Source organism: Mchenga conophoros, linkage group LG6 (assembly GCF_057382185.1).
Source record: "Mchenga conophoros isolate Kocher_MC1m ecotype Shallow Benthic linkage group LG6, M_conophoros_male_GT1.1, whole genome shotgun sequence".
Lineage (NCBI taxonomy): Eukaryota > Metazoa > Chordata > Actinopteri > Cichliformes > Cichlidae > Mchenga > Mchenga conophoros.
Genome location: NC_140531.1, coordinates 15,378,682 through 15,449,862, shown reverse-complemented (window position 1 = coordinate 15,449,862; position 71,181 = coordinate 15,378,682). Strand labels below are relative to the sequence as shown.

Here is a 71,181-nt window from a genome sequence, read left to right as displayed (position 1 = left end):
CCCTGAACTTAATTGCCAGCTCAAGATGTCTCTCCAGAGCCAGGGCAATTATAAAGGACCACCTCCATCCTAACCACCACCTCTTCAACATCCTGCCCTCTGGAAAAAGGCTCAGATCCATCAGGTGCAAAACCAACAGACTAAAGAACAGCTTCTTCCCGTGGGCTGTCAGAACTCTTAATGCAAACTAAGAGTGTGTAAAGACTTCCCCAACACATCCACCCTGACACTGCTGTTGATCATCTATGTGCAATATCTCAGTCTTTCCATGTTCTGTGCAATATTTTTGGCTCATGTGCAATTATTTTGGTCCACACCATGTATATAGTTCCACTCACATATGTATACATATACACTGTTTTTTATTTTATTCTATTTATTTAATTATTTATTTATTTTCCGCCTTTGTTGTATATTGGTTTCTCTTCTTCTTACTTTAGCACCTTTGTGGTTCAGCTACCCAATTTCGCTGTGCAAGAAACTGCACAATGACAATAAAAAGCTCGAAGTCTAAGTCTAAGTTGAACTGTGTGTTTGCATAGCCATATACTGAATATTTACAGAGAATTTATTAAGATGATTTCACAACATTGTACTGCATATATCACTTTCCTTGTTACTGTTGAAATGGGAGAAGATTAACAACAGTCTCTGCAGTAAGCAGCAAAAACATTTAATTCTGAGCATTGTTGTCTCCGCCTATTTTTCCCAGACAAGGCGTTGTCAAAAACGATTGAAATAGCAGCAGATAATAATGTAATGATATGACCTATGAGCCATAAAAGTAATGCAACATGAAGGGAAATTCAAATTGTTTAACAGAATAACAAAAACTAATTACAATAGAAGGAATTTATTGCGCTTTTGTCCACATGGTACAAACAGTAATTTATTCTACAACATACAAAAGTAACAAGTTGTGTCATTTCTGTGAGTCTTATCACAATACAATTTGCATACACCATCACACTGACATATATTGTATTCGTCTTCTTCTTCATCATCTTTCTCCCTTTAGGCGTCACCACAGTAGATCACCTGCCACCATCTCACCCGATCCTTAGCGGTCTTTTCTGTCACATCAACCCGCTGCGTGTCCTGCTTCAATACATGCACGAACCTCCTCTTTTTCCTTTCTCTTTTCCTGCTGCTTGGGGGGGGGGATGTCCATCATAATCACATGTCCAAACCATCTCAACTTTTCCTCTCTCACTGTGAAACCTGAGCTGTCCCTCTGATATATAATCTTCATTCCCAATTAAAATCTTAACATCTTGAACTTTCATTCCTCTTCAGAGCACAACTCCATCCTTTCAGGTACTCCCTCACTGAAGATCACAATGTCATCTGAAGACATGCCTGACCTCATCTGCTAACCTGTCCATCACCACTGCAACCAAGAACGGGCTCAGAGCTGATCCCTGATGTAATTCCACCCCCACCTTGAACCCATCTATCACACTTACTGCACAGCTCATCCCTGTACTCTATCATATATCTCAGTCATTATTTTATTTAAATGTCTTTGAGCTTTATTCAAAGTCTTTAAAGTTTTGCACCTGAGTCCTAATACATTTGTGCTAAATAAACCTGCTAAACTACAGTAATATCACAGCTTACTTAACAGTTCAGAAAACTACAAGAAAAAAGAAAGAAATTAAAACAGCCATATATAAGAAGTTGAAACAACAACCTAGAAACCTTGTTTCCAGTGTTTTCAGTAACACAGCAAAAACAGGGCCAGAGTCCTTTCTCTCAGGTCGGTCTCTCCAGGGGTCATTAGGCAGCCATCCAGATGGTGAATGAGACGAGCAGGATGAGTACAAACATCAGCGGCGTCACGCAGCCTACATACAGCGCAGTGCACACGCCACACAGTGCAGTCAAAAGGGCGCTCAGTCTGCTGAACACGATCTTCCGTATCGTAGTGCAGAACTGGGGGGAAAATGTCAACATTAGGCTGTGATAAATGACAAAGTGTGTGAGATAAATTTAGAAAAGTAGAAGATGTTTGTTCTGAAAAGGGAAAGTCTTAATGACAACAATGTGGACACAAAGTAACACTAGATGGAGCTGCTCGCCTCAGGAAATAGTTAAGTTCAAAATAACAAATGCAGGAAAACTTAACCCCCCCCCAAAATAAATAAATAAATAAATAAACATAACCTTTAAAAAGCAAGTCTTTGTTTCAATATAAATCCCTAAAAAGTACTAATAAACCATTTTTACACACTGTTTAGTGAGGTAATTATAAAAAGTCCACCCTATTTGAGGAAAAGTCTAAATTAATGTTTTTCCTTTCTAAAATAACACCTATGTAAAAAGTTTATATATAAAATGTCTGGTACAATATATATGGTCCTGGCTGCTTTAATTATATTTCCCGTCTGCAATAGATACCAGTAGATTTCTTTCTAATATGGTTTTCAAAATAAAGTGAATAGCAAAATCTACTGTCTTCTATAGGTTTTTTATTTAAAAAAATACTTTGCAAAATTCAATCAAACAAATATTTTGTAGCAGTCTAACTTCCTTAAATGCATTTATTCTGTGTGTGGCAAGGTATTCAAAAATTATGTTTCTACAACAAGAATAGACACGAGGTTTAAACGCAGTGACAAACAACCTATTTAGTCTTGTTTGAAGTCAGACTTGGAAAAAAGTGAACTTCATCCTTTAGTCTTGCTGCTGGGAGGCCTTTCTGTGTGGAGTTTACCTGGTATGTCTGGTAGCTGATGGCCATTCCATATCTGCAGTACATGACGTAGTGTTCACAGTTGTACCACAGCAGGCTGTAGGTGACTGAGCCCAGGAGTTTCTCTGCCCTCCGAGCCACCTCGTCTCCATCTAAGGGAGGCTGTGCGCACACTTTATCCACGTGGTTGATCAGGATCTCGGAGCCATAAGCAAAATCTGCCACAGAGTCCACTCTGACGCTTGCTTCTTTGGTGATGGCCCCCAGGATAAGGCGGTTATTTGTTACCATCTTTGCAATCGCAGATTTGTTTTTGGTGATCGCAGGCAGGATGTCCGGAATGAGATGAGCCACACGATCGTCCCCCAGGTAAATCCCGAAATGTGTGAATAATGTCCTGGGTACCTCAAGCAAGTCGCCGCGCTTGTACAGAGATAAATCATATTTGGGCTTCTCTTCCTTTTTAGAAACTACAAAGAAAAAGCTGAGCAGTTGGTAGAGAAACATGATGGCAGTGTGCAGCACACAGGCTGACACCTGACCGTTTTATTTATAACAGAAATGGGAGGGCCGAGTCTGCCGAGGAGGATTAAATGTTGCTCAATGTTTTAGTGTGAATTTCACAGGAAAACAAAGGAGCTTTCTTTAATCCCTTTTCTGTGTGGTTGGATTTTGAAATTCAGGCCTATTTGTGGGGTATTAAGGTGAAGCGCCCCCATCAGGAAGGCTAATTGGGCAACAAGTTCAATTCCAATTTAAAGGTCACAGTTATTGAGCCATTACACCCAAAGAAGCACCTTTTGTTAGTTTCTTTGTTGCAGACTAGATCGGCCTCCAAGTGTTCAAACCAGTCTCATTATTATTCAGTGATTTGTTGAATATTGAGAGAAATATATTAGATAGATATCTGTGATCTGTATTTATCGTAGGTCTGGGTGGGAGTGGTCGCTGGTTGTCCAGCAGCAGATTGGCAGCCTGTGTAGGATGTACCCCGACTCTCAGCTGAGATAGGTTCTTATAATTTCATGTCAAATACCCTTAAAGCCAAATGTAGTCCTGTGATGGGTTTGACTCTTTCTTGATATAAAAGTATAAAGGTTTGCGATAATCCATCACTTGCTCTCTATCTGTTTGTCAACTATTGTTTTGGAGGCTTTCTCACGCAGCCTGTTCCACAGCTGACCCTATGACCAGTTATCTGCCATTAGCATGGGTGATGCAGGCCTCTTCTTCCACTGGCATTCATGTGGCGATGTAAGAAGAGTCAGATTCACACGAGGCAAACATGTAAAAATGCATTGTTTATTAAACAACTGTCATATTCATAACCTTTATTTACATACAACATTATTATTGATTTAGTCCAATGTTAGCAAAAATAACTCACTGTATTCTTCTAATAAAGAAATCAGTTTAGTCCCCACATTTTGAGAGTAAAATAAGAAACTAATGATGCAGTAACAACATAATACATCAAACACTGTTGGCCAGTGAAATCAGAGAACTGTGACAAAGCATGAAGCTGGAGTTCAGTGTTCAGGGAGGTTTTGCCAAGTAAAAGTTCATCTTCTTTATTGGCTTCTTGCCTTGAGCTCTTTTAACCAGCCATCCAGAGAGTGAAGGGAATCAGAATTGTGGGTAATGTAGTTAAAGGTGCCATACCAAAGTAAACAACAGAGATAATTCCAAGCAGCCCGGAAACGATAACAGTGCGCTGGTCCCTGATGATTGATTTTAGGACCTCACAGAACTGCGGAGGGAAGAAAACAGGAAAAAAAAAGTTATTTATCATTGTAACATTTCTTAAAAGTCTCGGCATACTTTAGACATGGCCCCAGGCAATTCGGGATGTTTACCTGCTCTGTTTGCCGGCTCCTTGCTGCTCCGTACCTGCAGTACGTCACGAAGTGTTCACAGTTACTCCACAGTAAACTGTACGGAAAGGCTCCTATGAGCTTTTCAGCTCTCTTGGCGACGGTGTCGTCGGGCAGAGGTGGCGTCTTCATCATCTTATCAGCATGGTTCACGAGGATGCTGGCGCCATACGCGAAGTCCTCCAGCGTGTCTACGCGCACCGTGGCACACCTGTATATGCAGCCGAGGATGAGCCTCTCGTTTGTGATGACAGAGCTGATGAGCTTGTCGTTGCTCGTGAGCACGGGGAGGATGTCTGGAATCAGGTGGGCTACTTTGTTGTCGCCTAAATAGATGCCGAAGTGAGTGAAGAGGGATCTGGGAACCTCTAGCACGTCTCCCCTGCGAAGGGGTGGCGATGGAGTGCGTCGCTCAGCGCGCTCCCGCTGCCGGCTTTCTAACCAGCTGGACTCAAAGAGTTTGAACTTGAAAAGAAGGGAGACCTTCTCCACCAAGAATGTCAGCAGCTGCAGCATCGTGAACATATGCGGAGGAAGTACACCAGAGTGCGTGTGTGGAATGGCCTTTTTATCCTTCCTCGCACGAGGAGGAGAAAGACCGTCCAGAAAATCCCAAGGGCACGATTGGCCAGGAGTAACTTTGCGCACGTGCGCATTCTTCGTAGTTCGTCTCTTTAGCATCTTGCCTTTAGTTGTTTTCTGCGGTGCACACATGTGCAATTGTTTTCCGCTAAACCGCTTTAATCTGTCTCACTGAACTCGTGTGAAATATTAGTTCAACGAGGAACGGCAGAGTACGTCTGCGTTCAGACTGCAGATTTGAAATGTTAAACAAGATGAACTCATCATGATATGCATCAAAAGTTTTTGAATACACTGTAAGTTAAGGGAAGTCCTCTTTCACAGAGGCTGTATAAACTCTATAAACTCTATTCATAACAACTGTACTGCTCTGATAGCCACTTGTGCTCCAGCCTTTATTGTGTTTAAAAGTGGAGGAGACAAACAAAAGCAAAGTTATAACTACAAAGGAAAATCTCTTTTTAAGTTGTGTTTTTCTGTATTTTGCATCATGTCAGCAAAGCCTTTTTTTTATTTATTTACTTAGTAAATGACAGATTTCTGGATATTCAGTATCAATACGTTTTTAAAAGCACAAGCTTAAGAAAAAGAACATTTGCATGAACAAAATCATTCAGTCACATACATGTGGCCAATTTAAAATCAACAGTTAACCTAATATCCATGTATTTGAACTGTGGGAGGAAGCTGTGGAAAGAACCCATGCAGATGTGGGTTCAACCACATCTGCATGGGTTTCAAAGCCAGGGGTGTCTTGCTGTCAGGAGATGGTTCTAACCAGCTCACCACTTTGCTCCAACTGAGTTTGCTCCAACTGCTCCAACCGAGTTCGATGGTGTTAGATACCTGTACATAAAACAACTAGAATAATATAAAAGAGTATTTTAAAAAAATAAAGTTAAATGAAAACTTTGTTCTCATTGGAGCTTTTTTCTGTCAAGCTAATTATTGTCATGCAAACTGTTTTTTTATTTGTGTTTTCAAATTGGACAATTAAGCTGATTATCACCCAAACAGGCATTTCTGGGCCGTGGATTTTGTTGACTCACAATCCGTCCTTTTCCATCATCAATCCAGGATCAGTCTACCAAAATAAGTTGGATGGCCTACACTTTCCCAGAGGAACCATATGATGAGATTACCTTAATCCTTCAGGCTTCACTTACACGCTCATCTTTAACCCAGATACAAATACTTTGAGAAACACAACAGCTTGTTTCGTTTTGTGCTTGTCTTTGGATCATTTGTTGCACATTTGTCTGCTGACCTCGATTCTGCAAAATCCTTTCAGAAAAGGATAAATCGTTGCTGGTATTTGACTGTGTCTGTGAGAAAGCCGGTTTAATGAGGTGTGTGTTTGATTAATGACCATAAAAAGCAATAAGCTATACAGCTCACTATAAAACTTGAGTTACACTCATAAATTATAAGCAAAGATGAGGATCAAAGTCTCATATCAATATTTGTGCTGGAGGTGTCCTAATTTAAGCTATGATTATGATTAATTAAGATTAATCACTTTAATTTCAGCGTAAATTAGTATTAGTAAGAAATGTTTGTCTTTTATTATTAGTATTATTGGATAGATGAAGTCTAAAAATGCCAATATCTGCTTAAGGGAAAACCTACAATGTGTAGGTATTGCATCTAGACCTAAAGGTAAAGTGATTCTCTGATTTATAATTCAGTGTCTAAAACAATATTTACAATGAGAGTTCATTAAAAACTCTAATTGTGATGAATGAAGGACCCAAGTAAAAAGCAATGGGTTGCAATCAGTTGAAAAACTGATATCAGTCTCTCACGGCAGCAATGGTTGTTAGCAGTAGCAAACAACGAGATATTTGGCTCTTAGCTGGGGGTTATTTCTCTGTGTAGCTGACATCTAATGTCGAAAAAACATCAACGGGCAACAAGTAGCACGCACAGCTGTGAATTCACCTGTGGATGATAATGAAGAAGAAGCCACTTTCAGCTGCTCCCCACAGTGGGTGACTCCAAATTTTTGATTTTGTAGAGATTTGCACCAGAGGCTTTTTCTGACACAATCCCAAAAGGGATTTGTGTCTCCAGCTGGAACCAGCGACCTTTTGCTTGCCAAGTAAATGCTCTAGATGAAGTAATGTTTCATAAAAACTGCTTCGTGGTCCAGTTTTAAGGAAATCATGAGTAATGTTAGGCTATTCAGGACTTTGTATCTGATGAGTGCGAGGGCCACAAACAGTGCACAGAACATTGTTATTGTTATGCATTCCACAAAGGTTCGATCTGATGTATTTCTTATTAACACATGAATGTGCATATACAGCAGACAAACACAGGTAGTTGCATTATTAACATAAAAAGTTTATTTCCACAAAAACACACCAGCAGAAACAAATAAAGTCTGTGTGACTTAAGCTGACTACAAATCTGTTACATTACATCCTGATATTAGAAGAATTACTGATGATGATAATGTACTTTTTACTCATTAGTTTGTGATATGTGGACAACAAAGTGTCAATGTCCCCGCATGTGTTACTGCAGATCACACCACCTTCAGCTGAGGCGACTTAACGTGACCGCAGGTTGAACCCGAATGTGGCCAAACCGCAAACCTTTGCCCTCCATCCTGGGGAGATTTACGCCACAGTCAAACAGCTCCAGAATTATAGTTGTGACCGCTGAAGCATCCAAACAAGGCTCTTTAAATTTAATTCCTGGTCAGATGACCTGTGAACTATGCTGACTTTGTTTTTCAGCTTTGGTGCTTAAGTTGATTACTGACATAAGGACGTATTTTCCTAAGATGTGGAATGTGGATGTTTTCATTTTAAAGAAAACTGCATTTATTCTGCATAATATTCTTGTGACCTATTTCCAGAGTATGCACAGTCTTTGTAAAGAAAACTAAAAACTTGCTTTTTTGGTTGCTTTGCATCCTGATAACGCGCGAACAGTGTAAGAATGTCAGTCGGGCATGAGCATGTGAACACATCGACAATGGCCCAAAACACATCTAAACATCCTGAACCCGGTGTTTAGAGAGCGTGCCTGTGTCTTCATGGCACTTAGAGAAAGAAAGAGGCACTTTCCATCTGGTGTCTCTAGAAAGTTCAGCAAAAGTTCAACACTGTTTAGGTTCATGGGCCTGGCAGTTCATTCTCAGGTCAGCGAGGCTTTATATCCATCCTGGGCTTGTTTTTTTTCCACATAATAAAACTTGGTCACACAAAGGTTTATCATTTAATGTCAACATGGGGCCCACAGATCAACCATTATTAAGCTATATTAAGTCACATGTATCTTTACTGTTTGTTCTGTTGTAATAACAAGAGGTGTGTTTGCTCACAGCACCTTGCAGAGATGGCCACAGAAAAAACTATTTTCAGCAGCTACACCTTTTTAAAACTACACAGCATCTTTGGAAGGATCTGTTTACTTAGTTGTGCCAGTTTATTTGATTTTTCCACCATACTGCAATATTATAGCAGTGAAGTCTGCTAACTATTTGCAGTAGAATTAAAAGTCAATTATTTCATAAAAAGACAGCAGAGGTACTTTCAAACTCATCTGCCTCACGAGAGCATGTTTCCTGTAACTGTGACTCAAACAAGCAGAGCAGCATGAAACTGGAGCCTTGTGATGAGCTCAATTGGTGCTTTTACTGGGATACACACACAAAATTGCATTAGTGCCTGCATTTTTACCTGTAGTTTAGTTTAATGCTAACTGTATTGTCTCGCAGTATGTTGGTGGGGGTTAGCTTAACCCTCCACGGCATGATCCATCCAACTGATCCTTAAAATTTAATTAAAAAAAAAAAAAGAATGGCAGAACACTATTCAGTAAAATGAGGCACAGAAGAGAGTTTGACCTTTGGCCCGGGGATGAAGCAATCCTTCAAGGAGCCAAATCCGGATTGGACGTAATGTCAGCTGCTGTTAAGACTAGTGTCTCCTTTATCTCTTTAAATTGAAAAAAACATATTAAAAATATGCATGTACAGAAATATATATATTTTTTAAATATTAAAGTATTTAAAGAAGTAAGACACACTTTAATTTAATTCATTTACCAAAACAGCATTGTTGTAGGTCATTTCCTACAACATTATGCAGTTGCATTACAATAATGTTTGGTTTCTAAACTCTGGTCCTTGAAACTGCTTGTTTTAGGTTTTTAGGTGCTTCTCTGCCCCCACAGCACTTGATGTAAGTGATTTAATACCCACCTGATCATTTGACGTATATGAGCAGGGATTACAGTCACGTTCCCAGAGCATTGTGTGATGGCATATATTAGCTGATTTGTTGACTGATTTGTCAACAGGGAACCCCAAGGGTGAAATTCATGTGATAGAGTAGTATAAAGGCTAGTATAAAATTCCTCATGATGTATGCATGTATCAGTATGTGTATTTTTATGTAGCAAGAAGGCTCAGGGCTCAAATGCACTGGGTTCATTAACTCAGTTAGCTGTTATTTCCCAACACCATAATAAAGGTCAAAAGCCATCTGGGTCTGCGGACACTGTGGAGTAAATCTGAATATGTGTTCATGTATTGTCTTATGGGTATTAAACAACTAAGTACTATTGGTAAATGCAATAAAAATGTAAATTCCCTCAGAAACACAGTATTGTCTAAAAAATGTAATCTGCTAACACTCACCCTGCATGCAGATTAAATGTGCATTGATGATGAGATTACTTCAGATGGCCTGAATGGGACTATATGTCCCTCTAAAATAAAGCAACTTTATAAAATGTTTTAAAATGGATTCATCCACAACAAAGCTGTTGTTAGTTACACTGATGTGTCCATGAAATTGGAATTAGCCACTGACAAAGAGTGCTGCAGTTACTCATTAATCATATCTGAGCTTTCTTTGACCACACGCCACAGTTTGGGGGTTTTCTTTGCTCTTTCACGTTGGTCTGTATTTGCTTCAGTTTGACTCCAGCTCAGACAACAATAACGCAGCAGCACATGTGCTCCTTATAAATTAAGCCTGTAACTTAGCTGCTTTGTTTTCCTAGAAAAGTAGATTTTTCCTGCAGAATTAAGGAAGAGGATCGTTAGTGTTCCCCTGCATACATACAGACTGCAAAGTCCACAGGGATTATTCCACTATGATTATTTCCAACAGCATTTTGTTCACAGACACTTTGTAACAGAAACTTGTTTTCATGAAACTTCAGTAAGGCAAAGCTTACTTCGGTGCACTTCAGTGCTGCTTATGTAGCTTATTTTCAAAGATTTAGATAGTTCTGAAAATGGTGTTAGAGTTGTCTGTTCTCGCTCAACAACAACAAAAAATAACCATTTAAAAGTCAGTTCACTGCATCAGTTTGGTGGTGTGTTTGGTGTCCTGTGTATACAGTATGTGTCTTGTGGGGTCTATTGTGATTCCACAGCCACTAGTGGTTGGTTTTACATGCCCGTGCAGTCAACTTTCAAAATAAAAGTTTCAAAGCATCACAGCCTGCCCTGTTATTGTAAAACAGTTTATCTAGTAAACATATTTTAGCGACATTATAAGGCTTGGTGGATTCACTACAGAAAGGTTTTAAAGGCTTTACAAGTAGGCTGCCCGTTGTAGTTATGATGAAGGCCTTTCCTGATTTATACCATGACCATATCATCACATGTCAGAAACCACAGATAACTACTTTGCTAGGGTTGGGGGACCCTTGTTAGGATAGTAAAGAATAGTAATAATTTTAACCGGCTGATTGAGAATCAAAGTGATCATTAAATAAAATTACTGTTGTAGGGAGAAAAGTCTCATTCATGCAAGTGTAAATTAAGCAAGCCAGAATAATTTATTAATGTGTAATTTTGGTTATTGTCAGTATGGACACTTAACACTATCTTTTGTGTTGTTAATAATTGTAATTTTTAATCAGTCTAAAATATAAAATCCAGTTTTTGTTCACAGGAACATATTATGGCATTTTTACAAGGATTGCTTGTTGTTTGTTTTATCAAGCAAAGATTAAGAAAGGTAAATAAACTATGTTACAATCTGAACTCTTGGCTAGAACGAGCTCAATTACGCTGGTTTCCAAATTCAATAATACTGTCAGGTCTTAAAGTGCAAGATGAGTCACGATTTCTTCAAACTTGCTGACAGCCTTACCATCACCAGAGTTTACAAAGACGTACAGTACATGGCGATCTCATACAAGTGTCCTTTACCACAGCTATGAGTTTCAGACTGCGTCAGCTCCTGACAATGATGGCTGTTGGACATTTGAGTCACAGGATTTTCACAACAAAGTGAGTGGGATTGTTTACCTATGAACCCCTTATCAAAGTCTGGACTGAGGACCTTGTTCAGATAAATAACCAACAGAGTCGAGCTGCTCTTCATTCTCCAACGAGACGAAACCACAACTGGCAACCAAAGAAACATGGCTCCATCACTTCTTACAACAGCAGGGGGACTTTTATTACTTTTCTCTTTCTCGTCAGCAGTAAGTCACTGAGCACTGTTGCACTTTTGCTGATGTAGTTTTATTGAGCATAAAAATTGTATTGATTGTTCCTTTTTTGTGCAGCAAATCCGAGGAGACAACATACAAGAATGCAGGCTCAATGATGGCTTTGTAAGTGCGCAGCTTTAAGTCAAAGCTTTAAATGTTCTTTCGGGATGGATTATATTTCTATAAAAGCACACTATCGTAAAGAGTTTTGTTTGTTTTGTTGACATGCTCCATCTGTGTTTAGGGAAAATACTGTCCAACCACATGTGGAGTTGCTGATTACATGCAAACATATACAGAAACGGTGGACCGGGATTTGGACAGCTTGCTAAGGGAACTGGAAACAATTGCCAATTTGACTCGAGGGGCTGAAGAAACAATTACCTACATGAAAGATACAGCTGTGGCACATCAAAAGAGCTCTGACCCGGGTAACGCAGTTATTTTGTGACATCTAATCATCTTAACACTTACATTGATGCGATCAGGTTGAGCAGCATATTGATGCGAAATCGAGAATACGGTCAAACCGGCTCATTTTTTCCATTTCAGACGTGCATTTCAAAAAGTCAACAAGTATCCTGGATGATGTTGTTCGGTTTCAGAAGACCATAACTGCTCAAGAACGGCAAATATTGTAAGTTACCTTACCAAAAGTTCAATTTATACTCTTATAACAGTTAGTTACTCCACTGCATTTGGTTACAATGCTCATCTGTTGATTGATTTTTTTTAAATCAACAACATATAAATGATTCTTTTTGTTAATATAATGTGTTGTTGCTGAATAAACATGAACTTCTGTCACGTTCTCAATGTGCAAAACACAAAACTCTAAAGGAAGCTTGAAACTGAATCTCGATACATAGCAGCATCAGTGTCCACCTATTCCCACAGTTCAATGCACTCAGGAGACATTTGTTACCCACCCTATGTCCCTAAAAATCTTTGATCTTATACGTTATATTAGATCTTTGTATAAGTTTGGGTTCATACTCAGGATTCATCTCAGCTTTTTATCTATGTATAAAACCAAGGTACATGTCATAGACTGTAATCCTCCCTTCCAGTGAACTTCAGAACGTAATCTCCTCCAATGACAGAAGAATGGCAGACTTGAAACAGCTCTCGAATCAGCTGCAGCAGAAATGCAATGAGCCCTGCAGAGACACAGTTGGGATCCAACCCACCACAGGAACAGGTAAAAAAAAGAAGAAACAGACCTCTAGGTCCGTTTCACAACAAGTTTCTCAATCTTGTCTCATCCAAACAACATTTGTTCTCTTTCAGCGTTTAGTCACAGGCTAAATCAATATGCTGCTTCAGAGCAGAGCAAACATTTATCTTAGATGTAATGTCCTGTGACCTTTTCTAGTGGATGTGATTACATAATTATTTACCCAACTTAGAAAATATTCAGGTTTTTGTGTTTCATAATAGGCTGCTCATTTTTTAAAATGCGTTTTTCTAATCAGACTGCCAGGACGTTGCAAACAAGGGCGCCACCACCAGCGGTCTTTACTATGTGAAGCCAATAAAATCAACGGAGCAGTTCCTGGTCTATTGTGAGATTGACAGCTTTGGACGTGGCTTCACAGTAATTCAAAGGGTACGTATCATCTGAGGCCATAAGTATCTTGATCTTACATTAAGTGATTCCTGTGTATTTATTTTGGGATGGAAATGAATAATAAGAGTCAGACAAAAGTCACGTACACGTGAAACCTAAGAGTAACCAAAAATCGAGGCTTTGGCTTTAAAAACAAGTCCTCTTCGGTGTCATTAGCATTTCTTTGGACCGTCCCTTTGACTTGAGAAATCACGACAGTGATTTAATAACAGAAATCATAAAATGAAACGTTTGTGATCTATTTTAATTAATCTCTAAATTTATGTAAAATTAAATATTCACTACAATTTTCATTAAGCCATGAAGGCATTAAATCATTAATGTTTTGTTAAGTAAGTGGAGAAACCACCCAATAAACTGATGAATCTGATCACGCCTTCCTGCCTACAGAGACGTGATGGCAGTCTGGACTTCCACAAGAACTGGGTCCAGTACAAGGAGGGCTTCGGTTATCTCTCACCAGATGACACCACAGAGTTCTGGTTAGGTAACGAGAAGATTCACGCGCTCACTACCAGCACCAATTTCCCCACTGTGCTCAGGATAGAGCTTGTCGACTGGGACGGCAACAAAAGGTACACACACACGATAACAGATTATGTAAGAAAGGGACTTGTGGACAAGGCAAACATGACCGCTCTAGTAGCGATGTTAGCTTAGAAGAAGAAAAGAGATGATTCAACAATTGTTACCAAAAACTAACTTTAGATCCACGATTCTCGGTGGCCGTATTTCTCCAGGTATGCCGACTATAACATGTTCAGAGTGGGACCAGAGATCGACATGTACCGGATGACCTACGGTTTCTACTTTGGTGGAGATGCAGGAGATGCATTTGATGGTTTTGACTTTGGAGAGGACCCCAGCGACAAGTTCTACACAGCACACAATGGCATGCAGTTCAGCACCTTTGACAAGGACAACGACAAGTACGACGGAAACTGTGCTCAGCAGGATGGCTCTGGCTGGTGGATGAACAGATGTCATGCTGCACATTTGAATGGAAAATACTACCAGGGTAAAACCCTCCTGGCTAAGAGCAGCCATAGTTAGCATAAACAGAGACAAATGCACTAATTAATGTGAGGTCTAAACTGTTTGCATTATCTTTATGCAGGTGGCAGGTACACTGAAAAGGATGCTGGTGAATATGGCTTCGACAATGGCATCATTTGGGTCACGTGGCACAACCGCTGGTACTCCCTGAAAGAGACCACCATGAAACTCATTCCCCTCAGCCGCATCACAACAGGAGGACAGCAGGCTGGAGTTAAACAGTTTGGTGGACTTGGAGATGCTTAAAAAAAGGGACCAGGTTTTTGTTATGCTCTCACTAACAGCCCTGAAAACTCCTTAGACTAAATAAAATGCCTCCATAGAAACTTACTGACTTTTTGTTTTTCTGTAATGTCTCCAGAATATCTGAGTTCCTTTTTCCTCTTCACTGTTTTTCACATCTTTAAATAAAGCTCTTTGCTTCTCTAGAAATGGGTGGTCAATATTTATATGGATCAAGTTGTTGTCAGCTCAGATATACATTAATGTAAAGTCAGTTTGGCTAGCTGCTGAATTATAAAACCAACAAAAAATATGTTTAAATGAAACAAAAATCTGTCTTAAGGTATAATGAACAGTCAGTTATATACACCTGTGTGTGAAGACATGCCCTGACATAAATGCCACCTTAAATACTTATGTTGTGTCCACTTTATTTGCTGTAATAAACCCCACAAACTGAATGCCACATCAAAGCCCTCTTACAGAACTTATTGCCAACTGAGTTTACTCTAAAAGCAACAAAACACGGAAACTAGGCCATGATTTTTTCTCTTTCATAAAATGAGCAGTTGTAAAATATCAGCATTGCCAGCGACCATCAAAGCACAACACCAAAAAGCTGGAAACACTTCAGTACGAGTACATAAAGGGTTCTTCAGAGAATATCTTCATTACAGTAATGAAACGTAAGGTAGGAGCTTAATAAGCATGCCCCTTATACCGTCAACCTTTTTATTATCGAAGAATTCATTCAATTTGCTGTCAGCGTTAATGTCGTTAGAATAACATTAACGCCATAACCGCATTAACACGTCAAATCTCCATATTTGCCCCCCGCCCCCCTCCAGATCTCCATCTCCATCTTTGCCCCCCTGGACACAATCAACGAGTTAACGCCATTTTAACGAGATTAACGCTGACAGCACGAATATATGTATATGTATATATATATATATATATATTTAATATATATATATATATATATATATATATATATATTAAATATATATATATATATATATGTATATGTATATATATATATATGTATATGTATATATGTATATATATATATATATATATATATATATATATATATATATATATATACATATATATGGATACAGTTTTTCACAGTTTTTCACAAATTAATTAGATCCCCACCCAATGCAAGGGAGGTTTATGCCATAGCTGTGTAAAAGCAAGTAAAAGTACTAAAAATACTGACTAGCAATTCTTTATTATTTTTTATGTGCAAGCTCTTTAAACATAATATTTTTAATGCCACAATATAGTTATTTTTGTTATTCATGAATTTTCACATTTACGGTTTTTCAAAAAGCAGAAAAAAATGCAGCTTTAAAAAAATAGTTATTCATTTACTTGAATAATAAATACATTTACTGAAATAATTATTCCATTAATTTGTGAGAAGTTCAGTGTGCCAGATCAAATTTGTCTATTAGAAATTGAAATTTAAAAAATAGCAACATAATTTTTGTTATCGTCATTAACGATATAATTTTGGTTTAAAACAATTTCTTGAGAGATTTACAAAGTATTTGTGTTTTCCTGTTTTTATGGCAGGTGGTCTAATGAATTAGTTACTGTGTGATCTCAGCATGTTGCTAACTGAACAAACCGTGTTGTGTGCTTGTCTGACCTAAAGCCATTTGTCGTATTGTTGCAGAGTTATTGGAAAATCACTGCCGTGTTTCTTTTGAACCACACCAACACCATTTATTTATTTTGTATTGTACTGGTTGTTCTTGTCCAGACGCATCATCAGACTCACATCAATATCTCATGGAGTTCAAATTCCACCAGATCCTTTGTACATAATTATGCCAAATGACACATGAACTGCTATGAACACTGACCAAAGACAGTCGGTGATATTTTTGTTCTGTTTTAGGTTTTTTTTTTTATTGTTTTTATTAGTTTTTTTAACTAATCTCACAATAATGTCAGTAAAATATTCATCTTAAACTAGATTGTTTGAATTTGCCATCCCACGGCACAGGCATCGCCCACACACAGCTAGGTTAAAGTTTAGACTGGATAACCTTTGATAGATGTTCTCTTCTGGGCAAACATAGTCAGGTACAAGAGGAGGGATAACCAAACTATGGCCCGTGACACCCCCCCACCCCAAATTAACAAATAACATTCTCATTTTATAAAAAAAATTTTTTTAAATTCTGACATTTCTGTGATGAATACTGTGTAAAAGTATAAATCATTCGGTGTTTTCTGCAGTAAGAGAGTCAGACTTATAATAATATGTATTGATATTTTGTATTTTACTCCTCGATTGAAATTATGTTCCCATGTAATGATTTTTTTGGTTATGTTTACATCGTAGTCGAATGCTGTAGTTTGTAGTCAACTTTTACTTTTGTTTGAGTTATTTCGAACAATTATCGAGGTAAATAAAGTATGTTACAAAAGAGACTCGGTTTGAGTTGCAAATCCACATCTAACAATTTCATCATCTCCTCAATGCAAAAAATGAGTAATTGTTATTGGGAACTTGCTTTGTTGTCATTAAGTGTTAGGGGCTGGGTCTGTGACCCAGCGTTTTGAGTTTATTTTGTATTTTTGTCTTTCTTCTGTTAAATTGCATCAATGTTGAGTTCTCATGTTATTTGGTTCAGGGTTCATTTGTGAGTTTCTTGCCCTCTTAATGGGGTTGGGACCATCAGTTGTGTTGTGCAGAAGTCATGTTGGTACACAGCTGACAGCCCTATATGACAACTGTTAGACTTCATATTATGACAAGAAACAATCAGCTAAGTAAAGAGAAATGACAGTCCATCATTACTTTAAGAACTGAACTGAAGGTCAGTCAGTCCAGAAACTTGCTAAAACTTTAAATGTGTCCTCAAGTGAAGTTGCAAAAACCATCAAGAACTACGACGAAACTGGCTCACATGAGGACCTCTCCACGAAAGGAAGACCAAGAGTCCCCTCTACCGCTGAAGATAACAGCACCTCAGATTAGAGCCCAGATAAATGCCACAGTTTATTTTAGTTCCAGTAGCAGACACATCTCTACATCAACTGTTCAGAGGACACTATGCGAATCAGGTCTTTATGGTCAAATAGCTGCTAAGAAACAACGACTAAGGAAAAGCAACAAACACAAGAGATTCGTTTGGGCCAAGAAACACAAGGACATTAGATGAGTGGAGATCTGCGCTTTGGTCTGATGAGTCCAAATCTGAGATCTTTGGTTCCACACGCTGTGTCTTTCCACGACGCAGAAAATGTGAACAGATGGTCTCTACATGCATGGTTCCCACTGTGAAGCATGGAGGAGGAGGTGTGATGGTGTGGGGGTGCTTTGCCGGTGACACTGTTGGGGATTTATTCAAAATTGAAGGCACACTGAACCAGCATGACTACCACAGCATCCTGCAGCAACATGCCACCCGTTTTATGTTTAGTTGGACGTCCAGGCGGTGTAAGAGCTGTTTGACCAAGAAGGGGAACAATGTCCTGGCCTCCACAATCACCTGACCTAAATCCCATTGAGATGGTTTGGGATGAGATGGAGGTGACGACCTCATGAAGCTCATCGAGAGAACACCAAGAGTGTGCAAAGCAGTAATCAAAGCAAAGGTTGTCTATGTTGAAGAATCTAAAACATAAAACATGTTTTACAACATACTTTTAGAATATTTCTGCTTATCTGAAAGTCTTTACACGGTTTACTCTTGTAGGATCTATTTCTCTTCTTACATCTTACATTTCCCTCTCCTGAATTTTTTTCTTCTTTTTGGCTATTATAAAAAAAATTCTGCCCTCCTTGTAAGTGTCCCAGGAACCACATGCCCGTCCATGTAAAGTTTATTTTCTTCCCACATCTTTGCAGATTTGAAAGTTAGCTGTAGCACTATAAACTAAAATCTTTCTTGTCTGCCTGATATGTGTCAACCAGCAGGGGGCGGACGTGAGTAAATGTTAGGAAGCACTAAAGTCTAGGGTTAAAGTGTGCCATTCCACTACCTTCAATTATGCAAAATCATGCAAAATACCACACATTGCTGTCAGAATCAAAACTAAACAAAACCACATGAAAAGTGGTTGAAGTTATATCCTGATGATTTTAATGGATCTGCCTCTAAGAATATGCACTTGGAGAGTAATTTACCCATATTGTAATAATACAACACCACTGTTTCTCTACAGAAAAGGGAAGCTAATTGTCCCCCTGAGTTGCAGTAGCATAGGTCAATTGATCATAATGAACCTACTGGAGCACACAAGGCAAATTATTACGTGACTTACATCTAATGCCTTAATTTCTGCATGGTTTTTACTTGATTTTTTTTATTTTGGTTTTCCTTACACTGCCAAGACAGAGCAAATAAGAGAGCCACCAAAAGTGGTCTTTACTATGTAAAACCATTAAAAGAAACAGAGCAATTCCTGACCTATTGTGAGACTGGAGCCTGTCCCAGGTGTAAAAACATTTGTTTTCTGATCTTCGATAATAATTTTTCATAAATTCCCTCTGTCGTCAGTTTTTGATGAAAAATCTGTCAGAATTTAACAAATGGTTCTTGTCTCTGCTCATTTCTTAATGCCTGACGTGATGGCAGTCTGTACTTCCACAAGAACTGGGCCCAGTACAAGGAGGGCTTCGGTTATCTCTCACCACAGAGTTCTGGTTAAGCAATGAGAGGGTTTACCTGCTCACTACTAGCTCTAACTTCCAAGTTGTGCTCAGGATACAGCTTGTTGACTGAGAGGGCAACAAAAGGCACACACACACAAACTCACACACACGATAACAGATTATGTAAGACAGGAATTGTGGACAAGACAAACACGACTGCTCTAGTAGCGAGGTTAACTTATAAGAAGAAGAAAAATGACTCAACAGTTGTCACCAAAAACTAACTTTAGATCCACAATTCTGTGACAGAGACAAAAGTACTAATTAATGTGAGGTCTAAACTGTTTGCATTATCTTTATGCAGGTGGCAGGTACACTGAAAAGGATGCTGGTGAATATGGCTTCAACAACAGCATCCTTTGGGTCACGTGGCACAACCGCTGGTACTCCCTGAAAGAGACCACCATGAAGCTCATTCCCCTCAGCTGCATCACAGCAGGAGGACAGCAGGCTGGAGTTAAACAGTTTGGTGGACTTGAGATGCTTAAAAGAGAGACATTTTTAATGCTCTCACTAACAGCTCTGAAAACTCCTTAGATAGGACTCGTGAAGCCAAGTTTCAACAGAAAATCACAGTTTTATTGCTGGCAATGAACAGAACAATGAACCAGAACTGGGAACACACAGGTAGACTCTGAAGGTACGACACAACACTGAGCAAGGGCAAACACTGGGCTAATATACACAAGGAAGTAATCAGGGAATGGAAAACAGACGGGAGACACAGCTGGGAGACATTGGGGCTAACGAGACAGGAGGAGCAAAGCTGGACACACTGACATAAGACACAATCCTTCAAAATAAAACAGGAAACAATACACACTAACCTAAGACACGGACTGGATAGAGAGAGATAGACTAGACACTGAACTAAACCTGCAATAAACATGAGAACACAAAACCTAAGAACTAATCCCTAAACAAGAATAACTGAAACATAGATTAATAATAATCATCATCATCATCATCACCAACACAAGCACTACAAGAGAATAAGAAAATAACCCATAATGCAAAAACACACCAAAACACAACAACTCAAAATACTGGGTCAAACTGACCCAGAACCGTGACAGGGGCTATGTTATTGGTGGGCTTTTGTCCCCTGCTATGGTCTCCCATGTCAAAGCTGTCCTGGGTGAAGGACCTGACAAAGAGCTGTTCAAAAACCCTTATGAAAAGATGATCCAGGGAGCAGTTCACCCTGCCTGATATAGAGTTACTTGGGCCCTGCCCTAAAGTCAGGCCCAGGGAGGGTGACCGAGGGCAAACACCTGGTGGCCGGGCTTTAGTGCATGGGGCCTGGCCGAGCACAGCCCATATAAGGGACGTGGGCCCACCCTCCTGTAGGCCCACCACCCTCAGGATTTCCCGTTGGGGGTCAGGTGCAATGTGTGCTGGCTGCGCTCAGGGGCAGAGACCCTGGCAGACCGATCCCCGACAACCAAGACTAGCAACTGGAACATGGAACATGACCTCTCTGGTGGGGAAGTAGCCTGAGCTAGTGCATAAGGTCGAGAGGTACTGGCTAGATATAATTGGGCTCACCTCGATGCACATCTTGGGCTCTAGAACTAGTTTCCTGGAGAGGGGGTGGAGTTTTCCAACATAGATGGCAGGATTCGGGTCAGGAAACAGGTCCTTACTGTCATTTGCATCTTTGCGCCGAACAACAGTTCAGTGTACCAGGTTTCTTTGATTCCCTGGGTGGGGTGCTTGAGGGTGCTCCACCTAGGGACTCTGTCATCTTACTGGGAAACTGTAACGCTCATGTGGGCAATAACAGTGAGCCCTGGAGGGGTTTGATTGGGCCAGATCTGAATCTAAGTGGTGTTTTGTTACTGGACTTGTTACTGAAGCAAACCACAGTTTGTCCATAACAAGCACCTGCGGGTGTCCATAACTGCATGTGGCAACAGGAGACCCTAGGCCTCAGGTCGATGATCAATTTTGTAATTGTATAATTAGATCTGTGGCCATATGTTCTGGGCACTCGGAGGTGCTGAGCTGTCAACTGATGGAACTGGAACCGATGGAGAATCTGAATGGAGGCGCCCAGAGCTCCAAACAGAAAGGAGAATCTGACCGTTAGTTGAACCTCTGATACAGATGGAACAATGTGGTTTTCATTTCAGTCATGCAACACTGGACCAGACCTTTTTCCTCTCAATGATCAATCTCACTGTTCACAATGAAGCAGTTCGCAGTCATGTGTGAAGTGGCGGGAATAAGAATCAGAACCTCCAAATCAGAGGCCATGATCCTTGACCGGAAAAGGATGGAGAGCTCACTACTGGTCCGGGACAAGTTTAAGTGGAGTAGTTTAAGTATCTTGGGGTCTTGTTTGCAAGTGAGGAGAAAGTGGAGCGGGAGATCAACAGATAGATTTGTGCTGCAGCGATGCGGACACTGTACCAATCCATCATGGTGAAGAGAGAGCTGAGTGTAAAAGCGAAGCTCTTGATTTACCGGTTGATCTACATCCCCACCCTCAGCTATGGTCACAAGCTTTGGGTAGAGACCGAAAGAATGAGATCTCGAATACAAGCGGCTGAAATGAGCTCCGAAGGGTAGTTGGCCCGTCCCTCTGTTCGTAAGGGACAAGGCAGTGTAAGGAGTTCGGCCATCCGGAAGTGGCTCACAGTAAAGCCACAACTCCTCCATATCTATAGGATCCAGTTGAGCTGGTTCGGGCATCTGACAAGGCTACCTGCTGATGCCTCCTCGGTGAGGTGTTTCAGGCACTTACCACTGAGAGGAGGCTCCAGCTCCAGGACAGAACCAGGGTACGCTGGAGGGATTATATCTTTCGGCTGGCCTGGGATTACCTTTGTGTTTCCCTGGACAAGCTGGAGGAGGTGGCCACGGACATGGAGCTCTGGGCGCCTCTGCTTAAGCTGCTGCCCTTGCAACCCGGCTCCTCTTGAAAGATGTTAACTCTGTATGAATTTGAATTTAAACACTGGGACCAGGATAACAAAAGGTTGAACATAAGTGGTGCTGGTACTGAAGTAAGTGGTACTGACAAGTAAACTGACAAGAAAATGCAACCGAAGGAGCATTTTCAACTAATTAGGTTAGCTGACAGCAGGTCAGTATAAAAAATCAGCATCTCAGAGAGGCAGAGTTATCAGAAGTAAAGATGGGCAGCGGTTCATCAATCTGCAAAAAACTGAGGCTACAAATTGTGGAACAATTTCAGAATAATGTTCCTCAGTGTAAAATATGGAAGACTTTTAATATTTCATCATCATCTGCAGTGCACAGGGAATCTAGAGAAATCTCTGTTTGTAAGAGACAAAGCCGAAAATCAGCGTTGTATGCTGGTGATCTTCAGGCCCTCGGGTAGCACTGCATTAAAAACAGGCATGATTCAGCCATGGAATCACTGCATGGGCTCAGGAACATTTCCAGAAATCATTAAAACACTCTCTTTAGAGAGAGCAGTTGTCAACTGTCATGCCAACGTTCAGCATGCCTTCCTTAGAAACATACTTCATCAATACTTTCTTTTTCATAAAATTAATTGTAATTAATTAGCATCGCCAGTGACCCTGAAAGCACTGTGATATAAATGACACACTAGAAACAGTCCTGTATGGATACAAGATATGTAACTAGATCACTCTCCAGTTACAGTAACTCAGCGTTGTTGTACCGGATTCTGGATGTAGCAGCTTAGTAAGGATATTCTTGATGCCATCCATGGCCCCTGACTTTGTTTTATTAAATGATTATAATAATTTGCTTTGGATAATCAGTCTTTTAATCATTTTATTACTTTTTACTTATATTACTTGTGACTTTTAGATTTTAGTTTGCAGAAATTTTGACTTTTAATAAATATTATCTTCTTTTCCTGTGGTCGCCGAGATAAACTATCTTTAAAAAAAATGCCTAACTGAACAAACTGTGAAATGAAATCTTTGAGGACAGAAAACCATTTTGTCACATTGTTGCAGAGCTTTCAGAGCATCTCAGTTGAATTGTTTATTTTGAGCCACAGTTTATTTACTTTGCATTGAACTTGTAGTACATGTCCCCGTGCATCACCAGACTCACATCGATAATCCAAATTCTGCCCAGCTATTGGCATGTGATTTTGCCGAACAATGCGCAGATTTCTAAAGCTTCTTAACAGGACAACATTATGTTAGTACAGCCAGTGACTCTTTCAAAAGCCAGTTTGTTTGTTTTTTTATTAAATTGGCCTCAGAAATTTTTGAAAAACACTGATATAAACATGACTGTTTAAATTTACTCTGCCACAATAACGCAACACACACACACTGCACCATTTAGGTTCAAATTCGAAATGGATAACCATTAATAGATGTACTCTGCTGGGCAAACATGATCTGGCACAGAAGGAAGCAAAACCAAATTTGGCCCTGTCCTCTCACCAAATCTCAAGCACACCAAATCAGGAAATCAAGAAAATGATGAAGAAAAGTGTCGTTGAAATATACATACAGCCCTGAACTCAGTAAGCTTTATGACTGTGTGGCATAGAAACAATCAATCAATCAAGGCTTTATTCGCCACGTGCAGGTTGCCCTGCAGTGAAATAGGACCCCCACCCCCCCCCACCCCACCCCCACCTTACAGACACAACACAGACATTACATGGGGATACAGGTCGGAGATCTGTAGCATTACAGAAAAAAAACCACTGAAATATACACTACAATGGAAAAGTACAAGAGGAAAAAAAGAGACCTCTACTCATGCTGGGCTCCTGGGAGGAAAGCATGAGAACAGGAAACAAAAAAACTCCTCTGCACAAAAAAGCAATAAAATTTCCACAGCACAACATTATGGAACACGTGACAAGCCACAGGGTCGGGTGGGGGGTGAGGAGTAATCCGAAGCAAACACAGCAGCCATCCTGCCCAGCGCTACCATTCCAGTGCGGGCTCAGACCCGCTGTGTTCCCAGGAGGGAACAAGCATCGAAGGCGTTTGGAAAGGGAGGAGAGATGAGTGTGTGCATATCAGTGTATATGTATAAATGGTAAATGGCCTGTATTTATATAGCGCTTTACTAGTCCCTAAGGACCCCAAAGCGCTTTACATATCCAGTCATCCACCCATTCACACACACATTCACACACTGGTGATGGCAAGCTACATTGTAGCCACAGCCACCCTGGGGCGCACTGACAGAGTATGTGTGTGCGTGTCCAGAGTTCAGCTGAGACAGTGTCCTTCGCCCTGCTAGGCTAAGTAAACAGTCTTCCAGCCAACCCAATGTTGCCAATGTGGATTTGTTCAGGCTCTTATATTGAGGATTTCATTAGGGACAATGAAAACAGTTCCAGCTCACACATTCTGAGTGGAAGCTGAAGAAATGCCACTTTGACTCCATAAGAAACAGTTCACTGCTAACTAGGCGAGGACTAGAGCAAATGAAAGTTTGTGTAATATGGTTATGTCCCAACAGTTCTTTGTTCATCTACTGAACATTAAACATGACAATAATTTGACTGTCGCCATCCATTAAAATAGGACCCTCTGGGAATCACCAAGACCTTGTATATTATGAGCTACTATTCATCAGTTAGAGGTTAGTCAGTCCAGAAATAAGCAGTCAAGGTGATCAGAAGTAAACAGACAGAACCATTTATAATAATAATAATAATAATAATACATTTTATTTGAGGGCGCCTTTCAGAAACCCAAGGTCACCTTACAAAAAACACAATTAATAAAAGGAACAATAGTGATAAAATACATAAAATAAGTTAAAATTACAAAACAGAGCGTGACAACAGATAAAATCAGCATTAAAGCGAATAAGCCAGTTTAAACAGATGTGTTTTGAGCTGTGTCTTAAATACGGAGAGGGAGTCAATATTTCTTAGTGCAGGAGGAAGAGAGTTCCAGAGCCGAGGAGCAGAGCGACTGAAAGCTCTGTTCCCCATAGTGATAAGGTATGAGGACGGAACAGTAAGATGAATAGCAGATGATGATCTGAGAGTGCGGGAAACAGTGGTGATATGGAGCAGGTCACACAAATATGAAGGAGCAGATTTATGGATACACTTGTATGCAAGAAGTAAGATTTAAAAATTTATCCTGGCTTCTATGGGCAACCAGTGAAGCTGCTGAAGAACTGGGGTAATATGAGCACTTAACGGAGTGCAAGTTATGACCCGAGCTGCAGAATTTTGAAGAAGTTGGAGTTTATGAAGGGACCTTTTAGGGAGACCAAATACGAGGGAATTACAGTAATCAATACGGGATGTAATAAGACTATGGACAAGGATGGCAGCAGCATGGGGAGTAAGGAAGGGACGGAGTCGGTGAATATTACGTAAATGGAAGTAAGCAGACCGTGTTATGTAATTAATGTGAGACTGGAATGAAAGAGTATTATCAAGTATGACACCCAAACTCTTAACCTGAGGGGAGGGAAGGGTGGGAGAATTTTCAACGTTAATGGAAAAGCTGTGGGATTTGGTTAAGATAGATGGTGTACCAACAAGTAAAACTTCAGTTTTATTACTGTTAAGTTTGAGGAAATTGGAGGAGAACCAGGATCTAATCTCAATAAGACAGTCTGAGAGGGAGGTAGGTGGGAGGGATGAATTGGGTTTAGAAGAAAGGTAGAGCTGGGTGTCATCGGCATAACAGTGAAAATTTAGATTATATTTTCGGAATATATAACCAAGAGGAAGCATATAAATAATGAATAAAAGAGGCCCCAATACTGAACCCTGGGGCACACCAGCAGAAACAGGATAGAGAGCTGAAGAATGGGATTTAAGTTGGATAAACTGAGTGCGGTCTGAGAGATAGGAGGTAAACCAGGTAAGTGGGGTATGACTAATACCAATGGAAGCTAACTGTCCAGTTCAGAGTCACACAGGTAGCTGTAGCCTGTGCTGTGGGGCGAGAGGCAGTACACTGAACAGACAGACAATCATTCTCACAATTTAGAAGCACTGATAAACCCATGCATTTTTTTTTCTTTTGGACTATGTCAGGAAATGGCTGGACACCACTAGATTTGATCCCTGTGGATGTAAAGAAACAATGCTAATCCAGAACAAGCAGCTATTAATGATAAACCTTTTAAGTGCAAAAACAAAAAAATCGTGGCCACAGCAATGGAAATAGGGCATTATTTCTACAATTAGCAGGAGTGGTAAGAAAGAAAGGAGCAGTAGAGCGCAGACTGAACTGGTTAAAGCAACTTGGAGAGCACAAATTATCATTATTATTATTATTATTATTAGTGTCAAGAAAAGAAGGACATGCTGTGTTCTCGCTTCACGCAGGAAATATAACGAGATTCGGAAGAGTAGAGGTTAAAGATTTGGCTTTTTTCCATTTCAACTTACCTCCTGGCCTATAGGTGGCGCTAATAAGCTGCTAGCTGTCCTTTTACCTCTTTACTTCCGGGGTATTCGGTCGTTGGAGCGTCGCGGTAGTCATGTTTTTGCGTCCGTGATACTTTTCGGGGAGCGTGCTTTGTTTACTGAAAAAAGGGATATTTTCCGCTTCTTTATAATACTGCTTTATTTTTACCGCCACAATGACTGAGGTAAGAAGATATTTGAAGTCCGTTTTTTTTGTCTTTTTTGTGCTTCCGCCCGCCCGGCAGACACATAGCCACGCTCGGCTAATAACTGCAACCACACGCTTATGGTTTTGTTTGCATTACACATAGTAAAAAGTAATTACTCCCAAAGTTTGCCGTGGTTGCACTCGTTTAAAACCCACGTTTTACTATTTATTATCATCTACAGGATGTTCAGAAGCACTCAGTCCACACTCTGGTCTTCAGATCTCTTAAAAGGACTCATGATATGTTTGTGTCTGATCACGCCAAGTCCATCGCGCTGGATGATGAAAGGTAAACGTCACAGTGTTACCTTCTAATGATTTGAAGTTGTGTTTTGGGGTAAATTAAATTCACATAGCAAGCTCTAATGTCATGTGAAATTGTTGTAGAGGTTCGATTGAACAATTTTGTACTAGCGCTTTGTATTAATATTGCTCGCTAGTCCAGATAAATGAGGAGGGTTGCCTCAGGAAGGGCATCTCATGTAAATAAAAAAATCTTTGCCAGTAGTGAGACCTACTATCATTTATGGTTTGGAGAGATTGGCAATGACAAAAAACAGGAGCTGATGCTGGTGGTGGCAGAGCTGAAGAATCTTTTCATTGGGCGTGACTGGGGTGGATAAAAATGAGTATATTGCAGGGAGATCTCAGGTCGAGTACTTTGAAGACAGAGAGCTGGATGTAGAGAAACAAGGCGGAGATGTTTTGGACATGTGCAGAGGAGGGTTTGGACAAAGGGTGTTTAAGATTGACCTCCCAAGCAGGAGAGAAAGACAAAGGAGGACATGCAGAGTGTTTGACACAGGACGATGTTCAGGATGGGGTGAGAAGGAGACATATGTTCTGCTGTTGTTGGGGAACAGTCAAAAAAGAAGGATTTGTAGATGCAACACTAAAGAGCATCAATTTGTCAGGAGTTTATTTTCAGTTTACCAACAACTCTTTTTGTCTGTAAATTTATACTGACATTATGGTAATAAGTAGGAAGTTAAAGCGCTATCAATTTCCTGCTCCAAGAAACAGAAATCTCTGCTGCTGAACCCCAGAATGTAAATTATATCTACTTTAATACACCAGTAAAAACTTCAGGATATTTACTGTGTGTTGTTCATGTGTTTCAATATCATTATGCTAATTTAATCAAACATATTAGATGTTTTAAGGGGAAATGCATCATTATGTCATCTGCTTGCAGCCACAAGTTGAAGATGGGGGTTAAACTGAAAGCAGACTACGGTGCAGTGTTACACCTGCCCATCCTGAGGGAAGGGAAAGACAGAGCCTCACACCTTTCGGGCAGCATGGAAGGCCACCAGAACTACGCTCAGCCAGGTGAGGATGAAAGTGTCACTGCATGTCAGAGTCACTCTTAAGTGTGCCAACAATTTATTATTAACAAATATGTGGAAATGTAGATATTTTTTTTATTATGTTTTGCTGTCAAAAAGCTCTGTTTGTCTTTAAATTTAGCTTTTCTTTGTTATTCTGAAACCTTTTATTTCAAAACTACATGATTTAAAGACATTTTGGGAATATTATTTATGTTTTAGGTGAGGACCCAGAATACCTGATCACTGGGACACATGCCTACCCGTCTGGACCAGGTAAATACTCTCAATTTGTGACTTTTTAATTTAATTTCATCATCCAATTGGAGCGTTTATAACCAGTATTTTTTTATTCGCCAGGGGTGGCATTGACCACTGACACAAAGATGCACAGGAATCCCAGTGACACCGGAGTACACTCCATGGCGTTAGTTTTACCCCCATCGCAAGCTAGGTAAACTTTGGCCCTCACACACACAAACACAGTACAAAGGGAGTCAGTCACCAGTAGTAATTTAGCATAAAAGCACTAATAACAAAATGTTGCTTACTCACACATAAACCATCATTTACTCTGTGGGTCATTTGTAGGCAGGACGCGAGTCGCACAGCAGCCAGTATTGCTGACATCCACCGGCATGCAGGAGGAGCAGAGCGATCTCACCCTCCGTCATCTGCAGTGGTAGGTCACAGTGTATTCCTACTTTTACTCAGCCTTATCGGTTTGAAAGAAAGAAGTGCAAAACTGATCATCCGTGTGTTTTCAGTCACTCCTGGAGGGAGGTGGGACCAGAAATTCTGCCCTCATGAGGAGAGCGCCCACAATGCCCAAACCTCAGTGGCATCCGCCATGGAAACTGTTTCGGGTAACTATAAATCATTTCAACTTTTCTAAGTTTAAGCTTTGCTCGACACGATACAGTGGGTAAGGTCTGGGTTCTGTGTTTTGCTTAACTGTAGTTTGTTTTGTCTGGTAGGTCATCAGCGGCCACCTTGGCTGGGTGAGGTCCATTGCTGTAGAGCCTGGGAATCAGTGGTTTGTCACAGGCTCTGCTGATAGGACTATAAAGGTGAGTCAAGCAGGAAATAACAGTAAGCGACAAACTAAAAATGGCTCATCTGACATGGACTGACTAAATTAGCTCTCCTCCGAGTCATCTCTCCTCGGGATCGTTACCTGTGTTTGTTTCATAGATTGTTTTCTGTAGGCTCCAACATGCCACAGTGCCTGCTTGCAACTTTAATACCCTGCTCTTCACAGATGATTAAGTTATACTAAAAGCCCAATTTTTACCTATTAAACTGACTATGTTTCTAAATTAATCTCAGATTATCTTAATTTGACTTGAAGGCTGCCTGTCTTGACAGATCTGGGACCTGGCCAGTGGAAAACTGAAACTCTCTCTGACTGGACACATCAGCACAGTGCGTGGGGTGGCGGTCAGCAGCCGCAGTCCTTACCTTTTCTCTTGCGGGGAGGACAAGCAGGTCAAATGTTGGGATCTGGAGTACAACAAGGTATACTTTCAAACAAGGGAGTTATTGGTTTGTGTCATTCAAAACAGTTTATTTAGCGGCTTTATGCTGTAATGATTTACACATTCACCTGTGAAGGTTCCTTTGGGAGGTGACACAAATGTTTTTTGGGGGCTGCATCTGGCATAAAAGCTTTTCCCAATAAAACAGGCACAGCCCTGGTGAATAAAGGTGCAACTGAAACTAGCTAACTTGCTTCTGTTGTGGCTCATTTTCTTCTTTTTCTCTCCTTGTAATGTTGTGGATGTTTCTTGACTATATTGGTTTATATTTTAGGTAATTAGGCACTATCACGGACACCTCAGCGCAGTGTATGATCTGGATCTGCATCCAACCATCGACGTGCTCGTGACGTGCAGCAGAGATGCCACAGCGAGGGTAAGCTCTTACTTTGTGTTGAATCAGCGAATGACATTGATGGAATGACCTAAATGGATCAGGTTTAAGCAGTACAGTGCAGAAAACTGTGTGACAAACAGCCACAGACTGAGCAGCAGGCATACCGTCATCTAAATGTTCTCCGTTGATGTTTCATCGTGGGACTTTCAACTGCGTTGGTATAACGACCCCTCACATATTGAGGTGGTTGTTAATCATAATGGAAAATGACCGAAACAGAGTAGAGTCAAGGCACATAGGTACTAGTGAAAAGAAACTTACCAGTCATGGATCGGCCCCCTCCAGCGCTCAGACCTCAAAGTGTGGGATCATCTTCACAGAGGAGAGAACCAAAGACAGCCAACATCCAAAGAAGAGCTTTGTTTGTCCACCACAAAGCCCAGACTTAAAATTACAAGAAAGCTTGTCTCAAAGAGAGAAGAGAAAATACGAAGAAACGAGGGGTGGCTCAACCCTTTTGCACAGTACTATATTATAATAATAATGGATTGCATTTATATAGCGCTTTTCGAGACCCTCAAAGCTCTTTACAGTTCCACTATTCACTCTCACATTCACACACTGGTGGAGGCAAGCTACAGTTGTAGCCACAGCTGCCCTGGGGCAGACTCTTCCACTAAAGGGCTGTGTTCAGATGTGATGTGGGTTATGAGATGACACTAACTGCTTGTCCTCCCGGTCCATGCAGGTGTGGGACATCAGGACGAAGGCAAATGTGCACACACTGACCGGTCACACAAACACTGTGGCCACGGTGAGATGTCAAGCAGCAGAACCACAAATTATCACAGGTACAATTATGTTTTTTCAAATCGCTCACAACAGCAGTATAAACCCCTCAGTAAGACAGGTTTTAAAGTGGTTTCTCTTCACTCTTGCCCCTAATGTGTGCTTGGTTTGTGCAGGGAGCCACGATTCAACCATCAGGCTGTGGGATCTGATTGCTGGGAAAACCAGAGCAACTCTTACAAACCACAAGAAGTCTGTGCGAACTCTGGTCCTGCACCCCAGACAGTAAGTGGTGTTTTATATGGTGGCGTTGGTTGGAGTGGAGGAAACGCAGCATGCAGACTCCTCAAACAATGCATATTCAAAATTGGTTTGTTGTTATAAATATGTTTTTACAGAAGCTCCTTCGACATGAGGCAGGTAAATGCAGGTGTTACTAATCGCATCAGTTAGTTTTAAGCCTAATTAATGTGATTAGTAACACCTTTGTTTACCTGTTTGATGCCAAAGTGAATCCTGTAATTTAAAAGAAATAAAGTTTTGATTGATAATGAAGATAAATTAAAGCTTGAGTCATGATTTAGGATTACAGGAGCACATTTGTTCATAACTTTAATTGCAAGAACTCATTAAGAGTTGTTGTTCTTCAGATAGCGATGTCATATTTGTTGTTTTGCAGATATACTTTTGCCTCTGGATCCGCCGATAACATCAAGCAGTGGATGTTCCCAGATGGAAACTTCATCCAGAACCTGTCGGGCCACAACGCCATCATCAACACTCTGGCTGTTAACTCTGATGGCGTGTTGGTGTCTGGAGGTAATAAAGAGCTGCGGTGCTGTCTTTAACTGTCTGCCTTTTTTGTTTGCTTGTTTTAAATCATTTTATTGAGGCTAATGTTGACCTCATTACACACAGCCGACAATGGAACTATCCACATGTGGGACTGGAGGACCGGATACAATTTCCAGCGTATCCACGCAGCCGTGCAGCCCGGATCTCTGGACAGCGAGTCGGGAATCTTCGCTTGCATGTTCGACCACTCTGAAAGCCGACTGATCACGGCAGAGGCTGACAAGACCATTAAAGTTTACAAGGAGGATGACACCGCTGTACGCTACACTGTTACACTCTACTTGTATTTCTGTGCCGATTCTTACGCAGCAGGAAATAAAATAAATAATAACCATGTTTTCTTTCCTGCAGACAGAAGAAAGCCACCCAGTCAACTGGAAACCAGAAATCCTCAAGAGAAAAAGATTCTAAAGATTTATTTGTTTTTCTTGCCACAGTAACAGCAGTGAATTATATTTCCACCAACTTTTGTTTGCTTGTGCTTTTTCTGTCAGGCAAACTCTCAGCTTTCTCAGAAGCATGCTCTTTATTCTAAAAACCATTTGCAGTCCTCGTTGTATGATGTTAGTCCGATAAAGCAGCCGTTACGGACTGCCAGGAACCTCCCCGAGCGTTTGTTCTTGATGATAACGGCTCTCTGATAGCTCTGATCCGACTCGTCCACCAACAGAAGCCACTCTTCACCTTCAGAAGGACAGACTTCAGAGTGGACCTGCTCAAGTCAAACCCTTCAAAGGAAATGTGTTTGGAAGTTTTAGCCAAGAAAGAAAAAACTTGTATTGTTTCAGCAGAATTGGTGTTTGTACAGACATGGAAAGTTTATTATGCTCCATTTGAATAAAGACCACATTTTTCACATGCCTGCGTTTGTTCAGTTGAGGTGGGTTTTGTGTACTCACCGAGGTATCCGTGGGTGAAGGCGTTCCTGTAGTACTTACAGCCGTCACCCTTGATCTCCTCTCAGTAGCACTGATCTCCACAGGACTCGCTGAGCTCCACTGTGGTTCTGCTTTCAGCAGGTTTCTGCATTATCTGCTCACCTGTGAGGTCAAGTTGGAACAGCAGAAATGTTAGATGAATCTAAAGTGGCTGCCACTTTGTAATTAAGTGGCTGACTATCAGTAGACTTGGGAAATGAAAGGCCTAGTAATGCTTAATATGTATTCATGCTGTGTACAACGGGATTATTCTATGAATAATTTTCCATATTTTTCTCCCAGTTAACAGTAATTGAATTGCTTTCATTAAAGCGAGTTTTTACCAGACAACCTTTCTATTGAGGGGGATTTATTATTCCTGTTGTGTAACGATGTTCAACTAAGTTTTTTATGAAAATGTGGCTCAGCTACGAAACAGTCTGGCAAATTTCTTCTGACCTCTGAAAATATCTTCACTTAGAGAACTGCTCATTGGTTATTTTCTCTTTTTGAGACATCCTTTGGCACATGGTGTTGTTTGTTAATGTTTCCATGGCTACCTAAGTCCTGCATGTAGAGCTTGGAGAGAGAACGACAGAAGGCTCGGCCAGGTTTCTTCTTCAGACGGGCTTTTCTTGGCTCTGGCTGCTCCTCCACCTCCTTCGGAGGTTCTTCAACCGTCAGTAGGTGGCCCGCATTATACATGATCTCCTCTTCTAGAGACCTGAGACATGTCAAAGTGCTCTTCATCCTCCTCTGCATTTCTGGGAGACGACAGCATTGATGGTTGAGAGTTCAGATGTTACAGTTAGGTGCACTTGTGATCTCTAAAATATATTTTATTTAGCTAAGATATTTTTTTCCAAGACAACATGAAATGGTGACATTGTTCCAGGAAATTCAAGGACACGTGTGACTGAAGGACGACACTTTCTAACAAATGCAGTTTCCGTCCTGCTAAAATTTCAGGTTTTAAAACGTGTGCTCCTCACCTGAAGTCCACCCACAGCAGGCCTGCAGTGATCAGTCCCAGCCACTCACTGGCCTCCCAGTTGTTTGTCAACATCACCGGCATAATGATGACCTGCTGTTTTTCGGCATAGTTGAGTTCCTTCTTACAGCACTGTGATGCCTGGTAAGCCGGAGTCATAAACGGACAGATCACAGCAGCCTCTTCCACTCCTGCAGCCATGCTGAAAACGCACACAGATTTAATATGCACAACACAGTAGTGATGAAGCCCATCAGAGATTAGAACAGATGAAACCTGTTATCCACGTCACTTTGCACTCACGCGTCGTTGATGTTGCCCGTCACCCCTCCTTCGATGTCCCTGTGTCCATCCACACAGGGAGCCCCTCATCTTTCAGGTGATCGTATATCTTCTTGACAAGAGGCTGATCATCCCACTGGTAGGAGAGCAAAATGTGAGACGGCATTTTTTTGGTTTTTTAAATTTTACTTAGATTTATGAGAAAGAAAAAGTCCTGTGATGCTTTGGAGTGGGTGGTTTCTGAGTTGCTGAGCAAACTAACCCAGACAATGAGCCCCTTAGCTATGCTGCTTGTTTACTGTGGTCAGATTACACCTGTTGTGCGGTTGCAGCAGGCCATGATCGCAACTACAAGCTGCAGGACAAACGAGAGGTCAGCAATGACAGTAAACTGTAAGACCAGCATTTTCCAGCCATTCCTACCATTTATTATTTATACTGAGCACAGTTTAGACTTACAACAGACAGACTGAAGTCTGTTATGAAGAAATAAGAAACGCCCTATTTGTGTTTATGATACCATTTACTTTAGCTATGACGGATATTATTGTAATGTTTTTCTGGTTTAAATATAATTAGTTTAGGTTTTTATGCAACAGTGTTTTTAAAGAAGCACAAACTGCACAAACAAATTTACATTTATTCAGAAATCCTTGTACATTAGTATCAGCTGCTAACAAACTGCAATCATGTCGTTATTATCAGGGTGGTTTCTTTCATCTTGTGTTAGTTTTATGCTTCCGTTTCAAAGAGAAAATCATAAAAAAAAGTATCTTGTTTGTGAAGTTTTAAATATTTTATGCAGAAACATTGAAATATTCAGGAAAAATTAACTATCATCATTGTAAAACTGTAAAATTGTATATAAAATAGGTTTTTGTTTTTTTTTTTCCCCAGTGAAGGAAGCAAGCTCCCATGCAGTAATCATCTTTTATACATTTCAGAGCTCTTGCTTGCTTTATGCTCCTGAGAGCTGTGGCAAGAATCTTCCCATTGAACATGAGATATCAATGTAAAGCCCAGGATGTCCTCTATTTGGTACAGCAGGACTTATTGGGATAGCTAAAATAAGTCAAAAGATATAGACCAAGAATAAATGTCCATTACAGAGGACATAAATGAATAGGCTGGTTCTCAGCTATTCATGGACTTTGCAAATGCACAACCCCCACACAGCCACTAGGGGGGCCCCAAGCTGCAAGCTCAGCCTCATATATTTGGGAAAATATTTAAATGACCTGTTTTCATTTGGAGCCAGCTGCTCTCTTCTGTGTGTTTACTGAAACACTTGTGTGGTTAAAACTGAAATGTGGGATATTGCCAAAGCTTGGCTGCAACGACAGGGAAGCTGTGGTGGATCATTTAAAAAAAAAAAAATCACCATTAGGATATCTTGTTGTGAATGAAGTCTGCATATGATGTATGACTGACAGCCTCACATCTTCACGAGGAGAATAAGGGTGGCCCAGGCTGCAGTGAAACCCGGATTGCATCAAAATGTGTTTATTTTTTAAGCATAAAATTAAGAAAAGAAGAAGAAATCTACAGAAATATGCCCATGATAAAGGAAATATTTGCTTCTGTGGAGGAGGAGCCAGAATTTGAATAAAAAAATAAAAACAAAAACAGAAAGCTGAAGTTGAAGAGGATGTATTACTCTTCTTATTGTTGTTGGGCTTTTCTTATTTGAACTTTAAAATAGATGCTATAGTTTCTTTGTATTTTAATATGGTATTTCACTTTATTTTCACCTTATGGTGTAATTTTCACACCGGTGTGGATGCCAGTTAGGTTTTGATTTGAAATAGCGGTTTCATTAATTTTATGTTCACCTGGAAAATTTTGGAGGAAAACTGTGCGAAGAAGCTTCATTATTTACTTTTATGTAGATTTTAATTGCTTGCACCAATTTTTAGGTCTTTCATCTGAATTTGAGATACATAATTATCACCATGGATCATTGGATCAGCTTAAAGAATTTAACCTCTCCACCCCCACCCTCCCAGTTATCGTGTTATAAACAGCGATCCCCAAAGAGAATCTCAAAAAGCTAGAAACGGCCCTGATAAACTTCAGTATTTTGCTGAGAAGCTCGTGTGGATGTTACATTGAGAATCCTTAGACCTGAGGAGACATCGTCACCCCAACCCCCCTAGGACTAAGTGACCGGATAGCCTTGATTTTTCCTTTCTTTTCCTTTTAAAGAGTGGTACAGTTTCTGCTTTTTACCAGCAGAGTGAGCCACCCTAACACTTATATGTTCCTTTGCTTAGACGGGAGCACTTTATTAAATCACTTCAAGCTCATACTAACCACATTACCACAAAGGGGCCTTTTAGGACACCGTTTTGGCTCAACTGGTGTGATATCCGTATTTATTCCACTTTCCACCTGACTTCTTCCACAGGTCAGCTATACTAGGCCACGTGTCAGCAAGAGGCACTGAAGGTAATCTCTCAGCCTAATTAAATCTTAAGCAATCAGGGCCACAGATGGAGCCGACCAGCGTGGGACGCGCCGCCTGCCAGGAGGAGTGTTCACGGCGCACAGTTGGTGCCAGTCAGAGGTGTCGAGTTATGTGAAGGAGCCAAAGGGGGATTTGCACTGTGCCATGGCTGGTTAGGCAACGGTTCACGCAACAAGCTACTGAAGTACGGTGAAGGAGAATGACCGCTCGCAGTCGCCCTGCGCGCAAAAACGCGTTCGTCCGTTTCGGTTCGGAAAAGTGCGCTCAAACGTGAGGACAAAACTGAGGACTTCGACTCGAGAATATGCTGGCGGGCATCGACCTCAACAAACCGAGAGCTCAAAGCCACGCGTAAAGGAGGAATGGGGTGCAAGGATGCCTCAGCTTCGCTCCTTCAGACGCTCGTCCTGTCCCTGCTGTGCGCACAGTCGCTGGGACAGGTCTTCAACCTCACGCTGTCTGTTAAAGAGGGTCTTCCGGCCAGAACTATCGTTGGAGATCTGGGAGCGGGACTAAGCAGGCCGAGCACTGGGTTTTTCATCTCAGAAAGCAGAGACTCGTATGTTTTCAGAGACTTGGAAATAGACGCGGACACGGGCATCATCTCCACAGCTGTAGTCCTGGACAGAGAGAGCAGGGATAAGTATGAATTTGTGGCAGCCACTCTCACAGGTGAGATGATAAAAGTGACAATAGAGGTGAAAGATGTGAACGACCATTCTCCCGTGTTCCCCTCCGAGCAGGTTGAGCTGGAAATATCAGAACTGAGCCCACCGGGGAGTCGGTTTCAGATTGAAGGTGCTAAAGACCAGGATGAGGGCGAGTTTGGTACTCAGGGATACAGGATCACAGAGAGTGAGATGAGTGACTTATTCCACCTGGATTATCGCAGTGGACCTGAGAACCACCTCAACCTGGATCTAGTTCTTAACAATAAGCTAGACAGAGAAGCGCAGGACTTGTACACGCTGACAATCGAGGCCTTTGATGGGGGGATCCCAGCCAGGACTGGGACTCTTCAGGTGAACATCCACGTCCTGGATGAGAATGACAACCCGCCTGTGTTCAACCAGACTGAATATCACACCTCAGTGCGTGAGGATGCTCCAGTCATGTCTGCTGTGTGTCAGGTGCAGGCCACTGACTATGACCTGGGTGACAATGGCAGACTCACATATGAGATCAACAGGAGGCAGAGCGACCCAAATGAGGTTTTCTCCATCAATGAAACCACCGGGGTGGTCTATCTCAACAAGCCGCTTGATTTTGAGACTCAGGCTTTTCATGAGTTGATCATCAGCGCGAGAGACAACGGGGTTCAGCCTGAGTACAGCAGCACTTTCGTGGGTGTCAGAGTGCTTAACATCAACGATAACAGCCCCACCATCAGTGTACTGTTTCTCAGTGACACAGGAGATGCTGTGGTGTCGGAATCAGCAGCAGTCGGGGACTACGTAGCCCGGATTTCAGTGTCGGACCCCGACCTCGAGGGGGAGAGAATCACTGTCACACTCGAGGGAGGTGATGGGAAGTTCACCCTGAAGCAGACAGATGACTTTCTGTATGCACTGTGTGTTAACTCTGAGTTGGACAGGGAGGAGAAGGATTTGTATGAGCTGAAGGTGCAGGCATCAGATTTTGGCAACCCTCCCCTGAGCAGTGAGACGGTTTTCCTCCTGAAGGTGTCGGACATGAATGACTGTTACCCAGTCTTTGAGAAGGATGCGTATCTCATAAGTATTTCTGAAGATGCTCCTCAGGGGAGTTCTCTCATCCAGTTTCAGGCTCGAGACGCAGATGAGGGTGCAAACTCAGAGGTCCGATACTCCATTCTGAAGTCCAACCAGGACAGCCTGATCGACATCGACCCGGAGTCAGGCCTGGTCGCCACAGCTGCAGCTCTGGACAGAGAGACGCAGATGGAGATATGGTTCCTGGTGGTGGCAGCGGATGGAGGAGAACCGGCTCTGTCATCCACAGCGACAGTCACGGTGCTCGTGGAAGACGTCAACGACAACGAGCCAGTGTTCGAGCAGCAGCTGTACAATGTGTCCATACTAGAGCAGAGCGATGTTGGAAGCTGCTTTTTACAAGTATGTTGGAGGATATTCAGCATCATTTTGGTGACTTATCTAAAAGAACAACACATTATTGTTTCTGAATGGTTCTAATTACATTTTCTGTCCAAGAAGGATCCACAAGATGATAATAATGATAATAATAATTGGCACTGAATCAGAAAAGCTTATTAACAAGGCAACAAATATATATATTTTTTTACAATTTGGGGAGCTGACACTCATATGAAATCACATGCATATTTATTTATTTTTTTACAAGAACACATCCACACACAGACCAGGGGAGCGTTTCACTTGACTTGGCACTCATCTCAGTAAAATATCAGCTAACATGGATTCACAGAAACAAAAATAAAGATATCTTTGTAGGTTCTGAAAGATTCACAGTAAATATCCAGCATCTTGTGCTCTTTTGCTGTGTCTGTCTTACGTCTTATAAGACAAAAGTAGCCTTCAGTCTGTTTGCACAAAGCCGTCAGTGTTCCTCCTAAAGATGCTCAACATGCACCCTTTCCAGCTTAGCTCTGTGGCTTTAGTATGACAGATGTGCTGCCTGGTACCACACTCCAGCAGGCTGGCACAAAGTGCATCCCAACACAAAGGAACATTTGTTTAAGGGCACATTTTCTGCAAACAAGAGATTTGATGAATATATAAGGACTGAAAATTTCTAAACATCTGGCTGACTTTTAGTTGTTTAGTTCCCGATTCGAACTTTAGCTACGACGCTTCAGAATACTGAAGATGTCATCCAAAATAAATGCGAGAACTAGCAGGAGCAGAGGTAACCAGAATATCTGGGAAGTCGTCTATAAGGAACCCCCCTCTGTCGCATGATTTTGCAAACGCAGCACATATGCTTTATTCTAAGAAGCAAGCTTCAAAAAACTGACTGGGTTTGCGTGACTGTCCAGACCTTGACCCGTGTCTTTAAACTTCCTTTGATCAGAGTTCACAAACTGGGAGGTGATATCATCTTTATGACTGTAAAATGAGCGCTCTATCTGTGAGACATGTCTGCAGTCACAGCCACAGGCAGACATGAAAGGAGCTGCACAGGATATAAGGCGCGTTTTTACTATAATCTTTATACTGCAGGGATGGTCCTCGCCCTTTGATTGTGGGGATTTTTTATGCTTTTATTATGTTGACTCTCACTGTCAAAGGAAGACGCGTATTATGATTCATAGTACAAAGCTTAATCTAAAAGCTGGCAGTTACTGTAGTATGGGAGTGCTGTTTTACAAGGAATATTTCTTCTAATATATAAACACTTAAACATACCAAAAACTGCTAATTTTTACATAAAGTATTTGAGTAGGAGCACTTCATAATTTACTATATATATATATATATATATTGCAGTTATGTGCACACAAGCTTCATAAGATGAGGGACATGAATTGAAACACAAAGCATGAATGAATTCATGTGAAACTGCATGAACCACAAAGACTGTCTAGTGTGTGCTTTGATTCAAGAACAATATATTCGTTAATGCAGTTATTGATTAATAATAATTAGTCAGTTATTAATCACGTCCATGTCATTTCATACTGAACTCTTTCGTTCTCAGATCACTTAAAAACTGGGCAGCGATGAACACAAATGTCGTAATCATTCAATCATCACTCATCATCATCATCATCATCGTTTATTTGTATAGCACTTTAAGAACACACCAGGCAGACCAAAGTGCTGAACAACACAGATCAAAACAACAACCAAATTAAAAATACCATAAAATCATTACAAACAATAAAATAAATAAGAAGGTGTCAGTTTCCTACAGAGTTAAAAGCCAGGGAATAAAAATAGGTTTTCAATCTGGACTTAGGGGCGATCGTGGCTCAAGAGTTGGGAGTTCGCCTTGTAATCGGAAGGTTGCCGGTTCGAGCCCCGGCTCGGACAGTCTCGGTCGTTGTGTCCTTGGGCAAGACACTTCACCCGTTACCTACTGGTGGTGGTCAGAGGGCCCGGTGGCGCCAGTGTCCGGCAGCCTCGCCTCTGTCAGTGCGCCCCAGGGCGGCTGTGGCTACAATGTAGCTTGCCATCACCAGTGTGTGAATGTGTGTGTGAATGGGTGGATGACTGGATATGTAAAGCGCTTTGGGGTCCTTAGGGACTAGTAAAGCGCTATATAAATACAGGCCATTTACCATTTAAGGAGGTGTTCTTCCTCGCTTCATCATCATCATATAAGTTGAGTTATTGATAAAGGCCTTGTTATTATTTTCATTTTCAACGAGCAGTATCAGGTACAAAATCTAAGCTCACCTAAACCAAATAATCTACCTGTGGACATTTTTCAAAAGTGTTTCTCTTAAATCTTTATATTTTTATTAAACATATTACATGTTTTACCTTTGTTTTATTTTTAGCATTACAGTGTAATTGTTTAGGGTTTCCCCTTTAAACATGTGCTTATTGAAATAAAGGATCAAGGCACCATTTTTACCAGAAAGGTAACAGTTACCTGTTAAAGTTGTGAAGAAAATCATCTTAGATGATCATAATTACACCATATGCAGCACATATAGCACATTATAGGCTGATGATAGGTTTTAAATTAATTATTTAATGTTTTTTTTTCCCACATATGACCTTAGATATGAATATATAAGTTTTACACTAAATTGTTCCCAGTTATTCTGCAGCACTGGTTTTAATTGAATTTGTCTTTTGTGTTAACGAAATGATTTAAGATGTTTTCATTTTTGCACCTCCTGTTTTCATGCCTGCATTTCTCTTCTCTTTAGGTCGTCGCTACAGATGCAGACAGCCCTGAGTTTGGGACGCTGCTCTACTCTCTGTCTGATGGCTTCGACAAACAGGCCACACATCCGCTCTTCCAAATAAACCCCCACACCGGAGAGCTGTGCGTCTCCCAGGATATTGATCGAGATACGGGACAGACAGTCCACGACATCCTGATCAAGGCTGAGGATCCAGTGAGTGACACGCAGATATATAACAGTGGATTTCATTTAAACAATTCGTCCCTAATTTCTGGGTCCTAATAAAATTCTCTCCCTCAGGGAGGCTTGAGTGCTCAAACCTATGTGCACATTGAGATCGAGGACTTGAACGACAACGCTCCAGTGTTCAGCCCTGAGGAGTACACCGTGAGCATCAGCAGCCACGCGCAGCCTGGCACAGAGATCGTCAGCGTTATTGCCACTGACAGAGATTCTGGCAGGTTTGGCCAGGTTACCTACGACCTCCTTCCTGGCGACATGTCCACTTTGTTTTCGCTGGATAAACAAACAGGTAGGGCCGTAAAGATGTGAGAACACTTTCTGTTGTAGTCTGAACATAAGTGTGTGGACACAATTTCCAGTGAACCAACTGTTGCTTTTCCAATACTGAAATAAATAAAGCTTTGTGTAGGTTTCAGTCTTGGTAAAGGATAGCATTTTGACTTCTTAAGCTTGATTTGTCACATTGATCCAATCAGTAGTCTTTAAGTAAACCGTGTGACTGGCAGGCTCCATTATTCAGGGATAAACGACTGCTTACTTTGTGTAAGTCCCCATGAAATGATTGTCAATGTCACAGCTCAGCAGGGGTGATGCAGAAAGCCCCAAAAGGCTTAGATCCCCAGGTGGCTAAGGGGTAAGATAAGATTCGTGCTCAGCCAAAATTTAACACCATGAAATGGATAAATTATAGGAAAAGAAAACTTTAATCTGACACTTTTCTGCCTGCATTTGTTTATATAGACATATATTGATTCTCTTGCACTTATAAGATGCATTTTGGTTACAAAAACAAGCCCTGTCCTTCCCATCTGTCAATATAATAAATGTGAAGTGTTGTGAATCTCATTTCACACATTTGAAAAGCAGAAAGGAACTGGGGAAAAATAAAAACATTTTAAATTAATTTCTTTATGTCGTATTTTTCTTCTGTAGGAATGCTTCTCCTGACCTCCACTCTGACCCACCTGGGCACAGCTAATGTAAAGCTCTTGATAACAGCACAGGACGGAGGAGGCTCGATCTCAGTCAGACCTGCAGAGGTCACGATCAATGTTTTACGCAGTGCTCAGGCTCCAGCTGTGTTCCAGAGGTCACGTTACGCTTTCACAGTGCCTGAGGACGCACCACCAGGGACACCTGTGGGGACGGTGCAGGCCATCAACCCAACAGGTTAGACGTGTATTATCTGCTCTTTATTATCCAAACTGATGTTAGAGCAGCTGGGAGAGAGTCATCACAAGGTCCCAGACTCTACCTCTGCTGAACATCACTACAGCAACGGGAGAAGTTTAACAACTAAGATTTTGTTGAGTTACTGTAGAGGACACAACATACACCATATGGGGGAAAAAAGCACTGGGGTCACCTGTAACTTCACCTGCTCTGCCACTTCTTGGCTGTAACCCCACTAATAGGTGATCAGGGAATCACTTGGAGGGACGAAATCCCACAAACTTACTTGTTGCATTGTTGAAGTAACATTCTCAAATTCATTGAGCCATTTTGGCACCATGATGCTAAAATTTTATACTCCAATGGGACTGAAGCAGCTGAGTTCAATAACAGAGAGGTGTGTCCCAATACTTTTGTTCATATAGTGTAATTTGTCAGTCCAATTATACTCTGAGAGCTTCAAAGTCTCAGTAAAGGATCTGAATCAGTCCCTCAAAATAAAACATCAGTTTTAAAGCTGAAAAACATTTTGAACATTTTATAAGTTTCTCTCTTCTTTATGCTTTTGTCACGAGTGCAAACAAAAGGAACAAAGCGTAAAAGTGTTCTTGCATAATAAAGCTATAGTAAAAGCTTCAAGCTAGTCCTGCTCCAGCGTCCTGCTGTAATCACGTGCTGCTGAGAGTTACGTTTGTGTGAGCAGAACTCTGAAAATCACTGAGTTTCTTTTTGGCCTCCAGTTCAAAGAAATTCAGTTCGGATGGTTCGTAAACTTTATCAGCTTTATGGTAAGATAAGCTAAACAAGCAAAGCTAACATCTGTATCTTGAAATATATATTTTTTAAACCTATACAGCTGTTTAATATGAGGTGGATTAGTGTAGGTACTGACATTATCGTGCTTCATAGGTCTCTTGAAACATAATAACTGGATTTAGACACATTCAGAATAGGTGGCTGTTACACAAAGGCATTAATATCCCAACAGATGATTGCGACAGAAAAGTTGCTCAAATCTCCTTTCAGACATGAAGAAGCTAAAGTTTAATCTTTAATCCCTTTGAGTCTCACGAACACATGACAGATAATAAAGAGTAGCTGTGCAGTGTACTGCATCTACATCAGAAACAATCCTGTTACAGATCAACCTGCTCGTTTTCTTCCTTGTTGTTCTAAACTTATTTATTGGGCGCTTTCTGTTAAATATAACAGCAGGTTGTGGTGGCAACAGTTTAAGTAATAGAAGAGTGGATATCATTTATAATTTTATTCTCAGTATCTTAAAAAAACCTCTGCGTAGATGGTTTTCAAAGAGTAAAGGGATTCATAATTATCTCCTCATAGTCTTGTTTTTCCACCGAATGCCTTCAACAGCTAAACGCCCCAACAGCACTAGACAGTCATTCAAGGCTGTCTAATCACCTAAGAGATTAACACTTCGACTTAAAGCAGAAACAGCAGAATTGGGGCTGTTTGACAGGAGTCAAGCACCATTAAGCTCTCTGCTTGTTTCAGGAGTTTTTAGTTTACAGTCGAAGCACAACAAACACTTGCAGGGGATTAATGGGATCTTCTGGCCTGTGCTTTAATTACTTAAAGTGTATTAGCGTGTGTGTGTGCATTCAAAGTTACATCTGATTAAATCCCAAGACATCTAGAACAATGTCTTTAAATGTCTAATTTATGTAAGCCCTTTAAATTTTTATGACTATTTCAAAGGGAAGAAAGTGGGTTTTTTTGTTTTTTCTACAGACTCCATGGAATCTGTATCTTATCGAATCTCTTCTGGAGACCCTCAGAGTTTGTTCTCCGTTCATCCAAAGTTGGGTCTGATCACTAACCTCAAGCCCCTGGATCACGAGTCTCAGTCGTACGCTCTTCTGGTTCTTCAGTCCTACACCGACGCCTCTCCCGTTTACAGCACCACCCAAGTCAACATCACTGTAGCTGACGTTAATGACAACGCCCCCATTTTCCCCAAACATAGTGACACCATCACGGTGTCACAAAACACTCGACCGGGAACCGTGTTGTTCATCGCTCACGCGCATGACTATGACAGCGGTGCCAATGGTCGGGTGCAGTATTACCTGAAGAGCAGGGAAAATGGCGTGTTTGTTATTGATCACAATCTCGGGACGGTTACGCTAAATGAGAGTTTAGAGATGGATCATCAGCAGGGATACAAGCTGGAGATTGTGGCCAAAGATGAAGGAGAACCTTCCCTGAGCTCCACCCTGACCCTCTCAGTAAACGTAGACCAAACGACTGCCGAAGACAGCCTGGCATTTGAGACCTTGATCTATCACGTGGAGATTGGGGAGGGCTACAGGAAAGATGCTCGGGTCATCCAAGCGAGGGCTCACCGAACCCGTGGAGCCCACATTTCAAACTCCGGCATCATCTACTCTTTGGAAGGAGAACCTGGCTTCCCTCTGGTTCCGTTTCGGATTCACCCAAAGACGGGATGGTTGTATCTCTCAGCCAACCTGGACTATGAGACAGAGTCCAAGTATCATTTTCGAGTGTTGGCTACGGAGGCTTCACTGTCAAATACCACGGCTATGGCCACAGTGACGGTGCTGGTGCTGGATATCAATGACAACGCCCCGGTGTTCAGCAGGGACGTTTACTACTTCACTGTGTTGGAGGGGTCGTCGCCACAAGGTCTGGTGGGAACCGTCAAGGCCGTGGATAAGGATTCTGGGAAAAACAGCCAGTTGTCCTATCTCCTGCTCTCAGATGGGAAATTCTTCCGAATCAATGCTAAAACAGGTACAAACACATCAAGTAACACCACCTTAAAGTTACCTTGTGCTCCATGGTCACCTATGTGACATTAACCTTTCTCCATTTTCTGCCAGGTGAAATCATCAACTGGGTGGCACTGGACCGGGAACAGTACAGCCAGCACAGTCTGAAGGTGATGGTGACAGATCAGGGTCACCCTCGTCTCAATGCCACCGCCATCGTTCACATCCTGATCGCCGACATCAATGACAACGCACCGCAGTTCACTTACCTGCCAGCCAGTAAAGAGCTGAATGTGCTGGTAAGAACGATGCGTCTTCATCACAACGTGATGCAACTACTGATGCAATCAAAAGCAGTCTTGATAAATTACAGTTACATCTGCGCTCCAAACTGCACATGCTTCTCAATAACATTTAGCTGTTGTTGCCTTTTGATGCATCAGGAAATGCATTTGTCACTTTAGCGGTAAAACTCAGGAAGTTCACATCTAGGCAAAAAACAAATTGTTAGTCTGTAAAGGTACTTTAATGTTGTTTTGATTAATACCTAACCAAAATGACAAGCACAAGGGCAGGAAAAAGTCCTTTACACTAAGAAAAAACAGAAATAAGAAGAAGACACAGAAATAGTGAAGACAGACACAGAGCAGCTCATGAAGCAGGCAGTTAAAGACATGGAAAAGAAAAACTACGTGAAAACTAAGTACAGGTCGACGAGTTAATACAAAAAAACATGACAATATTCCCCATATACCAGCATTATTTAATATTAGAAATTATTACACCGTCACAACATCCCCCACATGTATCAATACATGCTACACAAATTGATATATTATAGATTTTGGTGTCATCGTGTTGTCTCTCAAAGACCTAGTACCAGGCAAAAATGATCTAAGTGGGATAATTTATCTAAGTAATACTGTAGCATGTGTATATGCTAATAAGGACCATGTATGATCACTACACAACATATTATCAGCACACATTAAAAAGCAAGTTTAAGGAGAGCAAATATCAAAATATCATAAATTACTTCAAGCACTAATTTACTGTGAACATAAACGTATATATGTGCCATGAAAAAATGAACTCGAGATAAATATGACTTAGTGTCTAAGATTAGATACAGTTGTGCAAATTCTACACTATATCTTTAGTGTATGTGTTGTTATGTTGTCAGATGTAGTTATGCGCTCTACGTGTTCACTTCAGATATGGGCTGGTCTACAGTCAGGATCCTTGGTCACGAACATGTTTGCCAAAGACTTGGACGCAGGAGAGAATGGAACAGTTATTCATTCACTGGTCACAGGTGAGCTGTAAACGTGTGTCCTGACTGACTATACAGACTTGGTCTGAAAAAAAGTTTTTTTTTAGCTGCATGGGATGTTTTTGGTAAATTTTATGGTTTTTAGGGTGCTGAATCTAAAAATGATCTCCATTTCCCTCAATCACGTAATCACGTGAGTTCACATAAAAAACAGCGATGGAAAAAAATAAATATTATTATTACAATTAACTATGCATAGTGTTTCTGAGATTCCTTACCTTTCACTATGAACAAAATAAACCTGTTGGGACACGATCATCTGAGCTCCTCATGCCACCAAGCCCACCGCACCCCGACCCCCTGTCCTCAATTCCTCACATTTTCTATTTATATTTCTCTTGAGTTTCACTCTTAGAAATATTAAATTAATGTAAGAAATTATTATTGGATATGTTTTTTTGACTCAAGTATAGGATACCAGACTTCAGTTTAAAAAGGGGCATCGTACGCTTAATTAGACTAAAAACAAGAGTTGTGGAAGCAAACCTGACGAGGATGGAATTTAAAAGATATTTTTCATAGTTTCAGTGAGTAAAAATCTATAAGAAACAGTCAGAAAATCCCGTGCCGTTTTTTTGTTGCAGACCTGTGTTATTAACAGTTCGCTCTGTTCGCATCTCTTTTTGTCTGCTTTCGAAGATGATGATCTGGAGCACTTTGAGATTGACAGCGAAACTGGAGATATCACAACAACAGAGCTCTTCAACCAAGATGCAAAAGCGTACTACACTCTGAAAGTGACCGCCAGGGACAGCGGAGTCATCTCTCAGGAGGACACTGCAGTCATTCATGTACAGGTACGGGCTGTGCTCCAGTTAGGCCACACCTTTAAAAACAGTGACATATTATTTAATTGCAGTATGAACGATCAGCTTTAAGTCAAGAGATTTTACAAAAATACTGCATTAACTGTTTTGGAAGTTTACACTCATTTTTATACAGTACAGTATTTTATTGCTTTATTGTTTGTATTTTTTCATGCTAACTTTAAATTAATAACCGTAAAGAGTAAAGCTGGGTTTGGACAAGTGCTTTCCTCCCATAATCCAAACGGAGGGAAAAAAGGTAATTATAGCAAACTAAAACTTTGTCTTTTTTTTGTGCTTTTCAGATTCATGGATTAGAAGATCCGTACGGCCGCTCCGATCGCCAAATTGTGAGACGCATTTTGGTGCGGGAGGACACGGAGCCTGCGACTGTTATTGGCTCTGCACATGTTTCAGATAAAGGGAGATTTCATTATTCCATCACTGAGGGGGACGGGAGTGTTCACTTTGGGATCGACAGCTCCTTCGGTGACATATACATCAACCAGCCGCTGGATTACGAGGCTGCCATGCAGTACTTCCTCGTGGTTCGTGCTGAGGACGCCAGCCTCATTCCCATCGTGAATGTGTCTGTTCTGATTTGCGTGATAGTGGAGGATGTGAACGACCACACGCCCTGGTTCCCTGATAAACTGGTGATGTTTGGTCTGAGGGAGGACGCTGCAGTCGGATCGTTGGCGTACGCTTTTCATGCCAGAGACGCTGACGGGACCTTTCCAAACAGTGCCCTCCGCTATGAGCTCGCCTTTGACGCTGAAGTCAGCGGGTCATCATCACCCTTCCCCTTTCGGATCGACCCTTACACGGGGAGCCTGACTGTAGCAGCACCTTTAGATCGCGAGAGCACCCCCAGCTTCGCATTCACTGTAACAGCCACAGATCAGGCGAAGGAGAAGAATGAGCGTAAACAGGCTTCGGTGACGGCTCAGCTTTTCCTGCTGGACGTGAACGATAACCGGCCGGTGTTCGTATCGGCAGACACAGCTCAGGTGATGGAGGACGCAGAGGTGGGGAGTCTGCTGCATCATTTTGTGGCCATAGATGGAGATCAAGGTGAAAATGGGATCGTTTCCTTCTCTATTATTTCTGGAAACAAGAAAGGCTTGTTCACACTGGAGGAGAAGACAGGTATTTGTGATTTTTGCACAGCGGAAAAAATTTATTCTAAATAAAATTTTACCTAAAAAAAAACTCATCAGACTCACCACATGAATATCAGACGTCTGCTGATTCACAGTGAATTCAAACATCAAACATTTCACTTTTAAATGTGAAAATTAATTCTTCTTTTATTTCCCTCCTTCTTTTTCAGGCCTCTTGCTTCTCACTGCCCCGTTGGATTATGAGACAGAACGTTTCCACCGTCTGACCGTCCGTGCGCTGGACCAAGGCCTGCCCTCACTCTCCTCCACCCAGACTCTGACAGTGGAGGTCGGGGATGTGAATGACCAGGCGCCTGTGTTTAGTCAAACCATTTACACCGCCACTGTGGCAGAGAACAGAGACCCTGGAGAACCAGTGATCAGGGTCTCTGCCACTGATGAGGATTCAGGTAATAATTCATTTGACTGGCGATACGTCAGAGGTAATACCAACAAATAATGGCTGAAATGGGACATTTATACTGAGGTAGTGTACATTTAATTTTGAGCTCCAACTATTTAAAAATTCCTAATTTTTGATTATATTTCACAGCATTTAAATTTAGTTTGAAATTGCCCTGATATTAAAGTGGAGACGGCAGTTTCCCTGTGAGCTACCTAGATGGCAGCACTAGCACATGTCCATGAAGCCTAAAACCATAAATCCGCTAACCATGAAAAGATGAAGGCATCAAAATAAAGTAGGAGCCAAATTGCAAAACTATAGCTTTTCCTGGCAAGACAAAGTACAACAGTCCATGTTTATTACTTTTTTCTCGTACCATGTGCCGTAATGCAGCTCAGCTTCCTTGTCGAACTTCAGCTCTGCTGTTTTTTCACTCCATTAACAGTTTAATTGAAACCACACCCTGCTGTTTTCCTCATATGCTTTTCGGTTTGTCTGCTCTGCTCATTGCACATCCCACCGAATCTCATTCACCCGACTCTTTAATCATATTCCCAAATCTACACATCGACACTGTTTATTTTAACACATCGCGCACGGGGCCTTCTACATCCCTTTTCGTCTCCTCATTGTTGACAGTAGGATTCTTTTTAAATACTGGAGATGGAGGGCGTGCGGCAGGGGGACCTGTACAGGAGGGGTTTCAATGTGAACTAACATTCTTGGGGGTGAGAATTGTCCAAGAACAGCAAGCAGACAGCTCCTCTGGGAAATCTGAAAGGTCCTCTCTCATCATGATTTCCATAATCCAAGCCATCTGTGCCAATAGGCGCTGTGTGTTCTCATCCATCTCCTCAAATCGCCTCGTCTGGCAGGCCGGCCTGCTCTCCCACCAGTCTTATTTGATTATCATTTGTGCTGCTTTTTTCCCTGCAAACTCTCACCAGAGATGACCATTGTTTTGTGTCTCTGATGATCTATGTATGTAAGTTTCCATGTGCTGGAGTCAATCACAGAAGAGCTGCAATGTGAATGAGTGTGACAGCTAAACTTCTGAGCCTTCTGGATTTCCCTTTGTTAAGCAAGAGTTGAGATTTTGGGAGGGATTTTTTTTTTAAAGAGTAACTGTGCTGTCTTTGTGTTCAAAAGAAGAGTTTGATTATTTACAAAGAGGTTTGATGGTAAGATTTGGTCATTGTGCCAGGGTTGCACTTTGGCTGAAACTTAAATGTTTTGATGGAACACTTTTGTTTGTTAGTACCCGGAGTGGGAATTGTTTATGGTTGTTTATGCACAAGAGACAAAAGTGACACGGTTTACACCAAAAGAGTTATGAAGAAGACATTGACAGAGTTTTGTAGTTTTGACACCTACCAAGCAAACCAAGTTAACAGCAATGTAAATTAAATCAGTGAACCAAACAAAGCTAAGCAGAAGAAGTCTAGTAATCGAGTTATGCTCTTATAAAACATCATACAAGTGTGTGAATAGACCGTAATTTCAAAAACGTGCAAATGCCCCGTGATTCAAATGTTTTACTGCTATCAGCATAAAAGATATCTTAGTAATCATAGCCTTAAATGCTATACGCATTCCTCGCCTTGTTCTATCTTCTGAAACTAACGTGATGTGAAACGTGCATCATTGTGATGGTCATCAAGACCACAGCTTGCACGTAAAGTTGAAGTGAACTCTGCGTTTGCTTCGTATCACAAGAACCATAAAAGCTGCAAGCAGCAGGCTTTCGCTGAGGTTTTAACTGCCTTGTGAAGTTCAGTGGCCACATTGTTCTCTTTTCCTTGAGATAAGCGCTGCCTGAAACAGAAGCAGCAATAAACATGAATGGACTTGAACTAAAGTTGAATGTGTGAGGTAGATAACGATTCAGCGACTAGAGGTATCGGTTTTTCTGGAGATCGTGAGCATAAAAATGCACTGTGTTGTTTTTGACATCCATAGTCTCATTAGAGAAGCCACATTTTTTGTCTCACCAGTGTTAAGGCCATTTATATCTACTTGAAACTGGAAATGTTTTTTTCAATAGAGAAACTAGCGTGTATCGTTTGTCGGGGAGCATATCTGTAATGTAAATCACTGGATTTCTGTAATTATGCAGCATCATCTGATATATGATCAAGTTGATTTTTTTTTTCTATTAACCTTGATTTTCCTTTTTTTTTTTTTTTGCTTGAGCATTTGTTTTGAGGTCTGTGACAGCATTTACATTCGCCTCCTGTGTTCATGTCCTCAGAGGAGAACGCTGTGGTGTGGTACAGTCTGCTGCCGGGTCCCGGCTATGAGCTCTTCAGCATCAACCCGTACACCGGCCTGATTACCACCACCTCCTACCTGGACAGAGAGCAGCAGCAGCATTTTACTCTCAGAGGTAGGACACATAAGCAAACATCTGTTAGTCCTGAGCAATAACATTTTAAATAACAGTTTTCAACAATAAAAGCCAGAAGTAAAGCACGTATCTATTAACAAAAATGAGAAAGTTTAATTATAAGTTCAGGGTTAACAAACTCAAGGGAAAATCGGCAGTTGTGCAAAACAATGCAGTAAAAGTCACATGTTTAATGACTTCCAGAATGATAACACTGAAGACATCAGAATTATGCTCAGAAACTAAGTAACTCATCACCAAAATGGATTTTTTTCTGTAATAAATCAGAGCAATCTAATACAACAACAGTGGTAAAAGGAAATCTTGTGTTTGTCAAGTGTCGTGACAAACGCGCCAGTCAGTCGTACAGCATTGGGCAAAAGTCTTGGGAAATAGGTGGAGGAGTTTGTTGAAACGTGTAAAAAAGTTTTCTTCTAATGCTTTAAGTAGTCTTCAGGAATAATTCTCCAGGCTTGTTGAAGGACATCTAGAGCTCTTCCTTGGATGTTGGCTGCCTTTTTTTCGGTTCTCTGTCAAGATGATACCACACTGCTTCAGTAATGTTGAGGTCCGGGCTCTGGGGAGGCCAATCCAAGACTGATGGTGTTTAATGGTGTGTTTTTCTATGCAGGTATGCTTTGACTGCATTGGCAGTCTGTTTGGTATCATTGTCAATCAGATACTTTTCAGATAATATTGCATAGTTGAACAATACCTGACGGTACATTTCTACGTCCATAACTGGTTGGAATGCAGCCGCAGACCATGACTGAGGCTCCACCGTGTTTTACAGATGGCTGTAGACACTCACTGTTGGATCTCTGTTCTGACTTCTTCCCCACATATTAAGATGATTTGAGCCAAAGATTTCAAATTCATTTTCATATCACTCCATAAGACCTGATTTTCATTCTAGTTTTTCTGTAACTTCAACCTTTTCTCCTGTTTCTATTCTTTAAGAATAGCTTCTTGAAAGCCAATAAGACCATTTCTGATGAAGCTTTAGTGAACAGCAGATGGATCAACTGAAGGGACAGATACATCTCTCAGGTGCTTTGTCAGGTCTTTGCTGGATTGTTTTCCGATTTGTTAAGGACATGACTTTTAGATTCTGTTCATCTCCTGCAGATAGTTTCTTACTCTTGCCATTTCTTCTTTTTTCCTCCAGTTTCCTCAGATTTTATAAGAACGTGGTGCACACTAAGTTTTCAGCCAACAGGTCTTTAAGAATCATCTTGTTGGTGCAAAAATACATTACTATTCCTGTCAAATGTGTTATGTTTGGTATTTTTTGTGGATATAACCAACGATGAGATGTGTTTTTGTGGCAGGGCGCTAGAAACAAAGGGAAAATGAAACTGAGAATGAGTGAAAAAGCAGCCAATGTTTAGCAAAAAGACTTTGAAAAACCTCCAGAAAGACCTGGAGAACTATTGCTCAAGACACAAAATATAAAGAAATAAGGGGTGGCTCAAGGCTTTTGCACAGTACTTAAAGTCAGTGCAAATTTCTGTAATTGTTCAATTACAGCCTGTCAGGCAGAAGATACAATCTGCTGATGAGGCAGTCTGTATGGAGGTGATGTTTGTGTTGAGCTGCCCTGTTATTGCATCACTAATGGCTATGATCAAGATGTCCTGAGGAAAACTGGTTTCAAAGACATCCCAGCTAATGTGACAACAGCTGTGTAAACAGAGGAATTTGATTCCTTTCATATCACGACCTTGCTTGCTTAGCCACACACTCACAACGATAATTGGGTGAGAGCCTGCATCTGAAGGGTTATACAAATACTTTCATTCTGTACCTTCTCCTTTGTCACGCTTCACCGGCAAAGCCGTAAAGAATTTAAGGTCGACTTTCTCCGTTAAAGCAACGTTATTCAGCAGATTGATTTATGTTAAGGAAACAGAAGACTGTTAAAGGGCTGAGCTACAGTATAGCTAACCTCTTCTGACTGCACCGCTACACCCTTCTGTCTTTTCGAGAGTTTGCTTTCGCTCTCACATGGGTGCGTGCAGTAATTACATTCAACAGATTCACCAGCGTTTGGTGAAATGTTTTCACATGTTTTACCATAATATTTGTACAGTTGCCAGTATAATTAAAAATAAAGTCCCAGTAATTAAATATAATAACAGGAAGGCCTGAATATTTAGAAGCCACGCCAAAATCTCACAGGGCTTATTGGGAAACACTGAAATGAATTGGAAAGAAATAAAAAAATTCTTGTCAGCATGTGTTAAAAGCTGTGTCTCATTATTTTCCATTGACTGATTTTGGAGTTTTTACTGCTATTAAACATCCAATCTGGCCACACAGTGTCCAGACACACAGCCAATAATTGCCTCATTGCTGTGTTGTAAGAAAGAATCTTGAGTAAAATTGTTACATATAATGTGTACGGCATGGCTTTTTAAAATTATACTCTAGTGTTGAATGAGTTATTAAAATAACAGCGTGTGACATATCTGAGACATTCAGACATTAAGACATCAGGTTTACAATAGCTACACTTTGCTTTTGGTGCTATTTGGATGCTATTTAAAACATGCCAAAGAAAAATAGAAAAAAGGGTCTAAAGAACATGCTAATAGTATTAGGCACTTGTTGTTTAAAACATCAGTACTTATTATAAAGCCTGTGGGTGTCAAGCATTTGAATATTTTAGTAAATAATTAAAAAAGAACTGGTGAGGAAGCCTCTGTGTCCTTCCTTTCTGTTCCTATCTCCAGTCCAGGCTCGTGACAGCAGCGCTCGGCCACTTTCGAGCACGACGACGGTGATGTGCTCTGTGCTGGATGACAACGACAACCCCCCAGAGTTCATGCAGTCATCCTTCCGCATCAGCATCCCGGAAAACCTTCCTCCTGGGGTCATCCACACCGCCCAGGCCTCTGACCCAGATCATGGAGAAAATGGCACCATTCACTACTCCATAGTTGGTGAGAAGATCAGACCTTGTTTTGTATTTCAAGCAACTTGAAAGTTTTACCTGTACTTCATGCCGTCATTCAGTGAATTCAAGGCTACTACTGTAATGATGCCACCTTTGCAACAAGTCCATTATTGGCTCGCATAAAGTGGCAGCTCAGGCAAAGTTGCAGAGCAGGTTAGTTGAGTGCTGATGCAGTCTGAGCAGCTCTTGTAGGTGCGTAACTTGTGGGTAGTCCAGTATTTTAGAGCATATCATTTATTTAACAGTTAAAGACTTGCACAAACTGTCTGTAGTGAAGGGACAAGCACAGCTTATCTACTAACTTCTTGGTTCAATATTGAGCTGTGTGCATATAATGTTTCTGCTTGGAGAGACCATTAGCAGCATACATTTAGTCTGACCTTCAGATAAATGAAGCAAGCAAAATTCTAAATGGATGAATGTCTGACTGCTTGCTTTCAAGACATCAAAAGTGCATTGTTGAGTCGAGTGGCCAAAGTTAAAGTGGAATTATCCTTTATTTCCTTTCCACTGATGTCATCTCTGATTGTCTGCAGGTGAGGACTACAGAGGTCGGTTCACCATCAACAGTCACACCGGAGCCATTAGCACCACACAGGTCCTTGACCGGGAGGAAATGCAGAATTACACACTCACTATCCAGGCCCGTGACTATGGCCCCACCCCACTCAGCTCCTTCACCCAGCTCCATCTGGTGCTGCTGGACCAGAACGATAACATCCCTTCCTTTACCCGCAAGAACTTTCATGCCTCTATCAGCGAGGGCCTCCCCGCAGGAGCTGAAGTCCTGCGTGTAAGTGCGTCGGATCCTGACGAAGGGTCTAACGGGGAAGTGACCTACTCCCTGACAGATGATAACAGCCAAGGGGCCTTTTTAATCGACGCCTTCACGGGAGCGATCCGCACCACCAGGTCTCTGGACCGAGAGAGCAGAGCTCAGTACAGCCTCAGAGCTGTCGCTACCGATGGATGCACTCAGGGACCGCTGAGCTCTTTGGCGTCGGTCACCATACAGGTGGAGGACGTGAACGACAACATGCCGGTCTGTGAGCAGACTCCCTTCAACGCGTGGGTTTCCATGAGGACGCTGGCGAACCAGATAGTTACCACAGTGACAGCAGCAGATGGGGATCAGGGTGAGAATGGGACGATACATTATGCGTTATCAGACGAGGACAATCTGTTTGACATCAACACAGAGACTGGAGAGATTTCGCTGAGAAGACGAGTGAGAGCGGGTTTCTCTGGGAGGAAGCTGCAAGTTGTCGTTTCAGACAGAGGACATCCTGCTCTGACCTCTACCTGCCTGGTTTTTATCCATCTGAAGGGAGAACACGAAGGACTGCAGTTCACAAGCAAAGTCTACAACGCCAGTGTCAAGGAGAACAGCAGAGCTGGTACGTTGTATCTGTTTGTCTTGTTTTCACCGATACCACTGAACAGCTCAGTCATTGTTTTTGTCTTTTTCTTTCTAAAGGCACTTGGATTGCAAAGGTGGAGGCCAACGACCAAAGCAGCAGCAGACAAAGAATAACATACACCATATTTAGCGGCAACGAGAACCAGGTTTTCTCCATTAACCGTCACACTGGTAATTAAAATGTTAATTTCTAAATACAACTTTTTAACCAATAAAACCGTCTAATCCCGCAATTTAGGTTTTCTGTTAGTTTTTTGTATTATCCCTAAATTACCCCTTTTCAAAACAAAAAAAAAATCAGCTTTTCTGGTCCTTCTGCATTTTTTAATACATACGTATTTCAAAACCATGTATGATTTTATCATATTTTCCCCCAAATTCCTTTTTTTGACTCACGTCTACATAAAGTAACCGTGCAGACACACCAAGTCAAATACACAATCTCATACTGATGTTGGACTGAACGTTCACCACAAAAACTTGAACCTAAAAGTACTTCTGTCGACGCCTTTGTTGTCAGATTGAAAGCTATGTTTTTCTTTCCACTACTTTACCATGACTTTTCTATTATTTGGTGAAAAGAGGCCAAAGAGGAAAAGGCCCTGTTCACAGAAGGGCGTGAAGTAAGATGTCAATTAAGATTATGATTTGTGTTTTTAAAAATAAACCTTATTGGCTTGATATTAACTGAGCTGTACTTCCTTTTGAGTGCAGCTTTTACCTTCATGTTACCGTCTTATGTAGGTGAAATCCGAGTGCAGAAGGATTACTCTCTGGACTTTGAGGTGAACCCCCACATCCAGCTGGTGGTGCTGGCTGACAGTGGGCTGCAGACAGCTCACTGCAGGGTCTCCATCACTCTGGTGGACATCAATGACAACGCACCACAGTTTGAACACAGCAGCTACAGGACAGCTGTCTGGGAGGGCCAAGTGCACAATACCTACATTATGCAGGTAAACTTTCGGTAATAACGCCCTCATTGATGTGAGATGCATGCAGTGATCCCTCTAATACTGACCGCTTCTCATATTTTGAACAGGTGTTTGCCTCCGATGCTGACAGCGGCATGAACGGCCAGATTGAATACTCCATTCTCTCTGGTAACCTTAATGGAGCTTTCATTTTGGACTCTGTACGAGGAATCCTTGCGACCAATGTTTTACTGGACCGCGAGATCACTCCATCATACAAGTATGCTCAAACTGCTCAATAAAAAATATTAAGTAAAACTTTATTGCACACATAAAATTGATTCTACTTCCAAAATGGAATCAGCTACAGTTGCATGTTTCTTCTACTTCACTTCTTCGTAAATGTTAAAGCATTTTAACTGGCGTAGTACAGCAATTATTTTGGTGGCATTTTACAATCTTCCTACAGTCCTGGTGAAAAGAAGATACACCTTCTTTCATTTCTAAGCTTTTACGTATCAGGATATAATAAAAATGATCTGGTTCTTAGCAGGTCTTAAGCTCGGATAAATACAATATCAGATAAATCACAAAACGGGGCATATTGCACCCACTCTGCCTCCTGAGCTGCAAAACTTCTGGAACAATGTCTGCTGGACAGATAAGATCAAATGTCTTGTTAGGTGAAAACCACACACAGCATATTAGCAATAGTCAAGTGTGTGGTGATTTGGGACCTGGGCACCTCGTATACCAAGTCATCTAGACTCAAATATGAGGCCATGTGCCTGACAGGTGAAGTCTGAAATTGGGTCATGTAACAGGAAATAGATCCCAAGCACAGCAGCAAATCTACAAAACAAAAGGGAAAAGAATGAAGGCGTTGCAGTGACTCAGTGAAAGTCCAGACCTCATACTGATAGAAATGCTGTGGCAGGACCTTAAGAGAGCTGTGCACAAACAAAGTACCTCAAACCTCAATAAGCTGAAAAAACATTGCAGAATGAGCCAAATTTCCTCCACTACCATGTGAGAGGCTGATAAAGTCATACAAAAACGATTAGTTCAGGTTGTTGCTGCCAAAGTTGGTGCTACAAGCTACTGAATGATGGAGTGTGCTGAGGTTTTTCACACACTGTTTGGCTTAGTTTTGATAAATAACTAATGATATGGTGTAATGTGTTGTTGCTCATCTGAGGTTGTATTTATCTGATCTTAAGACCTGCTAAGGACCAGATTATTTTTATTTTATTTTTATTTGTAAAATGTTAGAACTGAAAGAGGGCGTACTTTTTTCTACCATGACTACAGGTGAAGATTTTCAGGATTCAAGGTAGCAGCAGTTTGGGGTTTTTTTGGGTTTTTTTTTACAAAGTACTGATTTGTCTCTTTTACAAGAAGGGGCCAAGACAACGTAATAAATCTGAATTAAGCCACCCATGGAGCCTGTAGTTACAACTGACAGTAAGCCTAACCCTCTTCACTGCACTGGTCTTCCATTTCTTTGAAAGGCAGAAAGGAATAAGATAAGATAACCTTTATTAGTCCCACACGTGGGAAATTTGTTTTGTCACAGCAGGAAGTGGACAGTGCAAAAGTTATGAGGCAAAAATTAGAATACAATAAGAATAAATACAGTACACAACTGTACAGAATAGAATAAAATAATATACTATATACAGTAGAATAAAATAAATATACAATAAGATAAAAATAGAATACAAATACAAATACTATATACAACTGAGTAAAAATACAACGATGACAGAAAGGATTATTGCACTTAGTATTATTGCATATGTATGGATGTGTGTGCTTGATCAGTTAAAGTCTTTATTATGGAGTCTGACAGCAGTGGGGAGGAAAGACCTGCGAAATCTCTCCGTCCCACACCGTGGGTGCCGCAGTCTCCCACTGAAGGAGCTGCTCAGTGCTGTCACAGTCTGCTGCATGGGGTGGGAGACGTTGTCCAACAGGGATGACAGCTTAGCCGCCGTTCTCCTGTCACTCACCACCTCCACTGGGTCCAGAGGGCATCCTAGAACAGAGCTGGCCCTTCGGATCACCCTGTTCAGTCTCTTCCTGTCCCCAGCAGAGATGCTGCCGCCCCAGCAGACCACACCATAAAAGATAGCAGAAGCCACAACAGAGTCATAGAATTTCTTCAGGAGTGGGCCCTCCACTCCAAACGACCTGAGTCTCCGCAGCAGGTACAGCCTGCTCTGCCCTTTCCTGTAGAGGGCGTCTGAGTTATGAGTCCAGTCCAGTCTATTGTTCAGATGAACACCAAGGTACCTGTAGCTGTCCACAGCCTCAATGTCCATACCTTGGATGGAATAAGACTTGACTAACTTTTCCTCCTCCACATTACAATAAAACAGGATTATATCTTTGTGATTGTGGGTGTAACCAAGAAACTCTGTTTTACTCTGAGTCAACAGGCCCGCTCAGCTGAAAAATGGATTTGAGAATTTGACTAAAGCTCAGTTTCCTACCTTTCTATATTACAGGCTGGTTCTACAGGCAGTAGACAGGGGGAATCCTCCACTGAGCAGCACCGCCACCGTTAGGGTCCAAGTGGTAGATGTCAACGACAACAGCCCTGCCATTCCCCCCATGGATCCTGTACTTATAACTGAGAGTAAGCCTAACTCCTGTCAATGCACTGCTCTTCCATTTCTTTGAATGGCAGAATCTCTTCAGTACATCAATACTTACAGTTTTTGTAGGACAAGATTTAAATCCAAGTTCATTGTAGTTTAAACTACAATCTGCTATTCTCTGCCTAGATCTGCCAGCAGGATACATGGTGACCCAAGTGACTGCAAATGACGTTGACCTGAGCTCGACTATCACCTACAGCTTCTCAGACAACAGCAGCACCAATATTCCCTTTGCTATCGACCGGTATACTGGCGTCATTACCCTGACTCGAGCCCTGGACTATGAGGAGCAGACAGAGTACACTCTGACGGTCTGGGCATCTGACTCAATTCACCAGACCAATGGAGAGGTTAAAGTTCAAGTGCTCGATGTCAATGACAACGCTCCAGCGTTCACCCAGGACTCCTACCAGGTGCAGATACAAGATTTTTCAGTCAGATGGTTGAAAGCATTCATAATCTTAATTATGTGGTACTCAAAATATTCCCCCATATATATAGATATATAGATATAAAATAAATATTCCCCCCTCTAGCAGAGGCCTGTGCTCTTCTGGACAGCACCTTATATACCATATACCAGCACCACATATATAATAACTCATCAAAGTTTGGATTGGATCATTTTCCTAAAAGCCCGTGGCCTAATTGAATGAAAGTTAGAAAAGGAGGTGGAATATGTAAAGAGTAAAAACTTTCAGTAGATTCAGAAAACTTTCTGCAGATGTGATTTGCTCTTTGTTTTTCTCTTGGAGGTGGAGTTATCAGAGCTGGTCTCAGCAGACACGTTTGTCGTGTCCGTGTCAGCTACCGACAGAGATTCTGAACTCAATGGCAAGATCAACTACAGACTGCTTTCATCTCCCCTGCAAGGCTTTTACATCCAGCCAGAGGATGGTAAGGAACGGTGCAACTCATGAAAAGGGAAAGTGCTCCCATACATGATGTATGAACACTGACAGCAAACGATTACTCTATACTCTTTGCGCACATGTATATGGCACATGCAGTATCTAAGTATACCAGAGTTACTATACTCTATACTCATACTCTACTGATATCAAATGTTATGACTGTCTAGTGGTATGATTTCTATATTTAGGAGTTGCTCTCTACATTGAAGGTATCTTTACTTGCACAGTTAAAGTCATGCATGCCTTAACCAACGGCACACTGAAAACCTGACTGGGAGCAGCTCAGGATACAGCAGGAAATGATACTTGGACTTTTTCTTCTGCCAGTAGCATTTTAGCAATGTGGAAATATATTTTTGAAGTCTTGTGCTAGTGAGGTTCTTGGACAAGAGCGAAAAAAAGCCGATTAGAAGTCAGCAAGATAGAGTGCTTTGGATGAGCCGTGCCTGTGTTATTATCTCCCTTTTAAGAATCCCTAAACCCAAGAAAGAAGATAAATCCTACATAGCTGAAACCAAACCAGCTCCCCTCAGTTCTGGCCAGTTCTCTTTCACTTAAGAGTAATTTATGGGCTTTTACCAGGTTTGAACCCCAAATTTAATATCAGAGAAATGCATTTGCCCTGTTTTGTGGTGAGATGCACTAATGGAAATTTGCAGCAATGTTGCCGAGTATGGTGTTTTCTGTGGTACGGTGTGTCTCTGTTAGAGTAGAGCCTCAGAGTGAATGCAATCGTCCTGTAGAAAACCTTAAGTGGCACTGAAGTGGAATAATAAATTAGATGAACAGACACTTTGTTGCATTTCACCAAGAAAATTGCCCTTCCAGTCAGCACATGGAAATAATGTTGCAATGCTGTGTCTAATGACCACGGTAGTTTTGATTTAACCCTTAATAAATTGATAGATTGTTACAATACACTGATCTTAAGAGGAGCAAATCCTTCAACTGTATATTTCTTAAACTGAAGGCCAGGTCTTTGAATTCAGTGAAGAATATTTTGGTCTAAATGAGCATATAACCATGTATTTATTTACTTCCTGATATGAGCTTCTTTTCATATCAGGATTGTCCACCTTTCTTAGTCTCCGAGTGCTTCTTGAAATATCCAGTGTGCATTGGGATCATTATTCTGCTGCATTGAGTCTGTTAATCCATCTTCACAAAGAAAAATGAAGCATCTGGTGTTGTGCTGCTCCTCCTGGGTCAGATGAAGTCCATTCAGGGAAAGTGACCAACTCCAAAATAACCAAAAAAAACCCCTTGAAAGTTCCCACCAGCATGTTGCACTGTGGATTTTTCTTCCATGGCAGAGTCATTATCTCTAGTCTTTGTTTTCTTGTATACACATTTCGGTTGCTACCATAAGCTGAGAGAAGAACAGTTTGTTTAGAAATCACTATGGGTGCTTTACAGATTACACTTGATTTAGTCATTTCTATATCTGTGATGAAGTTTTCTGTCCGTCGGGCTTGATGTAGTGATCTTCTGATTACTTTTCGTCTAACAAATCTTGCTTTACAAAAATATTCTATTGTTCTCCCTACCGAGAGGAGGAGGGGTAGATACCAAAAACAGCTCCAACTCATGGTCACACTAAAGTCAGTAAAACTTTATTTTACCCACATTTTTTTATAGATCGTCTTCAAATTCCACAACCTCATATTAGACCTCGGGTGGCATGACTGCCTTGGTTGGCTAAACATTTGACCTTTGTTGTTAGCGCCAAAGATCAAAGTTGACCTTGGAAAAATAATTTCAAGTAACCATTTTGAGTAATATATCGTATGAAAGGGCATGGAGGGAGCTGTACAACTTACTCTTTAGGTTTTCAATGTAACGCCTTATGATGTCACAAAGACACCGTAACAGGCTGATGTCGTCATATTGTAATGAAAGCAGGCTGACGTCAGCATGTTGTAATAAAAACATCTAAGTTTTAGTTTAGCCCCTGGCCTTCGGTGGAGTTGTGCTCTCAGTGTTCTTGTTTTACTATGTTCTGTTTTAAGGGTTGTCAAAATATCTGATTATTACCAGATTTGTTGGTCATGTTTTTACATGTGGTTTCAGACATTCGGATCCACAACATTTTGAATCATGTTACTGACTACCTGAAGTTTTATCTTTGTTCCCGTGCTTGCCAGTATATATATTAAAACTTATTATTAGATGCAGCAATGTATTTCTGTCATAGATGGTCATAGCTGGGAAGACTGCAGGCCAAACCAAAACCAAAGTACTAAACTATGGGCTAAACTTCCAAAGAGTTAAAGAGTTTTGCAATATTTGGCATGTATTGTAAAAAAAAAAAAAAAATTATTTCCCCTTGTTGAAAAACAAAGATGTGAATAAAGCCTTTATATTAATTTAGCCTTTATTTTAAGCCTATGATTATATGCTAATAGTCCTGTTTGTGACTGTTACTGCCTTTAGTAACAGTCATGAATGTTAGAACCATTATCAATACAACAATATCAACTGGTCCTTTAAAGCAACTCATTAACTGATGGGAATATATTCTATTTTGCAGGGTCTATTTTTACTAACAAGCCCTTAAAGGCCATCACAAACAGCAACCTGATCCATCTTCTGGTTGAAGCAAGAGATGGAGGAGATCCTATGCACTCCACCGTTACCTCCATAGACGTGCTGATTTTGGACACCAACGACCACGAACCTTCGTTTTACCAGGACATATACACACTCACCGTCCCGGAGGACACGCCTATAGACACTACCCTGCTGACTCTTTCTGCAGAGGACCAAGACTGGAGCCCTGAAAATACCTATTTGGACTATACCATCACCGGAGGAAATGAGGAGAAAAGATTCTGTCTGGAAGTAAAAATGGTTCAGATTGAGAATCAGATTAAAAATGTTGGAAAGCTTGTTCTTTGCAACGCTTTAGACCGTGAAACTACTGAGAGCTATGCATTAACAGTGAGCGTTTCTGATCGAGGAATGCCTCCACTGAACAGCTCTACCGTCGTCATGGTGACTGTAACAGACTGCAATGACAATGTCCCTGTGTTTTCCAGCACAGAGTACCATGCACAAGTAAGTGAAAACAGCCAGTTAGGTACCAAACTGGTCCAGGTCAGTGCCCACGATCCCGACCTCGGAACCAATGGCCTGGTGCGGTATGATATAATTTCTGGGAACAGTAAAGGTCACCTTAAGCTTGATCCTCAGTCTGGCCTCTTAGTAGTCAACAACTCTCTCGACTATGAAAAAGACTCGAAATACATCCTCACCATCAGAGCATCAGATGGTGGCAAATCATCTGAAAACCATAAAGTGGCATTTACGATTGTCTTCATCGCGGTGTTGGATGAGAATGACAATACCCCATATTTCATGTTTCCTACAGTTAACTGTTCTGTGCTGGAGAACCTCCCTGCATTTACCCATGTATGTTCTGTTCACGCTGTTGACAATGACTTAGGCCCTTATGGGCAGCTCACCTACTCTGTTATGTCCTCCTGCTTCATGAACTATGGCAGCGGTAACCCAGAGAGGAAGGAGGCCTTTGCCATCGATCCCCTGACAGGCGACATTCACACCAGACAAACCTTTGACTACGAACGAGAAAGCGAGTACTGTTTTATAGTGGAAGCCAGAGATAAAGGTGACAAAGCTGCTACAGTGAGAGTCCAAGTAAATATCAAGGGAGTGGATGAATTTAGTCCGGTCTTTACCCAGAAGCAGTATCACTTTCTGTTGCCAGAAAACGTCAAGCCTGGTGATACGGTCGGTTACGTGATGGCAATGGACCATGATGGAGGTGTGGACGGGGTGGTGGAGTACTCACTTGTGAATTCATCACCTTTTTTCTCCATTAACAGAACAATTGGGGCTATCTTTGTTTCTGGTCCTGTGTATCATAGGGCAGGCAGCCAGGACATGGTAGAACTGGTTGTTTCTGCAGCTAGTCCTAGATTAGGCTCCAGGACTACAACCTGCCTGGTTTTTGTCAATATCTCTAGTTCAGCTGAAGCACTAACTGGAGTCCCCCTGGATACTCATATGCTCAGTTTGACTGTTTCATTAATCATGTTTCTCTTTCTGCTTATCCTTTTTGTGAGCTTGGTTCTCAGATGTAAGCTCAAAGATGCAGCCATCAGAAAGGCTGCTGCCATTGCTACGCACTTGAGCCATGGCACAAGCTCGCTCACGAGACATAATAACCAAACACAAAGTTCCATGTCTTTGCATGACATTACACGCCCAAGCATCATGGTGACTAAAATGGACATCTCAAAGCCATATAATCCATCAGACTCGAGCGGGCGAGGTTCAGCGGAAGGCGAGACAGCCGAGGACCAGGAGATCAAGTGGATCAACGAATACCCCTGCCGTAAAAGAAACGAATCTGCCCAGAAGTCCACAGAGATCCCAGACTCTGCCTTACTAGGAGATAATATCTCTTGCAGTTCCATCGATGTAGGACCAGAGCACATCTTATCAGTCAATAAATGTTTAGTCTCAGGGATAGCCAGCACAGAAAGTCTCTACCACTTCAAAGAGGAAGGAGGCGGCGAGGGACTACTTCCTGGAATACTCAGGATGAGAGATTTAAAGGAGAACATGGGGATAAAAGGGTTCGCCCCCCTTTCTGAAGCCCAGGCTTCTGCAGATTCTCTCTCCTCGCTGGTGTTTCTAGACGAGGAGTTGCAAGGTAGCTACTGCTGGGACTACCTTTTGGACTGGGAACCCCGTTTCCAGACTCTAGCCTCCGTATTTACTGATATTGGGATGCTCCCTGATGAGGAACTTGAAGGTGGCCGTGAGGACTTAGCAGCAGAATCGAGTTGTCTCATGTACCCACCACCTCTTATAACAGGGGTAGCACAGCAGGGCATAAGGACCGTTCCTCCACGAAAGCCAGGGCGTGTGCCAAGCATCGTCAGACGACCCTCTTACCGGAAATATGCTTATTCCCCCTTAGCCAGGAACACTGGACTTACCCCTTCAGCTATGACACCTAATTTCTCCCCATCACTGTCTTCGCTCACTATAAGGACCCCCAGTGCCTCACCAGTTGTCTCAGACACTGGAGTTGGGGGGATCAGACTTGAATCAGGACCCCTCACTGCTAGCCTTTTAGAGGCAGAAATACAGGTATAGCCAAAGATTTTAAGTGACATCACTTTCATTTACGATTCACCTTTTGAAGATTTTTTTGGGAGACACTGCACAGTTTGGTTGTGATTTTGCTGATATTCAGATATATTCCTGGTATCATTTCCATAATAGTCTCATTGTCCACTTGTAGGGTTTTAAGGGGTGATACAGTAATACAACACAATAATATCCTATTGAAGTTATTGTAGTGGTTTGCATTCCGGGCGAAATCGTAACTCACTTCAGTAAAAATACTAAATTAATATCTGGAAAACCCGGACTGAAACCTGTCTTGCATTATATCCTTGTTATGTACATGTCTGAAAAAGAGCAGATGTTCTAGTCAGCAATTAATTACCGAATGTTTTATTGTAAACATGTATATGAGCAGAAAATGAAACACTTTGTTATTGCAGTTGGTTGCAGCTTCTAAATGGAAACTTTTTCATGGTTGATTTAACTTTAATAACCAAAGAAAGGCAATATTTTTCTGCGGTTAGCTATGTTAGCTGCTTCCTGGAATAATAAAAAATGGTATTTTGAATCCAGGCCTTTTTGCCTCCCCTTTTCATATAATCTCTCAATAAATCCCAGTGAGAAACAGAATACATTTTATTCCTTCAATTTAATACTTTAATACTTTTGAAGCTAAAAGAAAGACTGGGTTAGTGCAGCTATCTCTCAAAACCAAAATGCAGTTCAGGAATTCCTCACTGGTACGAAGTTTATACAGATTGTACTGTTTCTGCTGTCTCTATTCCTGAACCAGCTCCAGATTTTTGTCATTTTCTCATGATATATATTCATGATTGTTTCTGTGTGCTGTCTGTAAACTTTGGCCACCCTGTTAATAAACAGAACTTTAGGTATAATTTTCAGAGAAATGTATAATCTAATCTAAAACATTTGTAAGTAAATAATTTGTAATAAAAAAGTTTCTCTTGGGCTTTTTTGTGCTACCGAGTTTCTTTAGGATAATTTGATTTGCATGTGTACGTATTTCCTCATTTCCAGTGATAAAAATGTTTTTTCGTCACTGTAACTGAGAATTAGTGACATGAACCAGTAATAAAGACAGGATTCTTGTGGTGGGGCAATAATAAAACAGCTCTTTAAAGGCATTTTTGCAACAAATACATTAAACTTTTATGATGTGTTTTCCCAGGATATTGCATTTTACGCTTCAGACGGTTTTCTTTTCATGAATCTGGTCTTTCACATGGTCAGCTTCAATATTTTGCATCTGAACAGCAACAAGAGGTTAAATTCTTTGATAATACTTTACATAAGAAAAATGGGATAAAGGTTTTCAAACTATGTGAACACTTGTGGTGGTGTGCAGCGCTATCACAGATTCTGTTCTTATTCTTCACTTTTAGGATCCTGATGTAAACATTTACATCCTGTGTAAATGCTTTTTATAGACCAACACTATAATATGTGTACACTCTCGAACCACTTTGTTAGGTACACCTGTTAAAGTGTTTTTTTAATGCAAATATGTGTCTATCAGCCAATCAAAGGGCAGCAAATCAGTCCATTTAGGCACATAGACATGGTCAAGATGACCTGCTAAAGTTCAAACTGAGCATCAGAATGATGATTGAAGTTATTTTGCCAGTCCTTTAGTATTTCAATTGTCCACACAACCATTTCCAGGGTTTACAAATATACAGCAGCAGCAAATCTTTGCCTGGTAATTAAACATCAAAACATCAGAGTCTGGCTTTTCTAATGTGAACATTAATTCAGGTTATGAAACAAACTGATTAAAATAGAGGAAAGCCAATATCATCACTAGTATATTTCAACCTAGTACTTACTGATGGATTATAATCCTAATAATGAGTTATTGTTGTTATGTTTCCCCCTTTTATTTCAAGTTTTCGAGACCTCACATCTCTCCTGTCTTGTTTAAATGATCTGAAAGTGGTTCAACATGGCTCCACGTGGTCTGCTGTTAATCCAAGTGTGCTGCCTTTGGGCAACATATGAGCCGAGGAAGCAGAAGAGCTAAAGTCTTTATCAGATAGTTTCACAGAAGATAATAAACAGTCGAGCCTTGAACTATACTGGCCAAGTGTGCCCTGCATGTAGCCACTGAGAGATGTTTAAGTATTTATTGACTTAGCCAGCTTCTCTACTGCACATCGCAGGGCTTTGACAAGCTTTCCACTCTTCTGTATTTGTGATTTCAGTGGGTCTCTGGCCTCAGGACCACAGTGATGAAAGATATCTCTAACTATATCAGGTGATCTGGCAAAGCAAGCTTGTGTGTCTCAGCACATAGCTCAGCAGTCCCTGCACCAATGTTAAGAGTTATTCGGTGGATCTTTATAAAACGCTGCCCATCACTCAGGCAGTCAGGTATGAGTACGTTTACAAAGAAGGGTCAAGAAGTCTCAACCACACTAAAATGTTTCAGTACTTACACGAAAGAAAGAGAGGTTTGTGAATAATGTTGAACACATGCTTGAGAAATGTTAACGTCATATTAGGCTGGCTTAAATCATCAGCATGACCAGATTGTTCAGATTGTTTATCCACCGTGTGCTAAAATATTACATAAATGTTTATGTGGACACAGGGGGACCACATCCCAACAAAGTAAATGTGAGGCACATAGACTATGACTGTGTGCTACAATGCGGGGTGTCCTGCTGAAAAGGTGGTCTAAAAAATCAGAAATATCTCACAAACTGCAGGCTTGCTTGGCGTCCAGCATGTGAAAGACAAATCTACTTGGTTTAACTCGCTCGCTAAAGCATTCCAATAAGCATTCGCCAAAGTCTATTTTTATCATGTTATCTGCTATTATTGTTATCTAGCGTCTGTGCGGTCTGGTAACACTCTTTGAGTTTCAGCGGGCTTACGTCACTACGACTCTTTTTGAGCATCACATTTTTTGTGATACTTGGGTAAACTGGTCCTTATGCAGCACGTTTCTATTTTATCTGCGCACTTAAGGCACTTTACACAACTCGCCTCATTCACACATTCATACAAGCATTTTTTTTCTATGTAAGTGCTTTCTATCTAACGATGGATTTGTTAGGAGAGAGCAACTTGGGGTTAGTATCTTTCCCAAGGATTTTTGGCATGTCCCGCTCTATCCCCTGAGCTACAGCCACCCTGTGTCACTTCATGTCATATTTACCATAGTCATGGTAAGCAGCAAAAGACAGTGATAAATAGTGCTGCTATCTTCACAGCCATTAGTTATGACAGCGAGAATTTAGAAAGTATAGAAAACGGGACATCGTCTTACTGAACTGGAAGCCTGAAAGTCAGATTCTGACGCAATGATAGTCTCATTCTGTTTAACTTCAAAGGCCAGACTGACTCTGTGCAATAACCTATTGTTTTATGTTTGAGAGGAGACTTTGTTATACCATAACCCATAGAAGCTGTAGTAGCAGTTTGTCAGGCAAGTAAGTCAGCTTTTGACATGTTAATTGAAGACTTGCTATAGGCTGATTTAAGAGCCATATGTTTTACAACCATTAGATTCTTCTTGACTTCTTCCTGCTGTGCGTCATTAAGCGCAGTACTCGATCTATTTGAAAATTCCAAAGATTCGGCCATCGAGAGGTCTGGAAACGAAGGCAGTCTGTTTTAAACAAAGAAAAGCCACAGCTGCCTCTAAAACCTCCTCCTCTCTTCTACTCCACAACCACTTCAGACACTTCTCTTATGTACACATCTGAGCTCACTCCTTCGCAACAAACATTTAGCACATCTTGAAGCATAGTCACTGAGAGCAGCACTAAACAGTTTCGCCTTCAAAGAGCCGATCGTCTTGTCCCGTCACACCGTTTGACACGTTTTGAACGGTGGATGTTTGGGTCTTGGGATCCAGGAGCATTGCTCCCTGAACAAAGGTGGTAATTCTGCAAACTTTACCTTCTTACAAGTCAGACGTATGCATTCAGCTCAATGAGTGACTCTTTCATTTTTACTGTAACGTGCAGATGGTTGAAGTGTAAATTAAAAGCCTATCGCCTCATGTAAAAACAACATATATATATATTGCCAACAGCTACAGAAACAGACATGTTTCCTGGTGTGCACAAAGAGAAAAGTCTGTTTATTGTGTATTTTGGGTGAGACTGAAGGCAAAGCACAGTACATTTTATTGCTCATTACAAGATGATTTAAGGGTGGCATAAAATGTTCCTAATTCTGATGCGCTCCTCTGGATACGTGATTATGAGAAACTTGAGCTGTGTTTTGGGTAGGAAACTTTTTGTGCGGTTAATTTTATTTGAGCTCAGGACCTGAGACAAAGCTCTTTGTTTTTTATTATATAGAGGGTTTTTTTTGTCGTTTATATATTTTGACAAATGCATCACCACAACTACCAACGCAAGGCAACTTATATAAGACTATGAGCTTATACTGGATCCTCTATTGTCGGATCAGGTCGAGCTAATACTATTCCTCCTGAACCAGGTTTTCCTACCAAAAAGGAAGAAAAGAAGAAAAACGCTCGTTCGGCCTGATCAACTGGAAGAAGAGGCACTGACAAATAAAACCCAGCTGTGTTCTCCTCCTGGATTGGATTTCATATTTATCTCTATTTGCATTCTGTTGAGATATATGCTGGCCTCTAAACAAGTTTTGCATTGTGGTTTCTGGCTCATATCACAGGGGGCTTGAGGCCCTATGATGCACTGAAAGAATTTAGGTTACTTCAACTTGGCTGAGAAACTGTTTCACGTCGAGGAGCAATCAGGAATACAGCTGAGGTTATAATTAAACTGTTTACATACTCATCATTAAAGGTGTTGATGACTGTTAGGGGTTTTTTTTCTCCTTTTGGCAAAACAATCACAATTTAATGGACAAGTATATAGGACACTATACAGGATGCTGCGAGGCATATTTGTGTGTTTTACCTCACACATATGTTTGTGTTTGTGTTTAGCTAATCAGGAAGTTTGAGCAAGGACCAGTTTAATGCAATCATAGGGTTCTGATACTTTATATTATTAGCCATACACATTGGATTTAAAGAAAAAAAAATACAAAGTTTGTAATGCTAGTTCACCTGCTGATACTAGTACATATTGTGAAACAGTAATTTTATAATACACAAATATAGACTATATCCATTACTTGCACTTGGCACAAATGATCCCTAATACATGTGTTTACTACTGAGAAGCATCTGTAACATCAATCTGAGAGCATTAGCTCAAAATCACAATAAAGAGAGTGTTCTCCATTAGCACAATACATGGCACGATGATACAGTTTATCTGAACAAGGTTTGTTGTCTATCAGTGTTTTTTCCAGCATTTGCGACAGTCCCGTCCAGTTTGTGCCTGTTTGCCACAGTCATATCATATGAAACGGAGATTTTGAATGAATAAATATTGTTGTTCTGGCTATCCCCAAATCTCTTAATTTCCTCCTAATTTAAAGCTACTAACAAAGTTATTCGAGTATTTTCACAGACTAATCCAAAAATCATCTACAATGCAGAAACATCAATCTTTATAAAAGTAAGTTCACTCGTGGTGAACAGTGTGGGGTGGCATGGAGACCATGTGTGGCCAGCTCATTGGGAACGGCTAAGATGTTCTTGATGCCCAGATTTCTTTGGTGGCAGCTTTAGCATGCAAAACTTATCTTCATCTGAAAGCTTTGGACCCGTGACCACTAGTCCACTTTTAACCAAGCTAGGATGCTCCTGCTGTTGGAGTGGCTTTGCTGTGCTATTTGTGATGTGACGGTGTTACCTCCGTTTTCTGAAACTGTCTTAATGCACTGCGTGTGAAGCTTGTTACTGTTCCTACCACACTTTTTCTTGCAGT

At 41.1% G+C, this 71,181-nt stretch overlaps 5 protein-coding genes and 1 pseudogene across 6 annotated transcripts; 3 read left to right on the top strand and 3 right to left on the bottom strand.

The window, feature by feature from the left end:
* Positions 1–872: 872 nt before the first annotated feature.
* On the bottom strand, positions 873–3,205 carry LOC146572362 (lecithin retinol acyltransferase). Its single transcript, XM_085278628.1, has 2 exons — positions 2,717–3,205; positions 873–1,935 (listed from the first exon to the last, which is right to left on the bottom strand). Exons 1-2 carry the CDS (start codon positions 3,200–3,202, stop codon positions 1,780–1,782), a joined length of 642 nt encoding a protein of 213 aa, XP_085134754.1. The 5' UTR covers positions 3,203–3,205; the 3' UTR covers positions 873–1,779.
* Positions 3,206–4,028: 823 nt separating this feature from the next.
* lrata (lecithin retinol acyltransferase a) lies at positions 4,029–5,283 on the bottom strand. The gene is made up of 2 exons (XM_085278627.1): positions 4,552–5,283; positions 4,029–4,445 (listed from the first exon to the last, which is right to left on the bottom strand). The coding sequence occupies exons 1-2, from the start codon at positions 5,281–5,283 to the stop codon at positions 4,293–4,295; spliced, it is 885 nt and encodes a 294-aa protein (XP_085134753.1). The 3' UTR covers positions 4,029–4,292.
* A 6,171-nt stretch (positions 5,284–11,454) lies between these two features.
* fgg (fibrinogen gamma chain) lies at positions 11,455–14,740 on the top strand. The gene is made up of 9 exons (XM_085276414.1): positions 11,455–11,613; positions 11,698–11,745; positions 11,867–12,053; positions 12,175–12,259; positions 12,693–12,823; positions 13,098–13,231; positions 13,643–13,827; positions 13,993–14,270; positions 14,370–14,740. The coding sequence occupies exons 1-9, from the start codon at positions 11,551–11,553 to the stop codon at positions 14,552–14,554; spliced, it is 1,296 nt and encodes a 431-aa protein (XP_085132540.1). The 5' UTR covers positions 11,455–11,550; the 3' UTR covers positions 14,555–14,740.
* Positions 14,741–26,607: 11,867 nt separating this feature from the next.
* Positions 26,608–32,487, top strand: plrg1 (pleiotropic regulator 1). Its single transcript, XM_085276413.1, has 15 exons — positions 26,608–26,759; positions 26,965–27,071; positions 27,978–28,114; positions 28,333–28,386; positions 28,471–28,564; positions 28,702–28,792; positions 28,878–28,976; positions 29,088–29,180; positions 29,479–29,628; positions 29,923–30,024; positions 30,734–30,836; positions 30,951–31,059; positions 31,454–31,593; positions 31,693–31,886; positions 31,981–32,487. The coding sequence occupies exons 1-15, from the start codon at positions 26,751–26,753 to the stop codon at positions 32,038–32,040; spliced, it is 1,542 nt and encodes a 513-aa protein (XP_085132539.1). The 5' UTR covers positions 26,608–26,750; the 3' UTR covers positions 32,041–32,487.
* Positions 32,156–33,985, bottom strand: LOC146572358 (uncharacterized; annotated as a pseudogene).
* A 2,231-nt stretch (positions 33,986–36,216) lies between these two features.
* dchs2 (dachsous cadherin-related 2) lies at positions 36,217–66,308 on the top strand. 2 transcript variants are annotated; one of them, XM_085276411.1, is made up of 20 exons: positions 36,217–38,379; positions 41,127–41,318; positions 41,406–41,637; positions 42,282–42,518; positions 44,274–45,296; positions 45,386–45,573; positions 46,490–46,589; positions 47,247–47,404; positions 47,719–48,562; positions 48,747–48,986; positions 51,234–51,368; positions 54,104–54,313; positions 54,864–55,724; positions 55,805–55,918; positions 56,492–56,703; positions 56,790–56,941; positions 59,172–59,302; positions 59,451–59,737; positions 60,080–60,221; positions 62,769–66,308. In XM_085276411.1, exons 1-20 carry the CDS (start codon positions 36,649–36,651, stop codon positions 65,363–65,365), a joined length of 9,786 nt encoding a protein of 3,261 aa, XP_085132537.1. In that variant the 5' UTR covers positions 36,217–36,648; the 3' UTR covers positions 65,366–66,308. The 2 variants fall into 2 exon arrangements, with proteins under 2 accessions (XP_085132537.1, XP_085132538.1); XM_085276412.1 differs by having other exon boundaries at positions 36,800–36,958.
* The last annotated feature ends 4,873 nt before the right edge of the window (positions 66,309–71,181 follow it).

Coding starts and splice junctions, on each gene's coding strand:
- LOC146572362 (XM_085278628.1), bottom strand. CDS start 3,202: ATGTTTCTCTACCAACTGCTCAGCTTTTTCTTTGTAGTTTCTAAAAAG. Junction 1,936..2,716: donor TCAGCTACCAGACATACCAG/GTAAACTCCACA, acceptor TTTTCCCCCCAG/TTCTGCACTACGATACGGAA.
- lrata (XM_085278627.1), bottom strand. CDS start 5,283: ATGTGTGCACCGCAGAAAACAACTAAAGGCAAGATGCTAAAGAGACGA. Junction 4,446..4,551: donor GGAGCCGGCAAACAGAGCAG/GTAAACATCCCG, acceptor TTCCCTCCGCAG/TTCTGTGAGGTCCTAAAATC.
- fgg (XM_085276414.1), top strand. CDS start 11,551: ATGGCTCCATCACTTCTTACAACAGCAGGGGGACTTTTATTACTTTTC. Junction 11,746..11,866: donor GCAGGCTCAATGATGGCTTT/GTAAGTGCGCAG, acceptor ATCTGTGTTTAG/GGAAAATACTGTCCAACCAC. Junction 13,828..13,992: donor GACTGGGACGGCAACAAAAG/GTACACACACAC, acceptor GTATTTCTCCAG/GTATGCCGACTATAACATGT.
- plrg1 (XM_085276413.1), top strand. Junction 29,181..29,478: donor CTGCTGATAGGACTATAAAG/GTGAGTCAAGCA, acceptor CTGTCTTGACAG/ATCTGGGACCTGGCCAGTGG. Junction 30,837..30,950: donor AGAACCACAAATTATCACAG/GTACAATTATGT, acceptor TGGTTTGTGCAG/GGAGCCACGATTCAACCATC.
- dchs2 (XM_085276411.1), top strand. CDS start 36,649: ATGGGGTGCAAGGATGCCTCAGCTTCGCTCCTTCAGACGCTCGTCCTG. Junction 55,725..55,804: donor CAAGGAGAACAGCAGAGCTG/GTACGTTGTATC, acceptor TTCTTTCTAAAG/GCACTTGGATTGCAAAGGTG. Junction 56,704..56,789: donor ACAATACCTACATTATGCAG/GTAAACTTTCGG, acceptor TATTTTGAACAG/GTGTTTGCCTCCGATGCTGA.